We start from the raw sequence: 72089 nt of genomic DNA on the forward strand, positions 1-72089 counted from the left end.
CCAAAGTTTCCAAATCGCCAAATAAAAAAGTATTCCTTTCATAGACCATAAATTAAATTGCTATTAAATACGTAGACAAAATAGTACATTGCTATTTTTTATAAAACCCCAACAGTTCGTAGTAGGAGCTGAAAATTGTATATTTGTTTTGCAAACCCAACGAAACTCATTACAACACCCAATTAGCACACTAATCTATTCATAGTAGACTTAAAAGTAGTTGAGAAGCCTAAAAAAGCATTCTTGTTTCCCAAGTTTGATGCTTTTTCCATGAGTGTCATAATATATCGCTAACTGAACTATTTTTGCCTAATAGTAAGTAACGCAACAAAAGACAAGGATTTACGGAGAAAATTGGTATAGAAGCTTCTGATTATATTACTCTCATTTATTGATAACGTGCAGAGTATAAAGCTTTTATACAGGAAAAGAAGATAACAATGAGCTAACTAATACTCAAAAGATAGAGATGACAATTAATTGAAATCATAGATAATGACTGCCAGTTGGATAATCAGTTCCTTTACTCCCCCTCAAGTTGGAGCATGCAAATTTCTAATGCCCAACTTGACCAGTAATGAGCATAAATGTTGTGAACCAAGTGCTTTGGTTAGCAAGTCGGCTATCTGATCACGGATGTCAATCCACACCGGTGTAATCTCCTTTGACTCGACTCGCTCTCGTACTAAGTATCAATCCGTTTTCATGTGTTTTGTTCTTTTGTGAAAGACAGGGTTATATGCAATATGACGAGCCGACTAGTTATCACAAAAGAGAGGCGAATTATGGCTCGGTATTCTGCTTCGGCAGATGATCGAGAAACAACCCGACTGTTTCTTTGACTTCCAATATATTGGTGCACCACCAAAAAACAAAAGATAACCGGTTCGAGATCGTTGAGAAAAGGGACAACCCAGCCAGTTTGAATCACTGTAAGTTGTAAGATCTATACTACCTTCTATTGAGAGAAGTATTCCTTAACCTGGTCTACTCTTGAGATAACGAAGAACTCTTGTAGCTGCATCTATATGAGCCTGTTTAGGATTTGAGACAAACTGACTTAAGACATTTACTGCATACGTAATATCCGGTCGGGTCGCTTGGAGGTAAAGAAGTCTACCAATCATGCGACGATATGTACCTGCATCAATTGAGCTTTCTTCATCATTCTTGTCCTACTTGAGGTTTTGTTCCATGGGGAATGTGCTAGGACGGCACCCCCAAAAACCCCTATCTTCCAAAATGTCCAACATGTATTTTCGTTGGCTTAATACCAGCCCTTCTTTTGTTCGAGCTACTTCAATGCCCAAGAAATATTTAAGGTTTCCAAGGTCCTTGATGTTAAGGTTTCCAAGGTCCTTGATGTTGAACTGAAAGTCGAGAGATGACTTTGTTTGTTGGATTTTTGGTTGAGCTGTTTCCTACGATTATCACACCGTCCACATAGATTAATACTACTACGAAAATATTTCCTTCTTTATGAATAAAAAGAGAGTGATCAACATGAGATTGTCTAAATTTAAGAGCAAGGAGGGCATCTGTGAACTTGTGGTACCAATTTTGCGAAGCCTACTTCAGCTTGTACAACGATTTCTTGAGTTTACATACCCTAGTCTCATCTTTCTTAGCAAAACCTTGTGGTATTTTCATGTATAAATCTTCATCTAAGTCGTCGTGTAAGAACGTGTAGTTCACATCGAGTTGATGTATAATCCAATTCTTCTTGACTGCAACTGCTAATAGTGCGTGAACTGTAACAAGTTTAGCCACGGGTTCAAACGTATCATGGAAATCCACACCTTCTATCTGAGTATACCCCTTTTCCACGAGGCCAGCTTTATAACTTTCCACTTCTCCATTCGGCTTGTATTTGATTTTGCAAACCCACTTGGAGTCGATGGCCCATTTTCCTTTTGGAAAATGTTCGATTAAAACATTTTGGCTCATCATTTGAATTGATATCCGCTAAGATAGCCTTGTGAAATTTTGAAAAATTATCATAAGTGACATAATTGGAAAATAGGATATACCGTTGAGGTGCTTTGATTGGTTGCGGGTTGCGGATGGTTTACTAAAGGGGGCAACTTTACCACAAAGTCGTTGAAACGCTTCGGTTGCTTTTTAGTTCTTGTTTCTATAACCTCATCTTCCATTTGGTTGTTTTGTGTGTTAACCAAGGCATCATCGTGATCATTGTTGACGTCGACTTGCATGGGAGAGGTTGGTATATTTTTGGTTATGGGATCTCTTTGTGAAGAAATACCATCTTAACCGCCTTCCATTTGTGGACCAATTTCACTATTATAAGTATATGGGCCATCATTGCTTATGCCATCAGGAAACACCCTTCCTTCTTTATCATATGAATAATTGGTTGGTGCATCTATTTTCATTCTAGGATTAAAAACAAAAAAATCTTCTTTCTAGACCTTGTTATTAATTTGCACGCTTGCCATGGGAAATTTGTTCTCACAAACTTGACATCCCTTGATATTACAATTTTCCTTTTTTTTAATATCATAAACTTTGTAACCTTTTGTTCCTTGTGGATAACCAACAAATATTCCCAATCTCCCCTGTGTCTCGAACTTGTCACCCTTGGTTTGTGAATTTCGGTAATAAGCTAAACAACCAAAAACTCGCATGTGATTATAATTGGGCTTTTGCTTAAAAAGGATTTTGTAAGGTGTTGCGTCCCCAAGGACTTTAGGAGGAAGTCGATTTATTACGTAAGTAGCGGTTAAAACACATTCACCCCAAAATGTCATTGGCAAGCTTGCTTGAAAGCAAAGTGCCCGAGCCGTTTCTAAAAGATGTCTATGCTTACATCCCACCCCCCATTTTGTTGTTGAGTGGGTGGGCATGAAGTTTCCAAGACTGTACCTTCCTGTGCATAAAACTTGTGCATTTTGTTTGAAACAAATTCCCCCCCCCCCCCCCCCCCCCCCCCGGGTTGTCGCATCTTATTCGCTTGATTTGCTTACCAAATTGTGTTTTGCCCATTTTGTGGAAGTCTATTAAACATGTGCTTGCTTCATGTTTATGTTTAATAAAGAATGTCCACATGGCCTGGCTAAAATCATCAACAATTATTAAAAAATAGTTTGCTTTAGACAAGGAAGGAATCTGATACTTTCACCAGATATCACAATGAATTAAATCAAGACATGCTATTGTTTTTATAGTACTAATGGGAAATGGAAGTCTAGTATGCTTTGCCTTAAAACAAGCATCACACACTTGAGCTTGATTGTTCATAGAAACATTTTTAATAAAATCTAAATGAGATAGCTTCTTGTTTGACGGATGACCCAATCTTTTATGCCAAACCTCAAACGATGCCATTAAAGCCTTTATTTCCTTCTCTACCACCCCCATTCGGTAAAGCCCTTCTGTGCAATTACCTATTCCAATCAAGTCCCTCATGACCAACTCCTGTATAACAAAGAAATCTGGGAATAATGTTACTGCACAATTAAGATCTTGTAAAGAAACGTAATCAACACAAGATCTTCCCAACATCATCATTTCATTCACTATGAAACAGAAGGTTTACATCAACAGATTACAACTCAAACCTCACTACAAAATCACTCATACTCTCATATTACAGATCTTGTAAAACAACGATGAACAAACCCTAACTTTAGATGAAAGAGAAAACTGAGAGATAAGATGAGAAAAATATCTTCGTTGAAGTTTATCAAGATCACCTAACACCTCTTATATCATAACCCATTAAACATCGGGTATAACCCATATATCACTTGACCCGCGTGTCCTTTTACCTGCAATATACGTACACAAAATACATACACATATATTGTTTATCATTTTTAATTAATTAACCTATTAACATATTTAACAAATTAATGTTTAAGTTTGAACTTTATTTATTCTTTTCAACAGATCTTTTGTAAGCTTTCAAACCGACAAAAGATTGTAATTAAAATTTGGTACGTATAAAACTCCTTTTATTTTAACTCCTCCCAGCAAGGTATGCTCACCCTCACCAACAACTGGTATTGTCTCCCCATTTGGTAAAAGGACAAGGGCTTCTTTTGATTTGTGACTTTGTTTTCAAGAAAGTCACTTCTATGTGTTATGTGTTTAGTTGCTCCTGAATCAATGAGCCAACCATTATGATATTCGATTCTACCTACCACATTCACGGTTGGAGACGCCTCGATGTTTGTTACCTTCGCTTCTTCCCTGAAATGCTTTACAAATACTTGATATTGTTCATCAGATAAACATGGAATAGGGCTAGATACGGTCTCTACACATGCCACCTTTGGCGTCGATTTTTCTTTCCGATTCTTTTAAAACAACCATCTTTGTTGTCTCCATCTCCCCCACAAAATGTACACTTTTCAAGTTTTTCGTTGACAGGAGGTATTGATCCTTTTGGTGTTAATCTGTTCGATCCATGGGTTTGTTGTCCAGTTTTTTGCCCCATGTAGTTAACCTGGAAAGTTGTAGTGTCTGCACCCGGTCTTTTGGAAGCTCCCGTTATCGACCTTTTCTGCTTGTCTTCAGCCACCAAATGATAGGCAACCCCCAAGGTGGGTGTGGGTTTCATGGATAGGATTTGAGTTCTAATGACCGAGAATTCTTCATGGAGTCCCATTAGAAACTCGTAAAGTCGTTCCTTTTCTCTCAACTCATTTAAGCTTCTGCCTATTCCGCAACCACATCCTTAACAGGTACACAGTGGGTTAGGATGGACCAACTGTAGTTCATCCTAAACAGCTCTTAATTTCATGTAATATGCAGAAACGAATGTCCCGTTCTGCCTTGTGGCGCTGAGTGATTTCTTTAACTCGTATGCGCGAGGAGCACATTCCTTCTCAAACCGTTCTTCTAAATCTGTCCAGATCTCAGCTGAGGTATTTGCATAACTTACGCTAGGCTGTATATTCCTTTCCATGGCTGTTGTTAAGCAACTTTTGATCATAGCATCAGCCCTCATCTACGCCATGTACGTTCCTGAGGTCTTTTCCAGTTTCTTGATCGACCCATCTATAAGTCCCATCTTGTTCTTCGCTAGCAGAAAATTCATCATCTCCTGCTTCCAATCATTGAAGTTATTGTCGTTTAGCATGTCGTTCACTTTCATTTGCTTAGGATATTAAGACGGATGGATGTAAAACGGTGAATTGACATTGATCGTTTCTTCACCGTTTTTGCCTCTGCTGGCGTCTTTCTTTTCTCCTGTCATGAACGCTGCTAAATTTAAATTATGGGTCTTGGTGAATCGTTTGCTCTGATACCATGAAAAATTGGTATAGAAGCTTCTGATTATATTACTCTCATTTATTGATAACGTGCAGAGTACAAAGTTTCTATATAGGAAAAAAAGATAACAATGAGCTAACTAACTTTAAGCTATATCTACTCAAAATGTAGAGATGAAAATTAATTGAAAGCATAGATAATGACTGCCACTTGGATAATCAGTTTCTTTATTTACCATCATCAAATTGTATTCCAGAGTTACCAAAACTAGTGTCTTCAATCATGACTTTATTACATTTTAACGGCTCAAGGGGAATTGTTCACAAGCATGATTTAACATGGCGAAAAACTAAAGGCAAACAGATCCTTTGTAATATGAAAGTTTTTATGGTAGGAAATAATTCAATTTATATAGGATAAGATGCTAAATGAATTTTGCAAAAATATTGCAGTTCACCTCAAAAGTCAACTTATGACTCTCTTAGGCATGACTCTCTTAGGCTTGGCGGAGTGGGTTGTGGCAAGGCTCGACATGTCTGAGCTGGCCACAACAAACACCGCGCTACCAACTCGGCATGCGGATTTCGGTGGTGTAACTCAAGTATGATTTCGTTGATGGGAGAGTGTGATTCTTTTTGTTTACCATTTCTTTAATTGTTTCATTTTCAAAAAGTACCCTATTTTCAAAAAAATGTCCCCTTTTCAAAATATAACCATTTTTTTTTTCAATTTTTCAAATTTTAAACCTTCTATCATCTACGATAAATAACATCTTTCTTCATTCTTCACCACATTCAAATCTTCTTAATTCAACTCTCTTAACCTTCTTAATCTTCTGCAAAACCTGATTGCTTAAAACATGTCTCATGTTTGGTCAACTAATTAAGAAATCATATTGGCTCGTTCATAGGTTGATGTAACAGAGGACCCAATCAACATTAACATCACAATGACTACTTGTTAGAAGTGAGTCGCCAAAAAATACAACCGCAAAGTCGCTCTATCTCGAAGTAAATATCAAGTCTTCTCCAAACGGACACATGCAAACGCAGTTTCAATTCAATTTAACAATGTTTTTCATAGGGTGATGCATGAAGCTGAGCAAGGTGAAAATGAAAATACTTTGTTATTAAATGCTCTTGGTGACATCCTCTAATTTCAAAAGCAAAAATAAAAAAAAAAATCTTTACGCTTTAAAAATCATATTATAATTATTTGCTGAAAATCCAAGTATATTGAAACATATTGAGTACACATGATTGTGTTAAATAATAAAAACCGAAGGATGTCATAATAAATATATATACATAGGTTACATCATAAAACCTAATGGTCCTGAACATTATTGCAGATTGTCTTCTTCATTACTCAACATCCTACTCAGGTTTCAACAACATAATCATTGCTACCAGTGATGCATATAGACTAAGTGGATCAGGTTGGGAACCTGGTGAGATACATAGGGATTTCAATCCCATAATATTATTATGATAATATTCCTTAATCATCAAACCTGCAAGACCAACCATTACCATATAATTTATAGATATATCTCTAACTTGAATATTTGTAAAACCTTACACCCATACATACCCATCCATATCGATCCTCACAAATCTAAGTCCACGATTATCAAGGAGAATTATCTCACCTTGTGAATCATTTTGTAACACCCGATTCCTGGTACATACTTAAAATCAAGTAAGCTCATGTTTTGCTCTGGGACTCGACGAGTTGGAGGCCCAACACGTCGAGTAGACTTGATTGTTGACCGGGAAGTTTAATGATCTACTCGAGGAGTCGGGAGACCGACTTGACGAGTAGAAACTGTATGGATGAAACCCTAATATTTAGAGTTTGCAACCTCCCAACCCAGAGAAAGCCCAAACTCGAAACCCTAAGCCTTATTTGAGTGTTCTTGAGCTTTTTGGTGCCTTGTGTGTGTATTTGAAGTAGGAAACAGAGAAGGAAGCTTGGGAGATCAAGAGAGAGCAAGTAGATCCAGAAGTCTTGGCACATTTCCTGCTCATTTGAGGTATAAAGCTGATACCTTGGCTATTCATTACTTGGATCTTGCTTTGGGGCTATTTTCTACCTTTTCTAAGCTTTAGTGAAGCTATACTCGGATTTGTTTGTATATTTGGAGTTGTACTTCAGATCTAGAACCATTGAGGGTTCCTATGGCATAAAGGTGCCAACTTTATGGCCATGGGAGACCCATGCAACATATAAACCCCTTTTTACGGCTTTTTGAGCCAAAAACCCCATGCATGGACATTAAGTTCATATATTTATGTATAATATGGACCCTAGTAGGTCAGATCTATGGTTTGGACGCATTTAGACCAAGTAAAATCAATTGTATATTTTCGGACAAAGAGGGACTCGGCGAGTCGTTCATAGGACTCGGTGAGTCGGGACGTATTTTCCACCAAATCCTTTCTGTTAAAGGACCAAATGAAAATATTGAATATCAATCAATTGTCTAGGCTCTTTAGGGACGTGGAAATCATAGAACTCTACGAGTGGATGAGCTAACTCGGCGAGTTCAAGGCAATGTCCCAACCACATGAAGACGGAATCGACGAGTTCAGGGAGAACTCGGCGAGTTATAGACTAAATACCTTCATGCGGATGAAGATGAACCCAACGAGTTCAAGGATGAACTCGACGAGTCAGTTGAAGAAGGTCCCAATGTTTGTTAAAGGAGAGCTCGACATGTCCTGTTCCAAAAGAGTCAATTTGCTTTTATTGCCAAGAGAAGGGGCATTGGAGACGAAGTTGCCCTATTTACCTAAGAGACCTAAGAGATGGGAGAGTCAAAACGTATGGCTCTGCTTTAGGTAAAAATACATTGGCTAACTCTTTTAAGCTCCTATTTTAGATTCTTAATACATAATGTGATAAGATTACAATTGATGTTTTGTAGGATCGAAGAAAAGATAGGAAGCTTAAGGGAAGAAGTGAGCAGAATCTAACCGTGAAGAAATGGATTTCGATCGCATTACTTAAAGATTGGATTCTTGAGCTACTACTTAGAGTTAGAATTAGATTTCTAAGAAATATGAATTAGCATAGTTTTTCAATGAATTGCATTGTAAGGACATATTTTTTCCGCAATAAAATAAAATTTTGATTTTATATTATTTATTTATCCTTGCAATGGCGTGTATGAAAAAATTGATGTTTGAATGTTTCTATTATTAACAATAATGGATTTGATTTTTAATTATGGAAATGTCAAAATTTTACCAAATTAGGAGAGTTTCTCATCGCCCAAATTTCAATTGGAGAGAAACTTGGAATCATGCAACTTGGTTGCACAATGAATGAGAAATTTAATATTTGGAAATTAGACTAATTCATTGACAAAGTGTCAAGTGAAGGACTAGGAGATCAAGTACACAAAGTTGCGTATTGATCAAGTCCACCATAAGAGTAACAAAGATATTCGGCATGATTTACTAAAGGTTTAGTAAATATGATTATACTTATAAGATTAAGTGTAATTCTGAATTGATTGAAAAAATGTTTAAATCAATAGCAGAACGAATAAGAAAAATCAAGTAGGCAGAAAGATAAAAGTTTCTCCATTCTAAGAAGAAGGGAGAGTACCTTTTATGCTTTATGATAGGTCTTAATGATTACGAACCATATCTCAATTGATCCTCTAAGTGAGTCTTAGTACAATTATATGTCTAAGAAGAGGAATCTAGAATTGAATAAATGGTTAAATCAAGAAGTCAATCATACTTCGTTCCAAAACAAGTCTTAGAGTTAAGATTGTGACATTGAGTGATAAGTATTAAGAAGGTTTATAACATTCATCAAATGAGGAAAGTTGTGATGTCTTGGATAAGACAAAGACCAAATATGACCTATTTATGAAGTGTTTTGATAAAAACTACACTAACTCTTGAATATTTGTTTGTCAAGAAATGATTATTGACAAGAGATTCTTATATGTCGAGGAGTCAGTGGGAGTCTTAATGGTCTTGAAAGGTTTCAAGAACAAATCAAAATAGATCTTATTGATCATCACTAGCACACGAGTTGAGATTTACAACCTATCGTGTTGACACTATATTGTTTCTCTTCCGTTCCAATTGAGTTAATTATGCATGTGAGCCATATGAGTTCTCATTTGAATGCATAAAAGGCAAGGACCTTGATCAATGAAAAGTACATTGATAGGAAAAGGTGAGCTGCTTAACTACTTGGAAGACATGGTGGGCAGCCGTGCTACCATAAGGCAAGAAATCAAGATTAAGAAAGTTTGGTCCATATGAGTTTGAATTTGTCGTAAACTTTGGTTTTGACAAATTCACATGGATAACACATACACCATTAAAATCTAAGTGTCATAAGATTCCCTCTTTCATGAAAGTGACTATGAGAAAATGCTTTCACTAAGAAAGATTTTAAGAAGATAGTGATTGTGAAATTGAATTCTCGAATTCGATTATGGTTATGGTATCCCTTTCCATGATTCGAATTGTGAGATTTGGCAATTAGTATGAATTGTTTAGATACACGTATGAGCTATCTAAAGGAAAGGTGTATAAGCTTAGATAAAGGATTATCAAAGCATTAGGTATTAGAAACATGAACTTAAGAAATTCAACAAGTATTGTTTTTCTGGAAGTTAAGCTGGTTTCTGAATATATGTCAAAGCTAGTGGGAGCATAAGTGTTATGTTTATAATAATCATCATGATAGTGGGAGCATAAATGTTATGATTGTATGATTATTATGGAAAGTATTGCAAGTTAGCAATATTAATTATAGAAAACAAGAGTTATACTTTGTAGAGTCGCAATAGTTGAAAAGTTGTTTTGCTATAATTAAGGGAGAGAATATTGTGCTTCATTTCAAATCTAAAGGCTTAGGTTGTGGAATGTTAATAATTTAGTCAAGGAAACATAGTGTGTTCACAAATTTCGATTATGATTACGGCATTCCTATTCATAGTTTGAATGTTGAGAACGTAGCACATAGAATATTATGGCAGAAGTTTAATAAAGTATTAAATCTTCATGTAAGACATTATGCATCGTGTCCAATACGCTTCCGGTATAGGATCGATTGCAAATGATATAATATTTGATCATTCTAAAATTTTCCAAATGTCTAGCGCATTTAGAGGGAAAAAGGACAAGAATCGGTTTTGACTAAGATAATTAAACAACTATCAAAGGACAATCCAAAGTTCGCCGAGGATTGGTCACTTGTGAGTAGTTAGAAGTATAGTATTGAATGGACCATATCGATATGAATAGATAAGATTCTATTAAGAATGAGTTATCATGTGGAAAATACGGAAACGTGTCCATATTGGGAATTGAATATTGAAAATCTATGTCTAGATTAGAAACTTTTATGCAAAAGGATGTTTAAAGGAATGTACTTTGAGTGAGAGACATCATATCTAAGGAATTGTATTGTAACAATCTCCGATAGAGGACTTTGTAATATCGTTGGCAATAGTCTTTGTGACTTTTTGTGCTATGACATTATGAAAATGATCATTGCATAAAATGTTAGAATCTAACATATTCTATAAGTGGCAAGAATTTGATGTTCTTTCACTTATGAAAAAAGGATTTGGAGTTGTGAAATGAGTATGATTGGAAATGTGTTCATTTGATCTATTTCACAAAGTGGGAACCATAGGTAAACATTGTGTGCATGATAAGAGCATGGGGCAAGTGTAATAATTCAAGTAAAAAGTTGATTACCAGAAACAACAAATAATGAGTAATCGATATGGTGATAAATAAAAGATGTTTTATTTATGATCAAAGGTTTGAGGCCATATGGGATTAGTATTATTCTTGTGTTTCACTTTGCATTTTTTGACTTCCTGAATGATTTAATTGGTTTAGAACAGTCAAATTATTCGAACGGGCCACAGTCGTTCATATGTTGGAAGTAGGTATGAATAAAGATTGTCATGAATTGGTGTGTGGATTATCTTAAGAGTATTCGACATAAGCAAAATGTTTGCTGCAACGTTCATGAGTGCTTAGGAATATGATTTGAGCATTGGATTAAACCCACGCTCACTTGGATCACTCCATGAATTGTATCACAAGTGATTGGTGAGACAATAATATCTTATATTCTTGAAACCGAGATGTGTGAGTTGTATCTTGCAAATCGGTTACACATTGATAATATGTAAACGCACCAGTAACTTGGTGTCATAAAACATATTGTTGTGTGTGATTTAGTGAGTGAGTGCAAGCGAGCATTGAATCCAAGTTTATTCATTCCTTTTATCCAAATAAGGATAAAAGCGATATCTTTGGGCCCTCGATGATTTATTGATGACAAACGTAAATGCTCGGCCGGGCTAGGGCTAATTTGATTTGTTCAACTAGTCAGTCGTTATAAATCGGAAGTCGAGAAATGGTACAGATAGAATGATTAGAAATCATGTCTTATACGATATCTAGAATGGAGGAATATATGATCCCTTATCTAAAGGACATGCGTATCTGATAGGATTAGAGTTGACAGCAGCTTTGGAAAGCTACGATTGCAGATCAGGATCTGAAGTCATACGCATAATAGTTATTAGACTTATCCAAGTGGGAGACTGTTGGATTAGTGTCTAAGTCCATAACTATTTTGGTATGTACTTGACCCGATGGTGCATGGTCCTTTTGGGTTGCCTTCACCAAAGCAACTTGATAGGATGAATTATGGAGAGAAAGGATTAAATATGATTTATTAATATATTATGGGAATAATATATTAAAGGATAAATCATATTGTTTAATTAATATTAGTCAAGAATTAATAAGAATTAAGTTTGTGACTAAAAGAGATTAATTAAACTTAAGGGACTGGAATTGTAATTATAAGATAATTGCAATTGGGCTATGGATTGCCTTATATTATAAGGTTGGACGAATTCTATGGGGAAACCCATTGGAAATCGTCCAAGGCCTTTAAGGAAAGGAGTCCATGGGTTGCTTAGGGTTTAAGCATCCAAATTAGGGTTTCCTTGTTAAATAACCCTAATAGCCTCACTATATATAGAACCCTTATGCTCCAAAAACGTGGTGAACTAATGGTTTAGGGTTTCCACATGTTTTTGAGAGCTTCCTTCTCTTCTCTTCTTCATCCTCTTGCTCCTGGTATTTGTGAACCATTAGAGGAGTGACATTTGTGACTCTAAGCTTTCTAAAGTTATTACAAGGAGGATTTGAGATTGTTATTGCTATATAACAATCAAGGTATGATCTAAACCCTATTTATATGTTATCTTGTTTATCATATTCTAGATCTAGGGTTTATAGTCTTGGATAAATTGCATGTACAATAGAGAAACCTAGATCCAAGCATTAGGGTTTGTATGAGCACATAGGATGTTCTTATAGCTAAAACCCATCAGTTTCGCGGTGTGCATACCCTGGCATTATGTCCATATTGGTAACACAGTTGGTATGTAGTATTCGGGTCAAAAAACTGACCTATATGAGTGGGTGTTGGTAGAATTCCCCTACCATTGGAGTTTCCTCCTCTAAATAGACCTTTTGTACAACTACTGCCGTGACCAACTCTATTATTTCGATTGTAATTGTTGCTCCACTGTTGACTCCCTCCAATTACCTCTGCCTTGATTTCCACCTCTACCTGTTTTGTTATTACCACGGCCTCTGCTACCTCGATTTCCATTGTTGTTGTTGGAACGTGGAGATAGGTTAAGTTGAGAGGGAGAGGTTTTGGTAGCAGCTAGGTCTGTGGATTGCTCAATTGGAATTGAAAACTTTTGTTGTAACATCTCTTCTTTAAAAAGTAATTCTGTCAATTCCTCAAGATTAAGGGATTGTCTTACATGAGATGAAGCAGTCAATGTGAGAAATTCTTTGAATTTGGCACCAAGACCACCAACGATACGTTGAATGAGTTCTGAGTCTTCAAGTGGTTTTCCTGCAGCGGTCAGTGAGTCAGATATGGTTTTGTCTTGGAGAAGATAGTCTGATACAGAGAGGTTTGTTGGTTTCTTGAGATTATGAAGATGATCTTGTAGGTTTTCAATTTGGATTGTTGATGTGGAGCCAAATCGTTTAGCCAAGACACTCCATGTTGTCGGAGCTGTATCACATGAGTTCAAATACGGTTGAATTGCTGGGGTAACAGTTCCTTTTATCCAACAAAAAATCAAATTTGTAACCTTATGCCATGTTTCATGATCAGTGTTATTTTTTCCATCAGCAAGGATTTTCGGAGGTGGGGTAGGATCAATGACAAATAATAGCTGGTGAGCAAGAGGAAGAGTTTTGAAAAGTGTACTCCAGTTTACATAATTATCGTTGGTAAGATGAGTATAAGCCATGATGGCGTTAGGGTTATAGAAGATTGGGAGAGAATTTGATTTGATCATGGAGAATGAACCAGAATTGGTAGTCCTGGAAGATTCAGAGTCCATGGGATGCTCTGATACCATAAAAGACTGTGTAGAAAAACAACAATAATATAAACTAGAACAGGGAAAAAGAAAGATTGGAGAAAAAGGTTGAAAAAACCCAGCTTGTGTCCCTGTGTCTTTATTATGAATATATATATATATATATATATATATATATATATATATATATATATATATATATATAAGAGATACAAGGGTAAAAAAGGAAATACACATTTACAGGACTAAACTTATGCCTTAATTAGAGGGCCTAAATTGATAATTGACGATGGCAAATCATTCCAAATAATATAATGCACAACACAATATTTTCCAAATATATTTACGTTTACACATTGATCAACAATAAAATACTCTAATCAGTTGGTGGCTTCAACAAAATTTTCAATTCCTTATTTCTTTCTCATACTTGTCGGGTTATAATTCCATTAGAATGATTCAATATTTGTATTTCAGTTTGTTGTCCTGTTAAAATCAAGAGTGGAAGAAGAGTTCAGAAAGGGTAAGGAAGTGGTGGTGTTGTCCTGTTCAAAATCAAGATAGTTGAAGAAGAGGTCAGAAAGGGTAGGGCAATGGTGTTGGTGGTGGTAGTGTTGTTGTTGTCCTGTTCAAAATCAAGATAGTAGAAGAAGAGATCAGAAAGGGTAGGGTAGTGGTGGTGTTTGGGAAAGAAGATAAGATGAGTGAGAAGAGATGACAAATGTAAAAGTAAGAGTAACGTGTTGTTTGTTTTTTTTCTAAAAAACCACTTCTGACAACTTATTGTTGTGTCGTGCAGCACACACGCAACACTTGCCCTTCGCAGTTGTTTGTTTTTCAAAAGACTTCTGACTTAAAAATTGTTGCGTTTGTGCTGCGTTGCGCAACACTTGAACATCTGCTTCGAACATCTTCACACCTTACTTTAACTTATTGCAGCAGTCTGTAGAGGTCAAAAAAACAAACATACTTTTTATTACATGTTGTAGCCGTTTGGTCCCCCTCTTCTGCTACAGAGAGTTGCAGAGATGATACACAGACTTTAGGCATTTTTGCTTCGGAAAAATAAACGGCACCTAAGTTACATTACATGTCCTTGTTATATGTAACCATAAAATAGAAAATTTATAAAATTAAAAAATTATAGAAGAATGGTAAATAGGCCGTTTACCAAGTATTTAACCCTTACTTCTAATAAAGTTAGTCAAAAGAAATAAGACCACGTTTGATAGACATCTTTCTAGGTCCAACTAGATCTTTATGGTTGAATGGACCAGAAAGACCGTTTGATTTGCGCAAAGAAATGGGTCTTTCCTACCAAAGCTGCAAAACCATATTTTTCTTGTTGAATGGGTCGGAAAGACAATTGTGCCAAAAACCTCATATATTTTTTTCTTGGATTATTACTTTTTTATTGGATTAGTATATATCAATAAATATTATTTTTAATATATAATATTTATGTATTAATATATATTATTTTATTGGATTATTAATTTCTTTTAAATAATTTTTTTAATTACATTTTTAGGATTTTTTTCTTTTTTATTAGATTATTTTATATTAGTAAATATTATTTATAACATATAATATTTAGATATTAATAAATATTACTTTATTGGATTATTAATTTCTTTTATTTAATTTTTTAATTTATTTTTAATGGAATAATTCTTTTTTTACAACACCAACATCATCCTAATTTATTTAAAAAAAATCTTATCATCCCACCATTACCGGACATAAACAAGGTCAAGAATCACACGAGATAAAAAAAAATGTTAGAAAGAATAACAACGAACATAAACTGTGAAAAACAATAAACTAAAAACAACATAATCGACTTTCTATTTGGATTTTAATTGATTTATGTTAAATTACTTTGTATGACAATTTTATTTGTATTTTTAAATGATTATTGTGTAATTTTGAATTTGTATGTTTTTTATAATTATTTTGCAACTTCATCCATCACAACATAGAGCAATAGAATAATATGGTTCGAAAGGGAAGGGTCCGGCTTGATTGCAACGCATACACCTACATTTTCCGCAACTTTGAGATTTTATGATTGTACTCTGATAATTGTTTTTATTATAAAATATGTTTAAGGATTTGTTTAAATGATAAATGGGTGCTTTGATTGTTTTAAAAATGAAATTTTTACCCTCATGTTTTGGGATGTTACAGAAGACCTCCCTAGATGAACCAGTCGAACATTGCCGGAAGAATCAATCGGAATTACGAAAGTCAATGCCGAAATAAGAAATCAACATCAATAGGGTTACTATATGCTTTGCAAAACAAATGTACAACATTCATGTCCTAAATACGTACTGTTGGGGATTTTATAAAAAATAACATTGTAATTTTTTCGTCTATGCAGGTAATAGCAGTTTACTTAATGGTCTAAGAACAAAATATTGTTTTTCTTGGGTGATTCTCTTTGGAAAAAAAAAAACATGATTCCTTTGAGATTGTACAAACTAACTAGATTAAAATATTATAAGAAGTGATAATAGATTTACAAAATTTCTCAAATGGTTTTTGTAGTTTCCAAAAAATTATATTTTCAGGATATTCTTATGTGTCACGTATGGTCTTTATGGCTTGAAAATCATGCATGTTAGTATTTTTGTTAACTATATTAAAAAATAATAGTTATAACAAAGACGTGAATTGAGAGGGATTGGTCGACGAAATATGAATTGGAGACTGAAACTTGATATACCCTAGAACAACACATTTTTGTTACCGCGAGATATATTGGTAGCCACAGATCGTTTGATTCGAATCAAATTTGGAATTGGTACACTTGACGATATGAATCATTTGCAAAATAAACGTATTCGTTCTGTAGCAGATCTTTTACAAGAGCAATTTGGATTGGCCTTGGTTCATTTAGAAAATATGGCTCGAGGAAACGTTACTCCTTTTTTTATTATTTTACCTTTTTTAATTATTTACAGTTACTAGAACCCCACCCCTTTAATCTTATTCAACTTCATCACCATTGTCATCGGTTAAATCAAATAGGGCAAATCTGCCGCCACAAAAACCTCTTTTCTCCGGTGGTACATCTCTTGCTCCCTCACCTACTTCCAGCTTTAGCCACCAACATCGTCTCCTCCCCTCTCTATTCCTCCGGTGATGCATCGACATCTATCAGCCCCCTTGAATTTCCTATGACGCTGCCCAGGTCGTAGTTCTCCGTTCAACCCCCCACATAGTCCGCCTATAGCCAAGTATAACCCAACCCAACCCCTAAACTATATACTAGTTCGAACCTATATCCAAGTGCCAATGGATTGATCGAACATATCCACCCCTACATCATGTATGATCAGGGATGCACCCAGGATTTTGTAGTAGGTGTTGCCGGTGACACATTTTTCCTTTTATGTAGTGGCACAAATATAGAAAAAACCAAAAATTTGAAAATTTTTACATTGTATCCGAAAAATAAGGGGTTATCGGTGCTAGTATGGGCATCATAGTAGAACCGTCCCTGCGTATGATTATTCCTCTTGCCATTCTTCTCCGTCCACATATATACCATGGTCTACTAAATTGAGAGATGACAATAGGTAGGATCACTTCTTGATACTCACTCCAACAATATCATGAAGAATCGAATGCATATGTTCGGATTAACATTAACATTGTGTTTAGAGTTTGGAATGTGATGGGATTAGGGATATCGAGCATGTTCTTGTTCCATATCCATCCTTGCATACATTAACATTGTGTTTAGAGTTTTGAATGTGATGGGATTAGGGATATCAAGCATGTTCTTTTTTATTAGATTATTTTATATTAATAAATATTATTTATAATATATATAATATTTAGATATTAATAAATATTACTTTATTGGATTATTAATTTCTTTTATTTAATTTATTTTTAATGGAATAATTCTTTTTTTACAACACCAACATCATCCTAATTTATTTAAAAAAATCCCATCATCCCACCATTATCGGAAATAAACTAGGTCAAGAATCACACGAGATAAAAAAAAATGTTAGAAAGAATAACAACGAAACATCAACAGTGAAAAACAATAAACTAAAAACAACTTAATCAACATTCTATTTGGATTTTAATTGATTTATGTTAAATTATTTTGTATGACAATTTTATTTTAATTTTTAAATGATTATTGTGTAATTTTGAATTCGTATGTTTTTATAATTATTTAGCAACTTCATCCATCACAGTATAGAAAAATGGAATTTTATGGTCATTTTTCATCATTCAGCTCAGTCAGGTGTACAATCAGAAAACTTTCGTAAACAACAACTATTAAATAAAACCTCATTGTGCTTGATTTTGAAACCACAAGAACCATCAATGTAACTATTTCCAAAGATATCTTGAAAGTGCCACTTTTCGAAAAACCACATGACCATTTGTGAAATTTTGTCTTTTAATAATTTTGGTACAAAAGCACAAAAGTCTTTTTACGTAAACGTTAGAGAGAATTTCTAACGGGGTTAACCAAAATGATCAACCTTACAAGATTTTAAAACCACAAGGACCAGTAGTGGTGTGTAGGATCTTTCAACATTGTCCTTAGGTTGCCATTTTTTAGAAACCAAGGGTACTAATCGCATTATTTTTTGCTATAATACAATTGATTTTTTTTTTTTTTTTTGCAATCTTCTAGGATTTCTGAAACTATAAATACAACTCCTCTTGTGTCGTATTCTTTGCCCAGGTCTTCGATCTCTCTCCGCTCTCCTTCGATTTTGCAACAACAAAATTCTAGTTCTTCCGGGTTTCTGAGTAATCAACTTTGCATTTATCGGTCCTTCCATAGTTGTTGGAACGAACGATAATCGGAAAACCATAGTGACCATTTGTAAAATTTTGTCTTTTAATAATTTTGGTATAAAGGCACAAAAGTCTTTTTATATAAGACTTAACAAAAATTCAATTCTAACGGTGTTAACCAAAAGGACCAACCTTGCAAGATTTCAAAACCACAAGGACTAGTAGTGTATCATCTTTCAACATTGCCCTTAGGTTGCCATTTTTTAGAAACCAAAAGTACTAATCACATTATTTTTGCTATCAATACAACTGTTTTTATAGGTTGGCTTCTAGGATTTCTGCAACTATAAATACAACTCATCTTGTGTTGTATTCTTTACCCCAGATCATTCGATCTCTCTCTGCTCTCCTTTCTCTCCTTCGATTTTGCAATAGCAAAATTCCAATTTCTGAGTAATCAATTGCGTTTATCGGTTCTCCCATAGTTGTTGGAACGAACGATTATCTGCCTTAAATCTTGAGATTTTACATTGAAGCTTACAACCTAAAGTGACGTAAAAACTTTAAGGACATGAGACTTTTTTCAACAGATCCAAAGATCAGCGAACATCACATCAGGTTGGTTTTAATTTTTTGTCTCGTTTTTAATTCGTCCGACAACGGGACAATCTTCATTCCACCTTTCTTAACATGATCTCTGATTGTGAAGGATCAAACTCAAACTGATTTCCGGATGAAACTTGGTAATTATTAAATAATTGAATTTATTATTCGCGACTAATTGACATATAATTTTCAATATTATTTGTGTACCGACAACAACTTAATCGCAGGAGAGATCAACAATTACTCGAAAATTCTAGTATGTCTCAACCTCTTGTTTTTTTTATTTGTGAGCAATGATTGAAGTTATGAAATATTTTTTTTGCATGAAAAATGCAAGAACAATTAAACTTTATCATCTAATTTTAATATGACTTAACCACCAACTTTTTTTAAACAGTGAACTTGAGGAAAACATGGTTTTGCTTCATGCTTTTTATTTCCATCTAAATTAACGATTCAAAATAGTTACGGTTAGCATGTATATAAGGAGCCATTGGTCATTCATTTGAGAGACACGCTTCCTTGTTTCATTTAAGTTATTTTATACTTACAGTGTCTCTCATGGCAGGAGTAGAAAGTAGCAAAGTAGCAGGATTTATTCGAGTCGGAAAATGGGGAAGACAAAGTGGAGATCCTCAGAATGTATGGTCTTTTGAACTTGAGAAAGATCATAAATTGGTGAAGATAACCGTTGACCATGGTGATGTAATATACTCTCTCATGTTCACAACTAAATATAAAGATGCTTTGCACAATTCCGACAAGTTTGGTGGTTGGAATGGTGGAGACACGGTTTCCGAGGTGAGTTGATCTCTTAACTCCACTAATCAATTAAGATGTATATAGCCATCTTTTTATTAATAAATATTCTTGGTGGATTGATTAATCAGGTACTCTTTGACGAAGATGAGGAAATTGTTGAGGTTGGTGGATCCGTTGGTAGTAAAAGTGGTTATCAAGTCATTTCATCTCTATATTTTAAGACAAACAAGACGACACATGGACCTTTTGGTCATGCAACCGAAGATGTTTTTTCTTTACCATGGCACAAAGGCTCATTAGTTGGGTTTTATGGCCTTGCTGGCTATTATATTGATGCCATTGGTGTGTATCTAAAAGCCTATGAGGAAATCATACAGGTTGGAACATGGGGGAAAAATGAACCTGGAACTCCACAAAATGTTTGGTCCTTCCAACTTGAGAAAAAACATCATCTGGAGAAGATAACCATTGATCATGGTGATCTTATATACTCTCTCATGTTCACCACACAATGTGGAGACTCAACACATACTACTCCAATGTTTGGTGGTTGGAATGGTGGAGAGAAAGTGTCTGAGGTAAACAATTCATAAGTATTTAATCTTCAAGTTTCTTTATAAAGATTGATATAACATGTCTCTTAGTATCCTTAGCTAGTTATCTTTGATATGTTCAATTTGTCATTCATGGTCAGGTAATATTTGAAGCTGACGAGGAAATAACCGGCATCAGTGGAACAAGTGCATTATCAAGGGGAAGTGTTCCTGACTTACCTGTAATATCATCAATATCATTCATCACAAACAAGAAAACTCATGGACCTTTTGGTAACATAAGAGGAACGCCTTTCCCTGTACCATGGGATGTTGGTTCTTTTGTTGGATTTTACGGGCTTGCTGGCTATTATCTCGATTGCATTGGTGTCTATTTGAAAGCTTGAAAGTTTGAAATAAGGACCAAATAAACTTTGAAATAAGTACGTACTATGAAATAAGGAACATATAACCCTTTAAGGTTATCATGTCTATTCAAAGGTTGTCGCCCATTACTATGTTATGCTATTGCTAGCTACTTTGTGTTTCATAGTCTGAAAATGATAGCCATGTACTCATCATCATATCATATGCTCTATCATGTTATTACAAATAAATTATCTACCAAGGATGATTCCATCAAGACCCGATCCAGATCCTGCTAACATTTTGGTTTTCTTTTATCATAGGTTTCAATATATATATATATATATATATATATATATATATATATATATATATATATATATATATATATATATGGGAAAAATGAATATACCCTTAAGGTTATATAAGCTAAGGTACACAAACGCATCGTACGGCGTCATTTTGTATCATATATATACATTGTATTTGTCCAATATTCTTATAATTCAACTTCTAACTTAATTTACTTCAAAGATTTTTATAAATTTCATATTTATCTTCCTTTTACGTAATTTTCATTTTCAACTATACTATATATAGCCTAGTAGGTGTTCGGAAAAAAAATATGATATAAGAGGAAGAAAATAATGAAATTTTGAAAATCTTAAAAGTAAAGGACAATAAACATTTGTCTCACTTAGGAGAGTTTGTAAAACGAGCTCAAAGTGAAGTCCCAACCAATCCAAATCTTCAAATGATATTATAATGTAGAGTAACACCTTATATTAAAAGGAATCACTAGTATATAACGAGAATTAACATTAACAATAATTAATAAAGAACTAATATTAGTGACAAACACACTAAGATTTACATGGGCATTAGAGACCATTGAGAGCCACGACCAAGGTTCTAAAGAACTCGTTATGGCTCTGCGCGCCATGGCTCCAAGGCTTGTGTCTACCGTTAAGTTTTACCAAAACGCCGTCTTAACTAATATATGTGTATAAAATAGAATAATAGTTGAAAATACATATAAAAATATTAATTATATACAAAATTGTCATCTTAAGTCACGCATTACAAACAACGTAGCTCGCCAAGGCTCGGAAAAGCTTGAGGTTTGACATTGCCGCCAAGTCACGTCGTACGTTATTTAGAACATTGGCTGCGAGTGATAATAATTAATGTATACAATAATATATATATATATATATATATATATATATATATATATATATATATATATATATATATATATATATATATATATATATATATATATATATATATATATATATATATATAAGTATGTGGGCTAAGTATTGGGGAATTAAATGTGGAGTAAATATGTGAATAAAAAAATGTAGGGTAAATATGAGAGAAAATAAAATGGACCAACCGACGGTTTCTAAGAATGAAACTATGACTCTCTTATGGAACAAAAAATAAAATAGTTGTTTTAACTTGTATATAGTTTTTGAAGAGTAAATTACAATTTTGGTGCCTATAGTTAGGTTAGATTCGTATTTTTATTCTAATTTTTAAAAATTTGACAAGATACATGTCTATGGTTTAAAAAATTACATTGATCTCTGGTCAATTTAAAAAGACTATTTTACCCTTTCTTTTATCGTTTTATGTTTCTATTAGACCTGACGGTTATACAGATTCAAATACATTGAGTTATAAGATCTTGAGTTTTATGCGGACCATTACTTAACAAATCTCTACACTTTGTATTCAAAACAAATAATCATTGCCCAAAAGCATAACAAAACTCCATCAATGCATCAATCAACTAGGAAACACATATTGACTTCTTCAAAAGTAAAATGATTATTCTAGTCTCCTTTACTGAATGCCTACCAACTAATTAAATTTTGAACAGCGGATACCGACTAAACTTGTAAACAAGTCAAAATTTACTCGTAGGAATAACTTTTGTCATCTTATTCCCAAGATTGTCATGGATAGAAATTATGCTCACCTTGAAAACTCCTTTAGCAATAATTCCTCACAAAAAAACGATAACATACATCAACGTGCTTTGCACGATCATGGAGCATTTCATGTCGAAAGAAAATTTATAGTTTAATTGTCGTAGTTAACAATGTCCACATTCAAGTCATCGGTAAGTTCACCAAACAAACCTTTAATTCTCTATCACATGTAAATTATTTTAGAAAACCCTTCACTTCGCAAGATTGGAAAAAAAAAAAACTTTTCGATCGCTATTACTTGTTAATATATATATATATATATATATATATATATATATATATATATATATATATATATATATATATATATATATATATATATATATATATATATATATATATAGGGCCGGCCCAAGCCCAGGTGTAACATCCTAAAATACGAACCAAAATTTTCATTTTTAAAACATGTATTTAGCAAAACATTAGGAATAAAACGTTCAATGTTCATATCATTTCACAAAGATATTGGAAGTCTGGAAAACATTTTTATAAAACGTAAAAGTGTCAGAGTACAAATCACCAGGAAGATCTCATAATGCGGAATACAAAGCATGTGTGTGATGTACCGCTACCGCGTCAGCTCCTTCCCCTTCGAAGAAGAGGTACCTGAAACCAAAACTGAAAACTGTAAGCACGAAGCTTAGTGAGTTGCCCCAGTGTACCACATACCATATAATCACATAACATACATATACTATCGGGCATATCTTGGTGCCCGACCTACCCCTTCGGTCCTTACGACCGGATATTGGGGACTATTTCACCCCCTACTGCTACTACATAACACATATCACATAGCATCATATCATACTAGCACATAAACATAACACAGGTAGTAGCAATCCTAGATGAATATCACAGAGACCATCATCTATCATACAACTCCTACTGGTGGGCCAGCATTGTGGCCGAAGACCCACCGCTACTGGAAGGTAACTCACCTGAAAGTAGTTGCTGATCTGCGTGGGAACTGACTATCTGCTGCTGCTGCCGCTCCGGAAATCCTCCGGCTATAATTCCCACAAAACCCTTAGTCAAATACTGCTAACCGACCTCAGGGTAAAATGACCATTTACCCCTTACCAATCAAGAGTCAAGTCAAAGTCAACTGCCAGTTGGCCCGACTCGCCGAGTTGACTTGCCAACTCGCCGAGTCCCTATCCCTTTGTCCGACCATAAACCCGTCTCTACTCGTCGAGTTAAGCATTGACTCGACGAGTTCTCCTTCTAAACTAAAGGCCAATAGACCTTCATCCTACGCGTCGAGTTGTATGAACAACTCGTTGAGTTCTTCTTCATCCGAAGAACACTCTATGCTGAGACTCGTCGAGCTGTATGAACAACTCGCCGAGTATGCTCTTGAGGCAAGAAGATTGCCTTGAACTCGCCGAGTCATGGCATTGACTCGCCGAGTTACTTCATGAGTGAGTCTGGCTTCCGACCCACTAAGTCACACCCCCATGACTCACTACTCCAACCCGCAAAACGAAAATGGGGAAAAACTCGGGGACTCGCGACTCGACTCGCCGAGTCTGCCACATGCAAATACTATACACGCGATTCTGCTTGAATCCATCTCATGCCATTCATAGATCTGGGTTTCTAGGGCCTGATTAACACGTAAAGTTTCCAACTTTACGTGTAAATAAGCACCTATGAGGGTTTTAGGGCTCAAAATGCACCAAAAGAGTAGATCTAGGGCTTTCATGCAATATGGCTCCATAAAGGCAGTAGATCCAAGCTCCTAGAGCTCAATCATGCCTAGATCTAGAGGCTAAACAACTTATTACGAACCCTAAAACACAAACAAGCTTGGGAAAAGGCTCAAGAAGGACTTTCATGGAGCTACAAGGAACAATAAGCATGAAAACAGAGGGAAACTGAGTTATACCTCAAGGAAATCACTGAGATAACACAAATATGTCTGGCCTCCTTCTTCTCTTCTTGATCTACTCTCCTTCCCTCTCCAAATCTTCAAGAAACACACCAAAATGCTTCAATCTCACAAGGAACAAGGCTTGAACGAAGTATAGGGCTCTGAGGGTGAAGGGGGCGAGCTTAGGGACGGATAAGAGGGTTTAAATAGGGTGCAAACCCTTGAAATTTAGGGTTTCATTAGACAGTGGGGACTCGCCGAGTCCAGAATATGGAGTCACCGAGTCGCCAACTTAAACGTGTTCCGGATCCCGTCTCTACTCGGCGAGTCGGACCTACAACTCGCCGAGTCCAAGGCTAAAAATGAAAAACACTAAGATAAATTTTACGTACCAGGAACCAGGTGCTACAAATCCATCCCACTTATTTTAGACTTCGTCCTCGAAGTCTGCCGCTCGATCCTGAAACAACTCGGGGTAATGCTCCATCATTTCTTCCATCGGATCCCAAGTCCATTCCGAACCCTTGTGGTGCTGCCATTGCACCTTCACTAATTCCACCCTTTTGTTCCTTAGATCCTTCGACTTCCGGTCGAGGATTGCGAGTGGGCACTCAATGTAATTCAGGCTGTCATCAACCTGTATATCCTCTAACGACACCAGCGCTGAATCATCCACGAGGCACTTCCGCAGCTGGGAGACATGGAAGGTGATGTGGATCTGACTGAGCTCGGCTGGCAGATCCAGCCTATATGCCACCTTGCCCACCCCGGCTACAACCCTGAACGGACCAATGTATCTCGGGCCCAACTTGCCCCGCTTCCTGAATCGAATGACGCCTTTCCAATGCGACACTTTCAGGAGAACCATATCGCCGACATGGAATTCCAAGTCTAATCGACGCTTGTCGGCGTAACTTTTCTACCGACTCTGCGCAGTCTGAAGCCTGCTTCGAACCTGCTGGATCCTCTCAGTCGTCTTGAGCACCACCTCAGTGCTCCCCATGACCCTCTGGCCAACTTCACCCCAACATATCGGGGTCTTGCACCTCCGTCCATACAACATCTCGAATGAGGGACGGTCAATACTCGCGTGGTAGTTGTTGTTGTACAAGAACTCAGCAAATGGAAGATAGGTATCCCAGCTACCACCGAAGTCTAGCATGCATGCCCGCAACATATCCTCCAAATTCTGGATGGTCCGCTCACTCTGGCCATCCGTCTGCGGGTGAAAGGTGGTGCTAAAATGCAGACGAGTGCCCAACTCATCATGAAACCTCTTCCAAAACCTGGAAGTGAACCGCACATCTCGATCTGATATCACTGACACTGGCACCCCGTACCGCGCCACTATCTCCCTGATATATATATATATATATATATATATATATATATATATATATATATATATATATATATATATCGGCCAACTTTTCGGCCGAGATACTCTCCTGAATCGGAATAAAATGGGCGCTCTTGGTCAACCGATCCATGATGACCCAAATCGAATCTACTCCTCACGCCATCCGTGGAAGCTTTGTGATAAAATCCATCTTAATATCCTCCCATTTCCACAACGGGATATCCAACGACTGCATCTTGCCGTGCAGTCTCTGATGCTCGGCCTTGACCTTCTTGCAGGTCAAACATCGTTCGACGTACCACGCCACATTCCGCTTCATGCAAGGCCACCAATAGTCTAGGCGAAGATCCCGATACATCTTCGTCGCCCCTGGATGAATAGAGAATCGGGATTTGTGCGCCTCCTCCATCAAGATCTAGTGCAGGCCTCCGTGATACGGCACCCACACCCTACGATGTAGTGTCAATAACCCTCGACTATCATAATCGAAAGAGGTGACTTGACCCACTATACGCTCACTCTTCCGATGTTCCTCCTTCATAGCCTCCTGTTGAGCTTCCTGAATCTTCTCTAACAGATGAGTCACCATAGTCATCCTCATGCAAATATCTCTAATCGGCGCCGCCTTGCGGCTAAGCGCATCGGCCACCACATTGGCCTTCCCTGGGTGATAAAGGATCTCGCAATCACAATCCTTCACCACGTTTAGCCACGGGCGCTGCCTCATGTTCAGATTCGGCTGATCCATGAGGTACCTCAAACTCTTGTGGTCTGTGAAAATGGTACATCGAACCCCGTAGAGGTATTGCCCCCATATCTTGAGGGCAAAGACCACCGCCCCCAACTCTAAATCATGCGTCGGGTAGTTCACCTCGTGAGGCTTTAGCTGCCTCGAGGCATAAGCAATGACATGTCCCCTCTACATCAATACTGCGCCTAAGCCCGAGATAGACGCATCACAGTACACCACAAAATCCTCTACGCCCTCGGGCAGGGCAAATATTGGCGCCTCACACAATCTCTGCCTCAGAATCTCGAACGTTGCCTGCTGCTCAGGCCCCCATCGAAAGACCACGGATTTCCTAGTCAACCGTGTCAGGGGTACGACTATCTTGGAGAAATCATGAATGAATCTCCGATAATATCCTGCTAATCCTAGGAAACTCTGAATCTCGGATGGAGACTTCGGAACCTCCCATCTCATCACGGCCTCCACCTTGGTCGGGTCTACTGAAATCCCGTTCTGGTTGACGAGGTGCCCAAGAAACTGCACCTCGCGCAACAAAATCTCACATTTGGAGAACTTGGCGTACAAGCTCTCCCTCCTCGAGGTCTCCAAAACCTCTCTCCGATGCTCCTCGTGCTCCTCCTGCGTCTTGGAATAAACCAAGATGTCATCAATGAAAACTATCACTAACCGATCCAGCATTGGTCTACACACGCGGTTCATGAGGTCCATGAACGCGGCAGGAGCATTGGTGAGCCCAAACGGCATCACCACGAACTCATAATGACCATAGCACATCCGAAACGCGGTCTTCTGTACATCCTCCTCTCTGACCCTCATCTGATGATAACCTGAACGCAAATCGATCTTGGAGAACCAAGATGCTCCCTGTAACTGATCAAAGAGGTCATCAATCCTCAGGAGTGGGTAACGGTTCTACACCGTTACCTTATTCAGCTCCCGGTAATCTATACATATCCGATGCGACCCGTCCTTCTTCTTCACAAACAGGATCGGGGCTCCCCAGGGTGAACTGCTTGGTTGAATAAATCCCTTGTCTAGCAGCTCCTGCAGCTGCGTAGACAACTCCTGCATCTCGGGAGGAGCCAACCAATAGGGTGCCTTGGCTATCAAAGCCGCACCAGGAACTAGGTCGATCCTGAAGTCTACCTGACGCTCAGGAGGTATTCCAGGAAGCTCCTCCGAGAAAACATCAGTGTAGTCTCGCACCACTGGAACCTCGCTCACCGTCGCTTTACCCGTCTCTCGGGTATCCAGAACATACGCGACATATCCCGCGCAACCCTGTTGAAGGTAGCGCCTAGCTCTCGCTGCTGAACATACTGCAGGTCCACGCTGTGGCCTCTCGCCGTGGATCACCAACTCTCCCCCACTCGGGGTCCTGATCCGCACTAGCTGTTGTGCGCAATCTATAACCGCCCCATTAGCGCTCAACCAATCCATGCCTATAATCACCTTGTTCCCCCGCAACAGGATGGGAACCAAATCCACCAAATAGCACTCCTCAAATAACCTTAGAACATAATCCCTGAACACTGCTGATGCTCGTACCGATCGATCGTCGGCAATCTCTACCTCTAAAGGGCAATCCAACATGCCCGAAGACTCAGTAAACCTCTTGCTAAGAGCAAGGGAAACAAATGACCGGGTGACACCCGAGTCAAACAACACCTGAACTGGGATACCGTTCACATGGAACGATCCTAACGTATGAACACAGGGCACATATCAATAACACAACATCATAAAAAATAAAATAGAGGGAAAGAATCATACCTGTCACCACATCAGGTGCGGCGCGTGCCTCATCTGCCATCAGCTGAAACGCCCGGCTCCGCACCACTGGAGCCTCTGCCTTGCCCTGCCGGCCATTTGTAATCCACAGGGTAGCTGGAGCTGGCACCTTAACCGGCGCTGATGTTGTCAACTGGGGGCAATTGGCCTTCTTGTGGCCCCTCTGGTTGCAATGGAAACACAGAAACTCATACGTCTGCATCACAGGTGCAGGGGCGGTACAATCCCTCGTGCGCCCTGCCGCATTTCTTACAGCGGTCCCGCTCCTGTTGGCCTTTCGGCCCCACACCCAATCCCTTGGGCTTCTTTCCCAAAGCCCCCATAACATGCCCCTCTTTCGCCTTCCTCTTCCGGATGTGCTCCAGATCTATCTCCCTCTCCCTTGCCCTGGCAATCATAGAGTCCAGGGTAGGGCAAGCTGAAAAACTGACATGCTCCCGAATATCAGCTCGTAGCATTTCATGATAGCGGGTCCTCCTCATATCCTCATCACCCGCATACTGGGGCACCAGTAACACCCTTTCCCGGAACTTGGCGGTGATCTCTGCCACAGTCTCCGTCGTCTATCTCATATCCAAGAACTCTCTGGCCAGCTGCTGAAGCTCGACAGCCGGCGCGAACTCTGCCTTGAACCTGGTCGCGAAGTCCGACCAAGTCATAGCCTTAACAGCCGAGGCTCCCAACGAGTCACCCACGGACTCCTACCAATCCCTAGCTCGATCTCGTAAACACCCCGTTGCGAACCTCACCTTCGACCCCTCAGGGCAGAAGCTAATCTTCTGTGCAGACTCAATGTCTGCAATCCATCGTCTGGCAGCTATGGGGTCCTTCGCCCCGTGAAAATCCGGCGCACCACTGCCCCAGAAGTCCTTGAAGGACAGTGTGCGGGATCCCGACTGGCCAGATGCCATGTCGCTCCTGAATGCCCGGAGGCGATCCTCCATCAACTCCAATTTCCCTTCCTTTGATCGACCTGAAGATAATGGGGGTTGACTCAAGGATGCCTCTGGTGATCTCTGATGCGATGAACTCGCGTAGCCCCTCATCTACTGGCTCGGAACCTGATCCCAAACCCGATCCCTCTCCTGTACTGCCAACTGCTGGCCTCGAGCGTAGTACCACCATTCCGAAATACATAAATAATAACTGTTAGTGATATTGATACCTCTGGAGGAATCACACCTACTACAAGTTTCCTGGTCTTATCTTGGCCTTCCTTGGTTCGGGTACGGATCCTCTGCTTTCAGTAGTATGGACCCATACTACCTTCCACATCTATCCGTACCTTCTCCAAGGACTGCATTGACTCCACCAGGTCCCTACCACTACCACTGATCACCGCTATACTCATCCTAGGCTTGCCCCAGAAAAATCTCTAACTCCACTCTACCCGGTCCTCAACTGCTGAAGGCCTCCTTGTAATGCCAGTTAGCCATTACCTGAATACCATCACATGTGATGAGGCTCAGATAATCCTTTGAGTAACAGATTTGTCCCTATAACGGTTAGACTCGAACGAGAGCTGCGCAATAGGGCCAAATCCAGCACTCTAAGATTATTCAACCCTGATCACATGTGACGTGACGTATTCACCTAATGGCTAACTCCCATCACTCAGAATCCCATAAAGCGCAAAGCAAGCAACATTCAGACAAAAAGGGAACAATTTCACGTAAATCCGTTCTCGAAGAGAAAAACTGAACTAGCATACAGTGCTAAACTCATACTATCAGGCATAACCTAACATGCTATCCTATTGCTGTCTACTCAATTCTAGCATGCAGTTTTCATACATTGAAGCACATAAGGCATCACTCCTAGATCCTTAGTCTTATTCTAGCATGCTGTTCTATTGAAACTGATAAACATAACATAAGCTTGTATGGGTACTTTAGGGAATACTTACTTGAGCTCGGCCGGTCGCGCACATCACACACTTTGTTCTTTCTTAAAACCCTTTACTTAGCCTTTTTGAAAACATTCTCTCTTTCTAAAATCTCTTAATCCCTCGATTTGAGTTCAAACACCCCCGAAGGTGTGTCCAAATCCCTCAAACCAGGGCTCTGATACCAACTTGTAACATCCTAAAATACGAGCCAAAAATTTCATTTTTAAAACATGTATTTAGCAAAACATTATGAATAAAACGCTCAACGTTCATATCATTTCATAAAGATATTGCATGTCTGGAAAACATTTTTATGAAATGTAAAAGTGTCAGAGTACAAATCCCCAGGAAGATCTCATAATGCGGAATACAAAGCATGTGTGTGATGTACCGCTACCGCGCCGGCTCCTTCCCCTTCGAAGAAGAGGTACCTGAAACCAAAACTGAAAACTATAAGCACGAAGCTTACTGAGTTCCCCCATTGTACCACATAACATATAATCACATAACATACATATACTGCCGGGCATATCTGGGTGCCCGACCTACCCCTTCGGTCCTTACGACCGGATACTGTCGGGCATATCTGGGTGCCCGACCTACCCCTTCGGTCCTTACGACTGGATATTGGGGACTATTTCACCCCTACTGCTACCACATAACACATATCACATAGTATCATAACATACTAGCACATAAACATAACACAGGTAATAGCAATCGTAGATGAATATCAAAGAGACCATCATCTATCATACAACTCCTACTGGTGGGCCGGCATTGTGGCCGAAGACCCACCGCTACTGGAAGGTAACTCACCTCAAAGTAGCTGTTGATCTGCATGGGAACTGACTGTCTGCTGCTGCTGCCGCTTCGGAAATCCTCCGGCTACAATTCCCACAAAACCCTTAGTCAAATACTGCTAACTGACCTCAGGGTAAAATGACCATTTACCCCTTACCAATCAAGAGTCAAGTCAAAGTCAACTGCCAGTTGGCCCGACTCGCCGAGTTGACTTGCCAACTCGTCGAGTCCCTATCCCTTTGTCTGACCATAAACCCGTCTCTATTCGTCGAGTTAAGCATTGACTCGACGAGTTCTCCTTCTAAACTAAAGGCCAATAGTCCTCCATCCTACTCGCCGAGTTGTATGAACAACTCGCCGAGTTCTTCTTCATCCGAAGAACACTCTATGCTGAGACTCGCCGAGCTGTATGAACAACTCGCCGAGTCTTTTCTTGAGGCAAGAAGATTGCCTTGAACTCGCCGAGTCATGGCACTGACTCGCCGAGTTACTTCATGAGTGAGTCTGGCTTCCGACCCACTGAGTCACACCCCCATGACTCATTACTCCAACCCGAAACACGAAAAAGGGGAAAAACTCGGGGACTCGCGACTCGACTCGCCGAGTCAGATGAACAACTCGCCGAGTCTGCCACATGCAAATACTATACACGTGATTCTGCTTGAATCCAGCTCATGCCATTAATAGATCTGGGTTTCTAGGGCCTGATTAACACGTCAAGTTTCCAACTTTACGTGTAAATAAGCACCCATGAGGGTTTTAGGGCTCAAAATGCACCAAAAGAGTAGATCTCGGGCTTTCATGCAATATGGCTCCATAAAGGCAGTAGATCCAAGCTTCTGGAGCTCAATCATGCCTAGATCTAGAGGCTAAACAACTTATTATGAACCCTAAAACACAAACAAGCTTGGGAAAAGGCTCAAGAAGGACTTTCATGGAGCTACCAGGGACAATAAGCATGAAAACAGAGGGGAACTGAGTTATACCTCAAGGAAATCACTGAGATAACACAAATATGCCTGGCCTCCTTCTTCTCTTCTTGATCTACTTTCCTTCCCTCTCCAAATCTTCAAGAAACACACAAAAATGCTTCAATCTCACAAGGAACAAGGCTTGAACGAAGTATAGGGCTCTGAGGGTGAAGGGGGCGAGCTTTGGGGCGGATAAGAGGGTTTAAATAGGATGCAAACCCTTGAAATTTAGGGTTTCATCAGATAGCGGGGACTCGCTGAGTCGCCAACTTAAACGTGTTCCAAATCCCGTCTCTACTCGGCGAGTCGGACCTACAACTCGCCGAGTCCAAGGCTAAAAATGAAAAACACTAAGATAAATTTTACGTACCAGGAACCAGGTGCTACACCAGGGCGAGCTGGGCCATGGCCTAGGGCAACAATTTCTAAGGGGCAGCAATTTTCAAAGCCTCTTATAGGTATTATTGTATATTTGGGCCATGTTAAGAAGACTAGTCCAGTAAAGATCCATCCTGTTCAAGACGTAAGGGCAGCAGATTCTTGGAGACCTAATAGCGGCAACTACAACCTATTCCGACTCTTCGATCTAAACATCTAATAATTGAAGATGAAGAACACGAGCCGTCCTTCTGCATCGATCGCATACTGCCCTACTGTCTCATCCACTTCATTGCATCAACAGTTCAACACTTCTCTTGCCCTCTTTCTCTCTCTAGATAAATCGATCGCTTCTTGCCTTCTCTTATATTCTTCTTTCTCTCTTTCCTGAATCGTCCTTTACTGAATCGTCCCTACTGCAGTAATAGTTTATCTATTGCTCTAATTATGTTGTGCTAAAGACTTAAAGTGAAGATTCAAATATGCGATAAAGTGATTGAATGAATTCGTCCTCCTAAGGTCCTAATCCAGTAAGTTTTTTTTTTAGTATTTCAAATTTCTTGCATAAAAATACTTGATGTTTCGAAAATCTGATAGTGAGTATTGGTTAAATTTTTTGAAATTTCAGTTTTTTTATATAGCTTCCTGGAAAAGTGAAATTTTTTATCCAAGATTGCAGACTTGGAGTGTTGTTGATCCTGGATTACACTAAGCAATTTTCCAGGTAATTTTTTAAGGTAATTTTTTTTCCTTCGACTTCTTTTGACTTTTATAAGGTTTTTTCTAATGAGATTTTCTTAAATTTCTGATGTAACTGTTTTTTCTGAATAGTATGATGTGTTTTTGGTATTGAAGTTTTGATATTTTCTGTTTTTTTATAATATAATATAGTTTTTTTTTGAATAATTTGATGTATATGAAGATCTGATGTACATCAAAATTTGATAAGTTATTTTAATTTCTTAAAATATGTTGTATCAGATTTCTGAAAATCTGTTATGTAAATCCTGATGTCATGTGAAATCTGTTTTTGAACAACTAATTAGGTTTTTCTATATCTGAATAATGTGATATGTTCTTTAATCTGATGTATATGAAATTCAAATATGTCTCAAAATCTGATAAGTTATTTTAATTTCTGAAACTTTGATGTATCAGATTTAGAAAATATGATGTTGATTCTCCATTTTTGCAAGATCATTTTATGTTTTTTGTATAGGTTTTTGTTCTGGATAGCTATCTTCGGTGGAAAGAAGTATTGAAAGTCAATTTCTATGAAGTCTTGCTTATCATCACAAAGCATACATTTTTCTTCAAAAAATGTAAAATGACACCGTTTGTATGCTTTTGTTTGTACAACTATCATTTAGTTTGACTATAAAATTTATTTCACTTTTCCTATATTATTTTGTTTAGAAATGTTAGGGCATTATTTTACTTTCTTGCCCCAGGCATTGAAATTAAATGGACCGGCCCTATATATATATATATATATATATATATATATATATATATATATATATATATATATATATATATATATAGAGAGAGAGAGAGAGAGAGAGAGAGAGGGGAGGGTTCAATTGAGGAAAAAAAGCTTGAGAATGGTGGAATCATTTTCAGTCATTCATTTATTTTTGCCGCAAAAACCTCCGTCGTACCAGCAGAAATGGGAAAGGAATAGACATGTGTTTTCCAACAAAAACATGTTTCCTTAAACTATGATAATCATTACCTTAATATATACAAAAACATAGTTTTTTCGTTTTTTTTTATTTTTAAGAAGCTATTTTTATCGAAAAATGATTTTAAATATACCAAAATTCATGTTTTTTTATTCTCTACAAATAAACATCCATATTGATATAGTTTTAAGATAAAATAAAAAATTTATTTTTTTTTTATATTTTCAGCTGTCGTTATTCATAAGTGAATAAAAAAGAATCAAGTTTTTACTACAGTACATTCGTTATTCAGTTATGAATAAAAAACTATGATTATTTTTTTTTTTTACAATTTAAGTATCATTCATATATGAATATAGCATATAATAAACATAGTATATTCATATTTAAATATTAGACGATGCATTTACTTATGAATATTACATAGTATATTCACTTGTGAATATTAGATGGTATATTCACTTATGAATATTAGATAATATTTTCATATCTAAATATTACATAATATTACATGGTATATTATATGTGAATATTACATAGTATGTTCATTTGTGAATATTAGATGATATATTCACTTATGAATATTACAGAGTATATTCACATATAAATATTACACAGTATATTTACATATGAATATTACAATGTATTTTCACACACACACACACACACACACACACACACACACACATATATATATATATATATATATATATATAATTTTTATATGTTATTCACATATGAATAACATACAGACTTGCATATTTGTTTTTTGTTTTAATAATCATATACTGAGAAAACATATTCATATATGAATATAACGTGGTAATTTAGTTCATGCATTTCATCAAACAGTTAGAGTGCATACAATTTAACTTTTTTTTAAAATGTTAAAAACATGATATTTTGACTATTTAAATCTTACAAAAGAGTAGATTGATAGAGAATTATATGAAATTTAAAAAAAAACGATTTAATATTTTTCTAACCTCAATTTTCAAGTTTTATTTGATAATCGATGTTGAATGAATGATATGAAGTGGATTTTTGTTGATTATCGATGATGTTAATCTAATAACGTTGGGAGTATAATTAATCATAGATGTTGAAGATCTGATCGTATTCAAGCACAATTGAAGGTTGAATTAAAAGAACCAAAAACGAATTTTTGTTGTTAACTGTTGAATCGTGTTGATTATTGACGAAGATCGATGATTGATTAACACTGGATGATGTTGATGATGGTTTAATTGAAGAAATCTGGATGATTGTTGAAAGTTGGAGAAGAAATTTGGATGATGAACGATGAATAGGTTTGAACTACAGATACGTATTTGAGATTGAAGGTTGTTCTCATATTTACAAGTTTGCCACCGGGTCTTTTTATGCTTGAATAAAATGAGTGGCTGAGAATGATTCCCCCATTCTCAACCTTTTTTATTTTCTCAATTGAACCCACCTCTATATCTCCCTATCTAATAAAAGAGTAGTTCTTTTGCCATGTGTCACAATGTTAGGCATTGTAATTATTATCATGACACTTGTCAGTCTATTGGTTGGCACTTGTAATTAATATCATGACACTTGTCAATCTATTAATTCTCCATTTTAAATTTCAAAATTCAAAATTTAAATCACATTTTAATTACATTAAATCAATAATATTAAAATAAAAATAAAATAAAATTTATACAAATTATAATAAAATAAAATTTATATAAATTATAAGATGATATATTTTACATATTTATTTGAATCAACGATTATAATTTATATATAACTAAAAAATATATTTTAATTAATAAGTTATTTAAAATTATTAATTAATAGTTTTGAATTTTTACTTAGAAAGTTTAATTAATTTTCTAACCGTGGTTCCCACGGGTTATAAACTAGTATATATATATGGCGTTGATAAAAAAAAAACTAGTGAAGAACAATAAAAATATAACTCAATTAGTAGAACTTGTAAAGCCAAAGCAAAATGAAGTCCCAAACACTCCAAATCCTAGAATGATTAATTTTATAACGTGGAATAAAACCTGAAATTAAAGGAAAAAAGTTAGTATATAACTAGAATTCATAATAATAAATAAACAACTATTATTAGCGACAAACACATTCGGATTTATGTGTAAAACCTAACTCAGGAAAAAATCATGGGTGGTTGGGGTAGTAGAGACCACCGATATCCACGAGTGATGATAATTAATAAGAGAAATATAAACATGTGGGGTAAGTATTTGGGGATTAAATGTGGAATAAATATGAGAGAGAAAATAAATGGGGGACGAACCGAGGTTTCTAAGAAATATGTACGTTACTCTCATATGAAACAAAAAAGATAAAATAGTTGTTTTAAGCAGTATGCATTGTCGTCTGGTGCTCGTGAAATATGGTCTAAGTTGTCTGGAGTGAACAACACTAAAATCGTCATTTACACTCGTTCACATAGTTCCACTCATTCCAAAGAAGGAAACTGTCTTTGTCCCTAAAAGTACTTCATGCGTCCCATCATTAATCCATGTAGCACTTAATGGAGAAACAAAACATGCACCAAGGACACAAGGGCAAAATGGTCATTTGCCCTCATCCAGATAGTTTATTAAGTCTAAAAATGAAAAAGACTTTGTTCATACAGTACTTCCTCAAGATAACAATAATATTTTGTATCATAAAATTCATATAAATATGTTTCACCTCCAAAGTCAAACTATATCCCTTATGCCAATTCAATATCTCATAAAGATTTGACATCTCAAAAATCAAATTTTAAGTGTTCGGGTGAACTTAATAAGATTATAATTTTCTGATTGCTTAGGGCCAAAACAATCATGTAAGAAGTTGCTATGATGATCCGACTTTTCAAATAAATGTAACATTCCCTAACTATCCAAACTATCTAATTATCATGCTTTGAGTTAAATTATCATGAAAAGAAAGACCAAAAGCACTTGTTTAATACAAAGAAAAAAAGTACTGAACAAGCTTTTTATGGCTATTTATATGGTCACTATGAGAGGGCATTCACGTCTTTTGCACATTTAAAAGATTAACAACAAATTTCATCCTGTTGGGGTGCAAAGTTCTTCATGTATGACTTTGTAAATGGTTTGACTTTTGTAGACCCACTTACATGTGGTGCATTAGTCTTATGACTAATGAGTATTAGAGAGTGAGAGAGAGACATGTAAACACCTCTATATAAGGTGAGTTCATACCACTTGTAGAGGTGTGCTTGAGAGGTGTAAATTTGGAGTGTGTAAGTGTGTGTTATTTATGTAGACTAGATCTAGATCCCTTTTTGTAACACCATAAATATTCTATACATCTCTTGAACACCCAAATCACCATGTTCATTGTGCAATCTTTAATTCTGCATGTCAAACCATGTTCTTATGTCATAATAATTGGTATCAGAGCGGGTCTTCGAAGATCAGCACGGATTTTTGAAGAACGATTCTCGATTTGACAAAATTTGTCACAATTTGAGCATTTATGGTGAGTCTCTCTCTATGATCTCTCTTAATTTCATTGAATTTGTGCGTTACGTTCTTGATTTGTGAGCATTTGATTCATTGGATCAAATTTTTCTTGAAAAACCCATTTGTTGTGATCCAATAATAATTTGTTGTCGATCAAGTCCCAATCCAATCCTATTATTTTGTTTGATTTGATTTTTAAATTGCAATCATTCATTTGAATCAAATATTTGGCCCAAAAATCATGTTATGAATCCATTATTGCAATTTGTATCTTGAGCCCATGTTTTGTTATTCGAAATTGTTCATGAATGTTTTAAGCCCAATAATTCGTTAGTTCTTGATCCAATATCTTAAATCAAAAAGCTCGTTAATCAATCAGATATACGACTCAACGGTTTACTGTTCTTCATCTTGTGCATATATGAGTTATACTTTTTGACATTCCAAAGCGATTCATCTGTTGTTTCTGAGTTCTTGAGTTGTCTTCATGAGTATCGATTATTTCATGTTGTTCTTGTGAATCAATTACTGATTTGATTGTCAAACTTGTGAATCGATTTCAGTTGATATATTCAATCTCAAAATCGATAATGACCGTAAGAGGGTGTTTGGCTTAGCTTTTGTGGGGCAAAAGTCCTTCTTGTAAAATGACTTTTTGTAAAAGGACTTTTTACAAAATTTGTTTTTTAAAATGTGTTTGGATTAGCTTTTGAAGGGAAAAATCAAAGTTAAACTGTTTTGTTTAACTTTTACATCTAAAATGACTAAAAATGACATGTTTACATATTTATTGGGGGTAGATGGAAATATAAAAGTAATTTTAATGTTTAACACTGTTGAAAAGTTGCAAAAGTCATGATTTGGTGACTTTTCAAAAAGACCAAATTTACTCTATTGGAAAAGTTATTTTGAAAAGTCCTTCTCATATTCCCAAAATCTTTATGACTTTTTCTAAAAGAAAAAGCCAAAAGGCATTTTAGAAGTTAAACCAAACACCCTCTAAGTATCGATCCAATTTTTTTGTACAATTGATCAAGAAATTTCAAGTTCTTGTCAAGAACATGTTTAGAACACTTTTTTTGATCTCAGCTTGTTCTAAAAATTTTTTCCCATTTGTGTTTGTTCACTAACGAACTCGAAAAGTCAAACTCAGAAGTCCAAATCGTTTTTGTATGTTTGTTCAATGTGCGACTGATTTGGTTTGAAATCGAGAATCAAATGTCTACTGACATTAATTGATCATGCATGGTTCGACTTTGTGTTTGAATTTGATTTTGGAATTCGACTGGTTTGATTTTGGGGTCAATCAATTGTTCAGTGGCCGATGGTATTTGTATTCATGACTGAAAAGCGAAGAACAAAAGTTGGAGTCAAGGATCTGGATTCGAAAGTTTGTGAAGACGATTGACATCGAAAATCTGATTCTTAGTTATCGATGGATGTCTGGTGTGATGCAATTTCTGATTCCGATTCAACACAAAAGTCAAAATTTGTGTTCTTGATAAATCGAAAACGAAGTTGAAAATCAAATTGGATTCGTTAATGGATTACATTGTCGATTCGTTAATGGATTACACTGAACGAAGGACGGAAATTCATGGTCAACAGGAAGTTTTTGAGCTTGATGTTGAATCGTTCTTAACCAAGTCGATGATGAACAAGTTTTCGCTATGACTAGTTGTTAATAGTTGATTTCGAATTGTGTATTACAATCAACACTTAACTGCAATCAGAATGTGTTTCGAAGGCTTGTTTTGGAGATTGATTGCCAATGGTCAAACATCAAGAAATTGAAATGGACTGGGTTTGTATAAACTTTGGTGGATGATACTTCGCATATTGATTTTGAGAATCGACAGTCGCCTATGATGGGAATGGTGATTGACCATTCGTGAATGAAAAAGCGAATTTTTGTTTAGGAAAGCTTTGAGTACCATGACTAACGAAGTTTTGGTGATATTTGCGACTGAATTCACGAACAATTGAAGAGGGTAATTGAATATTTCGAAATTTTGGTTATACAATCTATGGGTTTGATATACGAATTCTTGATGATTCGTTAAATTGGAAAACGATTTGGAGGTTGACGATTCACAGTCGATTTTGGCTAATGAAGTTTCGTACAAAGAGAAAATTTTCGTTTAAATGGGTAGATGAAGTTTCGTACGACGAGGAGAGAGAAGTGTGTTGTGATTTCGTATGAATTGAGAAGAAGAAATCAAAGTTTCGTATATTGCCCTTGACACTTTGTATGTTTGTCACTTTTCACCCAACTTCGAAAATTAGCTAAAGTTTCGTATGTTTGAGGTATGGGTGTCGAACTGGTAAAATTTTTGGGTTTCGGGTAGAACGCGTATTTCCTTAAGAAAATAATATCTGATACCCGACTTATATTGTAATTCGGGTTTTCGGGTTTCGGGTACTCGGGTTTGAGGTCGGGTCGGGTAATTATCGGGTATACCCGAAAATTTCTTAAATGACACTTATTGATAATTTTTTATTTTTTTATTTTTTTATTTTTACATGTTGGTTGGTTTAATAAAGAATTTGGTAGGAAAATACTTCATATACTTAATAAGTACATATATAATAACAATACAAATCATTATAATATGTTATGTACTTTTTTAATTTCATTCCGTTCGATAGTGAGAAACTTAGAATTGTGATGACGGTTCAGGACTTCAGCTTCAGCATCGTATTCTCTTTGCAAGTTTGTGTCGACTGTCGAGTCGTCATTCATAAGAAGGAAACGAAGGGTTTTGTTTTATTTGAAGTGTGCGTACGTGACTGCATTGTATATTTGGTATTATTTAAAAAACGAATTCGGGTATTCGGGTATACCCGAAAATAAATATTTATACCTACAACCCGACCTATATTATTATCGGGTAAACCTATTATCCGAATGTTCATACCCGTTACCCGTTCTACCCGACCCATTCTACCCGAATTTGGAACGGGTCGGGTGGGTAGAACGGGTTTTGGGTTTTTTCGACAGGCCTAGTTTGGGGTACTCTTCGTATGTTTGGGGAACAAAAGGGAAGAATTGTCGAAAATAGTCCCTAAGGTTTCGAACATTTGGCGGTTCATACCCAAATTCGAAAAAGGACTGTTTTTGCTGAAAAATGAAGAATATGCATTTCAGGCCCATGCAGTTTATGCAAATTGACGCTTTCTACCTAGTTTTGAAAAAAGGGGAGAGTTTTGCATTTTTGGCTATTTTGGGCGCACCGGGTCGTTGCTGAATTTTGAAATTGATAATTTCTACCCATTTTTGAGAAATTTTGTCAAAGGCGGTCTATGGATGAAGCTAAAAATTGAAGATCTTTTCGGTTTTCCGGATTGAAGCACAAAGTTTATGCCAAATGTTAAGGGGGAGTTTTGACACGAAAAATTCCGAATATAGCACATTCTCTTTCCTTGAAGGTTTTATAATCAAATTTCGATTATAAAAAGGGGAGAAATTTATATGGAAATTCGAACTTGAATTTTTCATATTACGCGGATTTGAAGACCGAAGTGATCTTGAAGTTTTGAAGCTTACGAAATGATGCAATTGGAAGTTCGGAAATGGTTTATTTTCGAAATGGGTTTGGAATTTTTAAAGATTTTTGGGGTGTGTTTTTATGCTCAACTTTAGGGTGATCGATTTGGAGTTTGAGAAGCTCGTGATCATTCGTTGATACTCGGTTTGTATGGTCTCCAATTCTAGAGCCCAAATTGAAGAATCATGGAAGGATTGAAGATTGAAGTTCGTTTTGATATGTGTCACCTTTGAGGCTCGAACCGCGTAGTTGCTCGATTTTGGAAGATTTGAAGTGGGTCATCCATTCCTAACTTTGAGAACGAGAATGTTGGGGTGCAAAGTTCTTCATGTATGATTTTGTAAATGGTTTGACTTTTGTAGACCTACTTGCATGTGGTGCATTAGCCTTATGACTAATGAGTATTAGAGAGTGAGAGAGAGACATGTAAACACCTCTATATAAGGTGAGTTCATACCACTTGTAGAGGTGTGCTTGACAGGTGTAAAAGTGGAGTGTGTAAGTGTGTGTTATTTATGTAGACTAGATCTAGATCCCTTTTTGTAATACCATACATATTCTATACATCTCTTGAACACCCAAATCACCATGTTTATTGTGCAATCTTTAATTTCGCATGCCAAACCATGTTCTTATGTCATTACACATTCTACCTTTTTTGGTGTGACAAAAAAAAAGCAATTTTTATCACATTCACATCAATCTCAATCATTGTCCAATACTCACCAAAAGAAATACAATTGTTATATCATGTCTATACATATGAACAAGTGTCTAAAAAGTTAATAAAAGGTTAATCATATCATTCATACCTAGACAAATGAATTTCTCACAATTTTCCCACCACACAATCATGGCCATTTTTTCAACATGCTCATTTCGCCATTTCTATGTATACAAATACTAAATATATCATGAAGTTGTTTGTAATTTGGCATTGGTTTCGAAAAATGAATAATTAATAGACAAAATATTAAAATATTATGAGAATGGATAATAAATAGACAAAATTTCAAAATAGCGCTTGTGGTTTCCGAAAAATGGTATTTTGAGGATATCTTTGTAAAATGTTACACCAATGGTCCTTGGGGTTTGAAAATCAAACAATGTTAGCTTTGTCTAACCCTCTTAAAAATAAATGTTAAATGTTTTTAAAATTACCAATTTACCCATCTTTTATCATTTTACCTTTTTTTAATTATTGACACTTAACAAATAACCCTACCCTTTATTCAACTTTACTACTTTCGTCGATCTCAAAATCCACCCAAATCAAATGTAGTCACTGGTGGGATCATATACGGAATCTATTGCCAAGTGCCAATGGATTGACCCAGCATATCCATCCCTCCTACATCACGCACCTCATGTATTGTTCCTCCTGCCATTCTTCTTCATCCACATACCATGGTCTAATGAATTGAGAGATGAAAATAAAGAGGATCACTTCTTGATATTCACTCAAATGATATCATGATGAAACGAATGTAGATGTTGGGATTAACATTAATATTGTGTTGAGAGATTGGAATGTGATGGGATTACGGATATCGAGCTTGTTCTTGTTCCAGATTCACCATTACATCTAGAGGATGTGGTTGCTTTGTTCTCAATCAAAACTTAGTTTCTAATTTGTTGTAGGTGCATTAAGTTGTATCGGTTTCTCACAAAAATTTCTTGCATTTGTACAATCACATTGCTTCGTTGAGTTCGTACATTTTGTTTCATGCATACAATATGTTCCACATGTCAATATTATATTTTTCTTAGTATCAAAAATGTGAATGATTAAATTTGTATTGTGACTGCACCATGAATATACATACTTATCACAAAAAAATAAATAAATCTGACTAATGAATGTACATATTTGATTTGTGTTTTTAAGGTATTATGGTACCTAAACTTTAATGTTGTTTAGTCATGGTGAAATAATTGATCGAAAAGTAAACCACTTCCAACAAAAATGAGTCAATTGATCAACAGTTAAAATATTCGACTAGATATGATGAACGCCCATTGATCAACCTAAAAAGAAAAGAACCTCTAATTAGTTGGCGGTTTCAACAAAATTTTCAATTCCTTATTTCTTTATCATACTTGACAGGTTATAAATCCATTAAAATGATTCAATATTTCTATTTCAGTTTGCTGTCCTGTTCAAAATCAAGACAGAAGAGATCAAAAAGGGTAGGGCACTAGTGGTGTTTGGTGAAGACGATTAGCCAACTGAAAAGTGAGACAACTGTGAGAGGAAGAGTAAGTTACACTACCCATTCTTATTACATGTAACCATAAAATAGAAAATTTTAAAAATTAAAAAATTATAGAAGAAGGGTAAATACGCCATTTACCAAGTGTTTAACCCTTGCTTCTAATAGAGTTAGTCAAAAGAACTAAGGCCTGGATTGATAGATATACTTTTATGTCCAAGTACATTTTTCTTGCTGAATGGGCCGGAAAGACAATTGTGTTCCAAACCTGGTACGTTTGTTTTTGGATTATTAATATCTTTTAAATAATTTTTTTATAATTTCTTTTTTATTGGATTATTAGTTTTTTGCTAAATTATTATATATCAATAAATATTATTTTTAATAGATAATATTTATGTATTTATAAATATTATTTTGTTGCATAATTAATTTCTTTTAAATAAACCTCATATATTTGTTTTTATATTATTAATATCCTTTAAATAATTTTTTTAAATTTCTTTTTTATTGGATTATTACCTTGTTGTTGGATTATTATATAGACAAACTTACAAAAATGGTCTTTGTGGTATGCATTTTTTTGGGGTTTCAGTCCAAACCTCGACTTTTTTTTATTCATGATCCTTTTGGCCTAATTTGTACGTAGAATTGGTCTCCCGACTTAACTTCCGTTAAGTTTTTGCTGTTAACCCCCTCATGTGCCTCCCACATGAGGGTATATTTGTCTTTTAACTTCTAAGGGACCATTTTTGCATTGAAAATAATATATCCTCCTTTTAAAAAAACAATAATACCTATTTATTTATTTTAATAATTAAAAAATAGAATCTCTCTCTCTCTCTCTCTCTCTCTCTCCTTTTATTCTTCCCAAACACCAGTGTTGAAGAAGCATAACCCAAAATCCCCTGTCAAGCATCAAACAAACAAACACGCCATGGGATGGCTGTTTCCGGCGAGATCAAGAGGAGCTACAACCTCTCGACGACTGCAATCGATGTTCAACACCTCTACAACCCTCCTACAGTCGAAAAAGCATAACCCCAAATGCTTCACCTCAATCGTTGGTATTGCAGCTACTCTGATTCCCTTCCGAATCGTTGTTATCGATGACGAGAAAGAAACCACGATGAGGCTCGCCATGGAGCAGCCTCGCCACCTCCTTCAATTCTTCATCGCATCTTCGCACCTTTCCTTACTGAAGTTGCTTCCACAGCTTACCTGTTTCCCTCGGATATTCCTTCCTTCATTCTCTTTCGCAAATCAATGCTTAAGCAGCCGTTGTTGCTTCCGATCTTATTCTTCCCTAATCAGTTCGATTGAGCACCTGTGTGAATGAGCTTTCTGAAGTTCCAGTCATCGCTTGGGTGTTGTACAACATCTTTCAACTGGCGGTTAACCCAATCAACAAGATAAGGAATAAATGAGTGGTGGTTAGAATCCGGCACTCCAAGTCCGATTAGGTATGTTAAAATCATTTCCTTATTTCGTTAGTTTCTCTTTGTTGTGAAAGTAGGTCATGAAGATCAACACAATCACACCCAAACTGTACACATCATTTTTTTGGTTTGATTTCTTGAGCTTTGAAATTAATTCATATTTCTAGGTAAAGATGATGAACAAATGATGACCAGAGGATCAAGGTTGATTGAAATCAGCATATCAATGAAAATGAATAGCAAAAGATCAGCATACCACAAGGACCAAACATGTAATTTACTCTAAAGAAATATAAATCGAAGCAAATAACTACAGATAGAGAAAGGTTAAGTCAGATCAAAGATTCAAGTCTGTAGTCTCGATTGATATTCTATTTGTTCTTTAACTTCAAGGGCTGTTGATTGTTGATGATAATGGGGGATGTGATCATCGGCTCAACATGATCCGATTCATGACCAGGTAGTGGCAAAAGAGGGGTTGCGTCAGGGTCAGATTGAATACGTTGAAAGATCTGATACGGTGGAGGATGGAGGATCCATGTTGATTGAAATATATTGGGATTTTTCCCTTTTGATCTTCTATTTAATTGTGGTTGGGTAAGTTGGAGGCGAAGAGAATGGTTCCCGTCATGCTATTGAGGAAGACAAAGAGGACATTGGGAGTGAATTTGGAGATTCAGGAAATCTAAGAGAGTGGGATGGAGGATGAATGAGTTCATCTGGTTATGTATGTTTATGAGAGAGAGAGAGAGAGAGACCATTTTTATTTTTTAATTGTTAAACTAAAAAAATAGGTATTAATTTTTTCTTTTAAAAATGGGGATATATTTTTTTAGGTGCAAAAATGGTCCCTTATAAATGAAAAGACAAATATACCCTCATGTGGGAGGCACATGAGGGGGTTAACAGCAAAAACTTAACGAAAGTTAAGTCGGGGGACCAATTCTACATACAAACTAGGCCAAAAGGACCATGAATAAAAAAAAGTCGAGGTTTGGACTGAAACCCCAAAAAAATGCATACTACAGGGACCATTTTTGCAATTTTGTCTATTATATATCAATAAATATTATTTTTAATATATAATATTTATGCATTAATAAATATTATTTTATTGGATAAGTAATTTCTTTTAAATAATTCCTTTTTTTAAATATCCTTTTTATGGATTAATTCTTTTTTATTAGATTATTATATATTAATAAATATTATTTATAATATATAATATTTATATATTAATAAATATTACTTTATTGGATTATTAATTTTTTTTAGTTAAATTTTTTAATTCATTTTTCCTAGAATAATTCTCTTTTTTTTTTGGACAACACCACCATCATCCTAATTTATTTTTAAAAAAAAATCACATCCATCCCACAACAATTGGACATATAGCAGGTCAAGAATCACACGAGTTATAAAAAAAATACGAAACATCAACTTGGAAAACAATAAACTAAAAACAACGTAATCGACATTTTATTCGGATTTTAATTGATTTATGTTAAATTACTTTGTACGAACATTTTATATGTATTTTTAAATGATTATTGTGTAATTAAGATTTTATATGACAATTTGTATGTTTTTATAATTATTTAGCAACTTCATCCATCATAATATAGAACAATAGGATAATATGGTCATTTTTCATCATTCAGCTCTGTCAGATATACAATCAAACAACATGGTTTCTATCCCTGTTATAAAACTTTTCCAAACATCACTTTTCCAGACAACAACTACCAAATAGGACCTCCCTAAAGTTTTCTAGACAGCAACTACTAAATAGGACCTCACTGTGCTTGATTTTGAAACCATCAAAACGATCAATGTAACCATTTCCAAAGATATCCTGAAAGTGCCATTTTTCGGAAAACCACAGGACTGTTTGTGAAATTTTGTCTTTTAACAAAAAGCATTTAAAAACAAAGATGTCAACCATTCGAAACCAAAATACCAAAGATTTTAGACTATTTTTGTATTCCAAATTCGATCCAAAATGGTCCTAAAAGATTTTAGACTATTTTAGACTATGAAGGGCTTAAATTGTAGCTAGACCTTTCAAGTCTCTAACTTTCTCAATCTTGCATTCATTATATACATAAAATGTTACAAGTTTAACTTAGAAAATCCATGGATTCATCACCATTCATATCATCTTGTTGACAAAGCTCACAAGACACTTGAAAACTAGGCATTTCTTTCAAGCATTGATCAATATTCTTCTCAAGCCATGCCAATCGCCTTTCAAAACTCAACACTGCACCATGCATAATCCTAACATCGAGTCGACCCACTCTCGCACATGATCTTAATAAAATATAATAATCCGCATGTGCAGCATACGTATAGTTTCCATCATCTTTTTTCCTTGTATAATGTAAATAATCATCGGCTCTTTTAATTTTAGTCCTTGGAGGAATATAACAAAATCTTTTTTCTTCCATATTTGATATCATTCCTCTTATTGCCTTTTCTTTTTGGGTCTCGTTGCTAATTTTCGCATCATTTTCATCTTTAGGTTTCTTCACCTTGTTCATGTTCATGTTGGTTTTGGAAAAATCAAGAGGTCTCTTGTGGGAACCACAATTAGAGCTTGGAGATGATGGCTTGTGATCCTCCTAACAAAAAAAAAACAAACTTATCATGAATTCCATATGTAAATCTCTTCTCAATTATATCATGTCATACATACCTCTTCTTTATGATAATAATTCCAAAGATCTACTATTATCTGATCTTCTTCATGATCCTCAAATGACAATTCCACACCAGCAAACACCACATTCTTGCAATATTCAAGATACGTTTCAAGATCCCTACCATCAACTATCAAACAAAGACAGAACAATCTTTTAGAAAAATACTAAATTGGATGGAATGGAATAACAAAGGAGCAGAATGGAATGAACAATTCCATTTCTTTCCTTATTCCATCACTAACTTAAACATACGAAACAACTTGACGTATTGTAAATTTCATGAAAATCAAAGGTTGCAACGATTTATACCATTTTTAGATTAGGGTATAAAGTCTAAATTGAAATTTGTAAGAGCTTACCACTTGTATCAATGAGTTGACTGTATTTTGACTCGAGCAAAAGTAAAATCTTTGTAGCATCCAAATTCGATTGTTTCGGTAGTAGCTTATCATAACTCTCGGAAACAAGATTATTAGAAAGGGACGACATATTGCATTCTGATTCCGATTCCGCCTTTTTATCCAAAATCTTAGATTCCTTTCCGTCTTTTCTTTTCGCCAAACCCTTTTCCCACTTCCCAAAACCGTGTATCTTATAAAGAATCCTGATTGAAAATATAAGTATAGACAACACACAAGCACGTGTAGGAAGCCGGAATTCATTTCCGGACAACCAAAGCTCAGGTGGCATTGACCACTCATAAATCCGGGAAGCATGAGGAAGAATGGTCTCCACTGGAAGAGACAACTGCCGGAGATACCGGGTAGCAATTCCATAGAAGTTGACCGGAGGTAATTCCAATCCAATGGAATGAGCAATTGAAGCAGCTAATGATTCCAACTTCTGAATAGAAATACAATGTAATGGTCTGAACATACGGTTTGAACTTAATGGACACGCGTTAGTTGGGGATCCGATTTGTTTTTCTATTTCAAGAAAGGCTGTGAAATAAGGGAGTTTTCCTTCAAGTGTCCATTTTGCTATATCAGTTGACAGAATTGGCTCTCTTGCCAGGTGGCAGAGTAAAAAAGAAATGGCTAAAGAATAAGGTAAGGGTATTGTTTTGCTTACGGATCTATACCATATCATTACGGATCGTTTTCCGAGTATGTTATGAGGTTCGGATTTGTGTTTGGCAATCGGTACAACAACTTCTGTTTCCCCTGAAATAGAATAAGCAAATGTAAGTATTTCACTTTATAAAAACACCAAAAAAAAAAACATTAAAACGAATACCTTGTACTTGAGATTCTGATTCATTAATAACCTCATCAGCCCAATCATCACTGAAAAGCTTAGTGGATGCCACAAATCTTAACCAAATGGGCTCGACCATATCAACAATTATAGGACACACATTAAATTTTTCAACCAAAGCCTTAACCTGCAACTCAATCATGATCTGTACTCCCATCACATATCTCATCCGAATTTCTGAATAATAATCTTCATAACTCAATGTTCTTGGCCTTCTCCCAAAATCAATAGGCTCAGTGGGACCCACCCCATCATCATCATCATCATCAACCTCTTGGGTCCTTAAAGTTTCCCAAAACTGTGAAGGGGGTTGGGATTGAGAGAGAGGTTCAGGTTTGACCACAGCTACACGTCTTTGCACAATTCCACCAACATTTTCCTTTGTTAAAAGGATCTCATCATTATCAACAGCAGTATCCCTGATTCCATCTGCTTGAGAGCCACATCTTTGGCAGTAAAAGAAACCATCAGAGCCATCGTCCATGCCCACAAAACCACAAACTTGGCATTCCAAACCTAATCTATCTGTCATCTTTGGACAATGTGTATTTTCTTATATGTGTATTTCCTGTTATGTTCCTGTTATGAACACAAAGTGTATTTCATGTTATGGACAGTAGCAATTGAACAATTATGAACAGAGCAATTGAAAAATTATGAACACCAGGCAGAAAAACAGATACACCAGTGACAGCAGGCAATAACCACATATGATTTCGATTACTGAAATCAGGGGGAAAAGGAAAATCGAGAGCATGCAATTGAATGCAGTTGAAAAAAAGTAACGCATACTTCTAAAATTTGCAGACATCATACAGATTTCGATATCAACAAACACATATGATTTCGATTTCAACTGAAATCAGGGGAAAGGGAAAATCTAGAGCAGGCACACTTAAACGAAAGCAGGATGAAGAAAATCGCACCTGAATCGAATAGAATCTGTGGTATGCAACGGTCGCCGGTGCTGTTGGGTGCGACGGTATCCGGCGATAGAAGTCGGCGGCGAGCTATCGACGGCAGGTAATCGGGAATCGCCTGAGGAGGCGACGAGAGAAGAAGGGAGGCTGCTGCGTGAAAGCATAGGAGCGAAAAGTTTTTATTATGTTAAAAAGGATATTTTGGTCAATTCTTAAATGTAGTGAAATAAGCTTGTCTTATAAAAAATGGCTTATTGGATTTTAAAAAAATTGTAATCCAGACATTATTTATATTTGTGAAACTATTAAAACTATCTAACGATAGATAACCAAAAATTTGTTGATTGGTAAATCATAATTTTCCAAGTTTAACTCAAATTATCATATTTGTTACTTGTTGGTTATCCGGTGATATAAGTGATTTGGCAACTTTTTTTTTTGTAATATCTGTTTTTCTTTTGAAGAATTATGTTTTTATATAATTAAATATTTTACTTTATTACATCGTAAACATTTTTTCTCAAGAAAAAATGTTTGGATTGTGTTTTGATGTACAACATTATTGATTTATTAGCTTTTTGATATCAAGAAAAAAAAATTAAAACATAACTTCAAGTTGAAAAGGTTAGGAAATTTTGGCTTTCTAAATTAAGCATATCATTTTCCAAATTAAACTTGTTTTCAAGCTTTTTACAAAACTATGGTTTGAGTTGGCTTGTAACATAGGCAATTTGGGATGAAAATGGTTTTGGAACCGAACATACTGACTTGGAAATGAAAAGTGGAAATTCAAAAACCTAATAGAGTTTGATTCAGGATTTTATATTTCTTTGATTTAGACAACCCGGAGTGGAGGGGGAAAAACGCGTGGAAGCTGACGTGTCAGCCCCCACGACGCGTAAACACCGCGTTCACGCCCCCACTTCCGGTGGGTTGGGTGTGGCGTGAAGTTGGAGACGGAAGAAGACGCACGATGTGATAGGTTATTCTCTTTTTGACCCTGACTGTTTGCATGTGAACGTTATATATTAAAAAATATATATATTATTAATTTACTCTATCTCTCTATATATACATCCACTTTAAACATTTTTTTCAAAACAAAACCCACAAACTCTTTCAACTCAAAAACACACATTCAACAAAAAAAAATAGATAATTCATAGGGCGATTCTGATGACGAGTTGGTATTGCACACACTAGTGTCTGCGGCACAAGACATGGTTCGTGAGAGAGACAAAAGTTCACACGGCGAGAAGAAACATAGAAAATGGATCAATCGGGATTGAGAGGCGGCAAATGAACTTTTGGTACGTGATTATTTTACCCCTGATAGTTTATATAACCTATCGAAATTTGAAAAATGTTTTCGTATTAGTAGAAATTTATTCTTACGTATAACTAGAGATTTGGAACGTAATTATGAGTTTTTCCAATTACGATGGGATGCTAGAGGTAAACGTGATTTTATGTAACGTCTGTGTTTCCGGGCTTGCCATATTTAGCAATATAATAGTCTAGGTTAACCTTTGTAACCCGTTTTCAAATAATAAGAATGTATTATTTGAGTATTATGTGTTTTGTGCTTAATTGCTTAATTATGTGGTCTGATTAATTAAGAATAAAAATAAGCGTCAAAATTTAAGTGTAAAATAAACTTAATATCTTTGGTTAATGTTGTAGTAGTCGAAACGAGGTTTCCGAATATATATAGAACGCCCAAATCTGACTTCGTATGAGGAAGTTATGATTTATCAAAGTTCCGGCTTAGCGGTATACAGCCTGTTATACTCGAATTGAGATCGAGCGGTTGTTAGCCGAAGCAATCTAAATGAGAATCGAAGATCTCATTGTTGGTATCGAAGCGATAAAAAGTTAGGCGAGAACGGACGTCAAACGAAGAAGTTATGAATTTATAACGAAAGTTTCTGTCGCGGCCTATTAAAAATAATTAATAAAAATAAAGTCAAAATTAGCCGATGGAGTCTAAACGAAAGTCGTAGAGCGTAGTCTCACCTTCGCGTGGATATAAAGAACGTCGAAAACGGAGTTCGTATGAAGAAGTTATGAATTTCCGAAGTTTATTAATCATTTTATATTTTTATTTAATTCAAAATCGGAGGCATTATCCAAAGCCGTGTCACCGGTGTAATCCGGAGTACGCCCCGCGTACGAGGTTACGCTATCGCGTAACTCCGATAGTGTCGACACTTCAGATGACGCATGCAATGACGATTTCGGACGCGTACGCGCTGCGTACGCCTGTACGCCCCGCGTACTCCGAGGTTCCAGCCTCTATATAAAGGATCCGAAGGCAGCCTCATTTCTTGTTCATTTTCTTCTCTTCTCTCTAGTCTTTTGCATCGTTTTTCGTGCCGAAGCTACCCCGAAGTCCCGGTATCATACTCTAGCCCCGAGGCAAGTCTCGAGACCCCGAAGATCCCGAGAAGCGCGGTTCCCGAGTCGAAGCTCTGCCCGCGAGAAGTTCGATTTTCGAGGAGATCTTCCAGATCTGCTGAGGAATACTACTTCTATAAGCCGTAGTGCTGTCAGATCGTCTTCTGATCAAGTGAGTGTGTAGTTATTTCTTCTAATACAATAATACGAAGTATTTTATATAAAAAAATACGTGTTATGTGTATATATTTGGTTGTGTTATGTGTGAATGAGTATTCACTCTCTTCTATCTTATAGATCTGCTTATTTCTTTATGAGATATGTGTTATGTGTGTGTGTGCCTCGTCTGTTATGTGATATATGTGTTGATTCAAGCATGCTATACAGGTTTTCTTTAAACTATGTATACAAATGTATATTTTTATCTACTAATATGTTGGGTAGAACATGGGTAGATAGTTGGTGTGTAATAAACAGATGAGAGGCCTCGATGTTGTTGTTGTTGTTGATCTAGTTATTCAGCGGAGTATGGATAACGACCACAGACTCTTTCTAGACAGTCCAGTGGAACGCTAGCAGGTTCATAACCTGTAGGTGTTGTGAACGATGTGTTCACCGGTGTACTCTATCCCCCTCATGGTTGCCTTTAGGATATCTATTGTTGAGGAAACCCCTCGCAGTGATGTCCGTCCCGATGAAAATCCTAGATTAGGTCCCTTGAGATAGTTGTTTTAGGGACGTAAAGTGAGGATAACGGGAATGGGTAATCGGGATAGTGATTGGTTGGTGAAATTAAATATAACTTATTTATTGTGGGTTGAAAACCCTATATGCTCACCAGGCTCCCAAGCCTGACCCACTCAGTTTTATTTGTATTACAGGAAGTGGCACAAGGGCGTAAGATGGATGGATCATCTTGTTGTTTTGTTTACAAGTCTATATATGTATATATTTGTTGAATGACTTGTAATGTTTATCGTTTATGCTTTATGGTCTGTATCGGAACATGACATCCCGAGTTTTGATTATATAATGAAATGCTTTGATAAATATTATTTTATCATGTTTTGTTTTTGGGAACAAATTCCGCAACTCTTTCAAATCAAAAGGATTTACTCTGAAATTATTTAAAAGCATAAATGAAAATCGGTCTTTTCTGGCCGAGATTTTGGGGATGTCACATTTTACTACAATACAAAAATATACGGCCGCTCTTAGACAATTGGGATATGATATAACCACAGACGCATCATATCAGTATCTGAAAATGTCTAAGAGGACGGGTCGAGAATGTACACATCTTTTCTGTGAGTATGTTATAGAGATTTACTGTGATATATACTTATGACATCCGACTAAAAGTGATGTTGAACAGTTGTATGTCGTGCATCAAGCTAAACATGGTTTTCCATGGATGCTTGGTAGTATTAATTATACACATTGGGAGTGGCAAAATTGTCCTAATGTGTGGCGCAGACAATTCACTCGAGGAGATCATGGGGTCCCGACTGTTATATTGGAGGTGGTTATTTCACATGACCTATGGTTTTGGCATGCATTCTTTGGTATAGTAGGGTCCAACAATGACCAGAATGTGCTTCAAGTGTATCCGTTATTTAACAATATTTTGTAGGGTAGAGCACCAGACATGTCATACGTTGTGAATGGAAATGAATATAAGTATGGGCATGGTTGTAGAACTCGCTACTCGATACCTGTTCGGCCAACTACCGAGTAATGAGTACTTGGGAGTACTCGGATTTGGTAATTCATGTAGGCATATTTTTAGGGAAATTATATATGTCAAAATCATAAATTAAAACCATAAGTTGATTGAAATATATAACAAAACTAGATACATGTGAATACACAGAGACTAAAAACACACAATGGTCCCATTGATGGGTTTTGAGCACTACATCAATCATATGGTGCACATGCAACCCTAATGCTTTGAATCTAGGTTTTTCTCATGTTATACATGCAATCTTAATCATCCACAACATGAACCCTAATCTAGCATACAATTTCGAGATTCATAACATAAAAACAAGTTAGATGAATACCTCTTTGTTGTAGCTTGTAGATTTTTACCTTCAAGAGCTTAGTGCCTCAAATGTGATACCTCTGATAAGTCACAAACACCAAAAGCAATGGAGGATTATGAGAGAGAGAGAGAGAAAGAGAGAGGTGGAGAGAGAGATAGAGAGGGAAGGAGGGATGGGAAGCACTAAAATCAGCTAGGCTTTCTTTCTTAGAAGCATAGGCTGATTTTGGGAGTGTTAGGGGCTCCTTATATAGCTGAGCTTCTAGGGATTCATCCTTCAGCCCAATACTCCTAGCATATTGTGAGTGCTTAACCCTACTCAGTCCCTTCGTAAGGGGATCTGATGGGTTCTGCTCTGACAATACCCTCTTTACTATACGAGGAGTCCTTCTTATACTCGATGTCTAATGAAATGATATTTCCTTTCGATGTGCCTGGATCTACCATGATCCCTTGGTTCCTTGGTTAAGGCGACCGCACCCTCGTTATCACAGAAAATCTCCATAGGCTCCTTTATGGTGGCTGGTACAACTCCAAGGTCTCCAATGAAGTTCTTTAGCCATATTGCCTCCTTCGACGCTTTGCTCGCTGCTATGTACTCTGATTCGCACGTTGAATCAACCACAGTCTCCTACTTGGAACTTTTCCATGTTACTACTCCTCCATTAAGGGTATATACCCAGCCCGACTGAGAGCGAAAATTATCTCGGTTGGTCTAAAAGCTGGCATCACTATACCCTGTCACTCTCAAGTCATCACTCCCACCAAGGGTAAGGACCCAATCCTTAGTCCTTCGTAGGTACTTAAGAATGTTCTTAACTGTCGTCTAGTGAGCTCTACCAGGATTCCCTTGATATCTACTAACCATGCTTAAAGCAAAGGCTACATTAGGATGAGTACATGTCATAGCATACATGATCGAGCCAACGGCGGAGCATATAGTACTCGGCTCATTTTTTCTATCTCGTCATCGGTACTCGGACTCTGAGTCTTACTCAGTTTGGTGTTGCTTTGGATAGCCAATTCTCTTTTCTTGGAATTCTCCATGTTGAAACGTTTCAACACCTTGTCCAAGTAGGTACTTTGACTAAGTCCTATTAATCTTTTACTGATATTTCTCAAAATCCTTATACCCAAAATGTAAGCACCTTCCCCGAGATCTTTCATAGCGAAACACTTCCCAAGCTATGACTTAACCTCCTACAAGGTTGGGACGTCGTTTCCTATGAGAAGTATGTCATCCACATACAACACCAGAAAGCTAACTATACTCCCACTAGCTTTTACATATACGCAGGACTCATCCTCGCTTCTCGAAACCCAAACTCTTTGACTTTCTTATCAAAACAAAGATTCCATTTGCGAGATGCTTGCTTTAATCCATAAGTGGGTTTCTCAAGCTTACACACTCTATTCGGGTACTTTGCATCTACAAAACCCTCTGGCTGACACATGTAAACATCTTCAACCTACTTCTCATTAAGGAAAGCGGTTTTGACATCCATTTGCCATATTTCATAATCATGAAATACAGCTATGGCTAATATAACGCTTATAGACTTGATATTCACTACTAGTGAGAATGTCTCATCATAGTCAACTCCAGGAGTTTGAGTAAAGCCCTTTGCAACCAATCGTGTCTTATAAGTGTGTACATTTCCATCTATGTCGGTCTTCTTCTTAAAGATCCATTTACACTCGACCGTCTTACGACCTAGTACATTGTCAACCAAGTTCCAAACTTGATTGTCATACATGGAGTGAATCTCGTTGTCTATCGCCTCTTTCCACTTTGCAGACTCTTGGCCCACCATGGCTTCCTTGTAGTTGTTAGGTTCATCCAACTTTACCAATTATACTATCACTAATAAACGTATCACCTTCAGTTGTTATATGGAAACCATATAACACAGGTAGAACACTAATTCTACTGGAAAGTCTAAGAGGTAAGGACTCATCAACTTGTTCAACAGGAATCTCATCCTCGGATTGAGCGCTAGTGTTAGAGGTTCCTTTATCACTTAACTCTTGAATCTCTTCAAGGTCAATTTGCCTCCTACTATCCTATTGACATATAAGTTCTCTTTCACGAAAGATACACCTTCGTGCTACAAAGACCACGTTCTCACTAGGTCTATAGAACAAATATCCAAAGGATTTTTGTGGGTGGCCGATTAAAATACAACGCTCACTACGAGGTTCTAGCTTGTCGTGAGTCTCTCGTCTTACGAAAGCCTTGCAACCCCAAACCTTGATATGTGCTAATGAGGGAACCTTCCATGTCCACATCTTGTGAAGTATTTTGGCAACCTTCTTAGTTGGGACTAGATTAAGGATATGGGTGGCAGTCTCTAAGGCATACCCCCAGAATTAGATAGGCAATGAAGCTTGACTCATCATGGAACGAACCATGTCCAGCAAGGTCCGATTGCGCCTCTCATCCACACCATTAAGTTGTGGTGTCCTAGGTGGCGTCATTTGTGAAACAATTCCACATTCCTTAAGATACTCATGGAACTCGACACTAAGATACTCACCACCTCTATCGGATCGGAACATCTTTATCTTCTGGCCCAATTGGTTCTCTACTTCTTGCTTAAACTCTTTGAACTTTTCAAAAGTTTCTGACTTATGCTTGATTAAGTAGATATACCTATATCTGCTATAATCATCAGTAAGAGTCACGTAGAAGCGATTCGCATCCCTTGTGGTGGATCTGAAGGGTCCACACACATCTGTATGTATGAGATCCAAAATTTACTCACCTCTTTCCCAAGAACCAGTGAAAGGTGATTTAGTCATCTTTCCTAGCAAACAAGACTAGTACGTGTCATCTGACCTAAGGTTAAATGACTCCAACACTCCATCCTTTCGGATTTGGGCTATGTGCTTCTTGTTGACATGTCCAAGATGACAATGCCACAAACATGATTTATCTAAACCAATATGCAACACATTATTTCCTAAGTTATCTACAACCATCACAATTTCATATACTCCATTACTGGGCAATGCTTCAAAATAAAGAGTACCATTATAGAAAACATTAATAGAACCAATTTCGTTATTAAACAAAAATCTAAAACCTTGTCTGTACAAACCATGAAAGGAAATGATATTCCTTGTCATCTCTGACGAGTAGCAACAATTATTCAATTCTAATCCTAACCCACTACTAAGCACTAAAGAATAAACTCCAATCTTGGTGACAGGTGACGCTTTCCTATTCCCCATGATCAAGTTCATATTCCCATGCTCCACATCCCTACTTATTCTTAGACCCTGCAAATTAGAACAAATGTGAAAACCATATCCCGTATCGAGGACCCAAGAACTAGCATGTGATGAGTTATTAGATAGAATAGTGTAAATACCTACGAAGGTGGGCTTTATCTTCTCATTCTTGATATCCTGCAGATACTTCGGGCAACTTTGTTTCCCAATGCCTTTTTCATGACAATGGAAGCACTCTGCATCCTTTGGATTGGAAGAGGGAGTAGCAAAACTACTTTTGGATCCACTCGAAGAAGAACCATCATGGGACTTTCCCTTGTGGTTTTTAGATGGAGCTTTCCTCTTCTTCCCCTTCCCATGTCCAATTTCCAGGACTGGGGCAACAGCAGTAGGAGTGGGCACAACTACCTTACCTTTCAAACCACTCTCAACATTTCTTAGTAGACCTTGAAGTTTGCTTAAAGTAACTTCCTCCTTATTCATATGATAAGTCATTTTGAACTGATCATAACAAGGAGGCAAAGAGTGTATGATAATATCAATAGCCAACTCTTTGTCAAAGTTAACATTCAACTTAAGCAATCGGTCCACATACCTTTGCATCATTTGCAAGTGGGCCGTGATGGACTCTCCATCCTTCATCTTGGTTGTTATCATGGAGTCAACAACTTCATACCTTTCTAGACAAGCACTTTAATGGTACCTTTCCATCAAATCTTGGTGCATCTCAAAAGGCCAGAAGTCCTCATAGGACCTATAAATCTTAGGAGTTATAGTTGCAATCATGATACACGACACCTTTGTTCCGTCCTTCTCATGGGCCCTATACTCAGCCAGTTGCTCAGGAGTAACAGTTTCTTCATTGATTTCCTTTAGCTCTTTGTCAAGGACATATTCTTTGTCCTCGTATCGAAGGGTCATGCGAATGTTACGAATCCAATCGTTGAAGTTCGACCCATCGAAGATTACCCTCCCACATAAATTCCTGAGGGAAAACGAGCCAGAGGAGTTGGAGCCAGAAGCGTTAGAGGTAGACATATGAAAAAGAAGAACAAGTTTTATTAGATAAAAATTCCTTAATATAACACCCAAATGAAATATCAAGGCTAGGACCCAAACACAATAATTCACAATTCAGAAAAGGGATGTCATAATCTAATCGCAAATTATTTGAATGGAGATAAATGCGATTCAGAAAAGAGATGTCGTAATCTAATCGCAAATTATTTTAAATAATTCTTTTTTTTATTTCTTTTTTATGGATTTATTATTTTTTATTGGATTACTATATAGTAATAAATATTATTTATAATATATAATAGTTATATATTAATAAATTTTACTTAATTGGATTATTAATTTCTTTTAGTTAAATTTTTTAATTCATTTTTACGAAATGATTCTTTTTTTCTTTGGACAACACCACCATCATCCTAATTTATTTAAAAAAATCTCATCCATCACACCACTATCAAACATAAACCAGGTCAAAATCACACGAGTTATAAAAAAACTAAAATTCCTTTAAAAAAATAACAACGAAACATCAACTTGAAAAACAATAAACTAAAAACAACTTAATCGACATTCTACTTGAATTTTAATTGATTTATGTTAAATTACTTTGTATGAACATTTTATTTGTATTTTTAAATTATTATTGTGTAATTTTGATTTTGTATGACAATTTATATGTTTTTATAATTATTTAGCAACTTCATCAATCACAATATAAAACAATAGGATAATATGATCATTTTTCATCATTCACCTCAGTCGAATATATAATCAAACAATATGGTTTTTTTCCAGTTATAAAATTTTCCCGGACAACTCTTTCCCAAATAGCAACGACCAAATAGACCTCACTGTGCTTGATTTTTAAACTATAACAACCATCAATGTAACTATTTCGAAAGATATCCAGAAAGTGCCACATTTCGGGAAACCAAAGGACCATTTGTGAAATTTTGTCTTTTAAGGGATGATGGTACCTAAACTTTAATGTTATTTAGCCCTGGTGAAATAATGGATCTAAAAGTAAACCACCTCTAACAATAATGAGTCAATTGATCAACAGTTAAAAAATTCGACCGTAAACCACCTCTAACAATAACGAGTCAATTGATCAACAATTAACAAATTCGACCAAATATGATGGACGCCCATTGATCAACCGTAAAAGAACTTTAATTAGTTGGTGGCTTCAACAAAATTTTCAATTCCTTATTTCTTTATCATATTTCACAGGTTATAATTCCATTAGAATGATTCAATATTTGTATTTCAGTTTGTTGTCCTGTTCAAAATCAAGACGGTGGGTGAGCATGGTGCGGTTTTAGGGTCAAACCGAACCGCAAACCGCAATATGCGGGTTTTGCATTTTAGAAACCGTTGGGTGCGGTTTTTAATGGTTTGGTTTTGCGGTTTTCAAATGCAGTTTCGGTTTGTATCGGTTCCGTGTTAGTTTTAAACTGTGTCAAGCATATGGTTATGTTTTTTATGTTCACTGGTGCGTTTTTTTTAACAGTGATATTCATATAAAGATTTATAATTGTACGTCATGGTTTAGAAACCACACTTTTATGTTTTTAACGTTGATTACTTGATCATTTCATTTGCAACCCCATATTCTCACTTGATTATTTCATTTGCAACCAATAATCCTAAACTCATTAAATTTGCACCTGCAAGCATGAAAATTGTATCCTACGTACTCTTTACACATAGTTACTAAGTTACAAACACAAAGTATAACTATTATTATGATAAAGTAAAAATAAATAACTAAGGTAAATTACTACCAAACATGTTTTTAACAAAAACAAAAAGAACAAATATAAATTCATTTTTCTAAGTAGTATATATTATATAATAACATCCACCAAATATTATGTATAATTGTATATAATAAAAATTTAAGATTTATTTTATTGTTTATATAGTAGAATTTATTTTTTTTAAATAATATGTATAATTGTATATAATATAAATTAGTGATTTGTTTTATTGTTCATACACTTGCGGTGTGGTTCAGTTTTGGTGGACCGGTTTCTAGATAAAAACCGCACCGCACCAGTAAATTCGGTTTTTGTAAAAATAAAATCCGCATCATTATTTTTGCATCGGTTTCGGTTTCTCAGATGTGGTTTATTGCGGTTCGGTTTTTGCTCACCCTTAGAAGAAGCGATCAGAAAGGGTAGGGAAGTGGCAGTGTTTGGGGAAGACGATCAAACGAGTAAGAAGTGATGACAACTGTGAGAGGAAGAGTAAGTTACATTACCCATCCTTGTTATATGTAACCATAAAATAGAAAATTTATAAAATTAGAAAATTATAGAAGAAGGGTAAATAGGCCATTTACCAAGTGTTTAACCCTTACTTCTAGTAGAGTTAGTAAAAAGAACTAAGAACCAGTTTGATAGACATCTTTTTAAGTCCAAACAGATATTTATGGCTGAATGGCCGGAAATACCGTTTTATTTGCACAAAAAATGGGTCTTTTCCGGTAAAAAATATATTTCTTAGAAAGCCGCAAAACCATATTTTTCTTGTTGAATGAGCCGGAGAGACAATTGTGTCCCAAACCTCATATATTTGTTTTTGGATTATTAATATCTTTTAAATGTTATTTTTTTCAATTTCGTTTTTTTTGGGTTACTACTTTTTTGCTGGATTATTATATATCTAAAATATTATTTTTAATATATAATATTTATGTATTTATAAAAAATTTATTTTATTGCATAATTAAGTTCTTTTAGATAAACCTCGTATATTTGTTTTTAGATTATTAATATCCTTTAAATAATTTTTTTTTAAATTTCTTTTTTATTGGATGATTACCTTGTTGTTGGATTATTATATATCAATAAGTATTATTTAATATATAATATTTATGTATTAATAAATATTATTTTATTGGATAAGTAATTTCTTTTAAATAATTCTTTTTTTTTAATTTCTTTTTTATGGATTAATTGTTTTTTATTGGATTATTATATATTAATACATATTATTTATAATATATAATATTTATATATTAATAAATTTGACTTTATTGGATTGTTAATTTATTTTAATTAAATTTTTTAATTCATTTTTATATGAATAATTCTTTTTTTTACAACACCACCATCATCCTAATATATTTATTTTTTAAAATCACATCGATCCCACAACTATCGGACATATAGCAGGTCAAGAATCACACGAGTTATATAAAAAATAAGAATGGAACATCAATTTGGAAAACAATAAACTAAAACAACTTAATCGATATTCTATCTGGATTTTAATTGATTTATGTTAAATTACTTTGTATGAACATTTTATATGTATTTTTAAATAATTATTGTGTAATTTTAATTTTGTATGACAATTTGTATGTTTTTATAATTATTTAGCAATTCCATCCATCACACTACAACAATAGGGTAATATAGTCATTTTCATCATTCAGCTCGTTTAGATATACAATCAAACAACATAGTTTCTTTCCCAATCATAAAACTTTTTCAGACAACAACTACCAAATAAGACCTCACTGTGCTTGATTTGGAAACCATAAGAACCATCAATGTAACTATTTCCAAAGATATTCTGAAAGTACCACTTTTCGGAAAACCACATGACCGTTTGTGAAATTTTGTTTTTTAATAATTTTGGTACAAAGGCTCAAAAGTCATTTTACATAAGTCATAGAGAGAATTTCTAACGGGGTTAATGAAGAGGACCAACCTTACAAGATTTTCATACCACAAGGACCGGTAGTGTACCATCTTTCAACATTATCCTTAGGGTTCCATTTTTTAGAAACCACAAGTTGTAATAGCATTATTTTTTGCTATGAATACATGTTTTTTTTTTGACAATCTTCTAGGATTTATACAACTATAAATAGAAATCCTCTTGTGCGGTATTCTTTGCCCAGGTCTTCGATCTCTCTCTGCTTTCCTTCGATTTTGCAATAATAAAATTCCAGTTCTTCCGATTTCTGAGCAATCAAATATGTGTATATCGGTTCTTCCATAGTTGTTTGAACGAATGATAATCAGAAAACCACAAGGACCATTGGTGAAATTTTGTCTTTTAATAATTTTGGTACAAAGGCACAAAAGTCTTTTTACATAAGACTTAACAAAAGGACCAACCTTGCAAGATTTTAAAACCACAAGGACCGGTAGTGGTATCATCTTTCAACGTTGTCCTTAGGTTGCCAATTTTTAGAAACCACAAGTACTAATCACATTATTTTTGCTATCAATACAACTGTTTTTGTAGGTTGGCTTATAGGATTTCTGCAACTATAAATACAACTCCTTTTGTGTTGTATTCTTTACCCCAGATCATTCGATCGCTCTTCGCTCTCCTTTCTCTCCGATTTTGCAACAACAAAATTTCAGTTCTTCTGGTTTCTGAGTAATCAACTGCATTTACTGGTTCTTCCATAGTTGTTGGAACGAACGATTATCTACCTTAAATCTTGGGATTTTACATCGGAGCTTACAACCTAAAGTGACGTAAAAATCTTTATGGACACGAGTCTTTTTTCAACATATCAGCGAACATTACATTAGGATGGTTTTAATTTTTTGTCTCGTTTTTAATTCGTCCGACAGTGGGACAATCTTCATTCTACCTTTCTTACAATGAGATTTGATCGATCTGATCGCGAAGGATCAAACTTAAACTGATTTCCAGACGAAACTTGGTAATTATTTAATAATTGAATTTATTATTCGCGACTAATTGACATATAATTTTCAATATTATTTGTTGATTTGATTATTTATGTGTTTACAACAACTTGATCCCACGAAAGATCATCATATCATATGCTCTATCATGCTATTTCAAATAAATATATCTAAATAAATTGTCTATGAAGGATGATTCCATCAAGATCAAGACCCCATCCACATGATGCTATAATTTTGGTTTCCTATCCATTTAATTAAATGGTTTAACCGGTTAGTTTAATTTATTAAATGAGTTGGGTTAGGGTTGAAATTTTCAACTTGATTTTAATCTGCCAACCCATTTAAGATTTTTAAATAATTTTGATTTGTATTTATTTAGTATTACTTTGTAATTAATTATTTTACAATTTATAAGTTTTGGAAAGAATAAAAATATACATGATACAACTAAGTACTAATCCAAGTTACGTACATCTCTGGTCAATTAGTTGTATGCAGTTGTATGCTCTGGTACTCTTATTGTCTCACATAACCCTAATTGCTACTATCCGCCTCGAAGCAATTGTAGATTTATTTTAGCCTTGTAGTTTTGGTAAATTAAATATTTGAAAACTTCTATACCCTCACGTTAGGAGCTTAGTGGTTGAGGTGCGGAATTTCACAAAGGATGTTTATGGTTTAAACCCTGGCACACCCAAAATATCTCTTGTTTTTTTGTGATTGGCCACCAATGTGGACTTTGGGGTAGGTGGACATGGGCTACTCAGATGGAGATGGAGATGATTACCAGTTTTTTACTATCGGCTTCTTCCTTCTCTTCCATAACTTAATGTCGTAAACCTAAAATTAACAAAGTCACACAAGGTAACTAAAACTTAGTCTAATCTCGAACCCTAATCGCTACTAGTTATCATTCTCTTTCATCTTACTCTTGGCCCCTGCTTAGTCACGACTCAAGATCTCAAAAACCCTAGCAATCATGTTTGTTAGACCTACTTTGACATTCTTGTATCTGATGAAAATGGTGTTATTACAAGGAATATCATCAAATCTAAAAGTAGAAGTCGAGTTGGTGAAATTGAAAATCAAGTTGCATACAATTTAGTAATAAAACATTTATTATGTTTTGTAACACTTGAGTTGCGTTTGTGTCGTGGTTATATTATTTTCAAACTTGAACACCTATTGTTGTTTGTAAGTTTTATGAAATTTTATTTAAATTATTATTGGATTTTTAAGGTTTTTTGGAAATTTGTTAAACATGTTGGGTTAAAAAAATAAAATAAACAAGTCAACCCATTTTCAACTCATTGGAAAATCTCAAAACCGTTTACATAAACACATAGGGTTAGAATGACTTGACACTTCACAGGGTTAGAATGACATGATATTTTCAACTCGTTTAATTAAACAAACAGATCACCAAAAAATGACTCAACCCAATCCACCTTTATTTTTCTATATCTTTTGTATTTTTTTTCCTTACTATTATTAAATTAAACAAACAGATCACCAAAAAATGGCTCAACCCAATCCACCTTTATTTTTCTATATCTTTTGTATTTTTTTCCTTACTATTATTAATTGAGGGGGTGTTTGGCTTAGCTTTTCACAGCCCAAAAGTCCTTTTTGGAAAAGAAAAAAAAGCAAAAGATATTTGGCAAAACTAGTTTTAAAAACTACTTTTGGAGTTTTTATACAAGGAAAATGAACTTTTTGGAAAAGTCAGAAAATCCCGACTTTTTGTAACTTTTCGAAAAAAGACTTTTGGGCTGTGAAAAGCTAAGCCAAACACCCCCTGAATATCGATTTAGAATCGGATAAAAGAATGATAAATGATTTGTGTCTAAAAATAAAATACCAAATAAATCTCAAATAAGAATTACTCATTCAAACAAAACATATTAGTACAAACAAAGTACATTTAAACTTAACTACCAAGAATATCATATCAACTATTTCCCTTTTCATACAACACCAATCATCTCCCTCACTAGTAAATACAATCAATAATATTAAGAAGTCAAATTCGGTGAGAAGCCAACCACTCTCGTGCCGCCACAAGGTCCGGCAACACGGTGGCACCGGATTTCTTCCAGTCCAAGGCATCCGGAGTTTTAAAGCGGTCCAACAACAATGCATGCATTCCAATACTCTTAGCGGGTAAATAGTCTTTTCGCATGCTATCTCCAATGTGCAAAGCTTCTTCGGGGGCTATATTTCCCGCCCTTTCTAAAGCAATTTTGTATAATTTCGGATCCGGTTTTTCAATTCCCTCAAGCCCCGAAAATACACCAAAATCCCATTCCGATCCCTGAGTTCCAAACGCTAACAAAATTATTTTATTGTATCACGTCGTTTTGTTAAAATGTAACCTATATATGAGTGCGTCTTTTTAACTTTTTTAAAAATTCTCAAATATTTTTTAAATATCATTTATCATGACCACATTTTCACTATGGGGAAAAAGAAGGGATAATATACTTTCATTTCTTTCTATTACAGTATTTTTCTTTTGAAGGCATTCTACTTTAAAAAAATCTACCAAAATATAGCATTGTACTTCTAGTTTTTTTTTTTTTTCTTATTAAGTAATTTTACTTTGAAAAATCTTCCTAGTTATAGCAGTGAAAATTGTTTTCTTTTTGGATATCATTGCTATATTTGGTAAGATTAACTAAAGTACAATGTTGTAATAAGAAAAAATGAAAGTAAGTCGCCATTTTTTGTATTCACTCCCAAAAACATGACTGAGTCACAGTATTACTATTAGAACCCTAAAGTTCATTCAAATTTCATGGTATTTGCTTCTAAGTTTTCTACATTGACCAAAATATGATGGAATTGACTATGTTAAAAGCTATATTTCAATAGGAAACAAAACAACTAACCTCATGTAAGCCTAGAGCTGGAAGAATTACATCTGGATACCTGTATTCTGCATTGCTAACAATTCCAACTGTCACACCTTGTGAACGAATCCATCTTAAAAACGGTTGAGAATCAGAGAATACTGTGTAAGGTGCAGCAGAACCAAAGGTGGAGTATATACGCCTGAATACTTTCTCAAATGTCTCTTCATCGAAATCATATCCTGCCTAAACAAACATTTCAAACAAAAGGGTAAAATAGTCATTTACTCCCAAGTCCCATTCCACCTTTTTTAGTGGGACGAAAGTCTTTTGTCATGTCATGTCAAAGAGATGAATGAAAGAAGTGATTAAAAAGTTCATAAAAGGTACCTTGATAAATGAATTTTTCACACAAGTTTTCCACCATACAATGTTGGGCATTTTCTCAGCATGTCCAAAACATGGATATTTTTTTGCCATTTCTGTGTATGCGATTTTAAATCCATCATGAACCCTTTTGTAATCTGGACATGGAAGCCCTACAGATTTAGCAGCCATACAATAGTAGTCACCAAGCTCTCCCTTGTAAGCCATTAAAGTGCCAGTAACATCCACAGTGATGCATCTCAACTTTGTTATGATCGACATATTTGAAGCCGAAAGTTTGGGTTTTTTTTTCTTTTAATCGAGATGATAGAACAAGAGCATTTAGATGATTATGTTCCACAAATCAAGAAGTTCCTGCATTTGAATGGAATGGAGCATTATGAAATAGTGAAAGATCTTGTTTGTTTGCCATGTAAGAAAGGAATCTGATTCTACTTTTTCATCCCCTGATGGAATGGACAAATAAAATGACGAACAAAATCAAATTTAATGATCTAGTCAAAACACATCGTTTCATCCCAGGTCAAACCAGAATCGATCGAATGCAAATGCAATAAACTATAAACCCTTCTTCCTCAAAATCAAATTCAAGTAAATTTTCAAATCGAGCAACAGTAACAATAAAAAAAACATAGATAGTTACCGATCAATCGATGTTCGTGCTTGAAGTTAGCTCGAATAGTCAAAAACCCATAAAAGAATAGAGAGATGAAATTGAGAAAAGATGGAGTTAAGTTGAGTAAATACCAAGAAGTTGAAATGGAGGAAGAGAGAATCTCAGTTGCTTCGTTTAAATCGCCATTGAAGGAAGCGAAAGAGCTTTGGTTGTTTTTTTCAAACAAGGCACATCGAGTTAAATAATGATAATGATTCGATGCACTTCTTTTCGATTCCTTCAACAGTAGTACTCTTGGACGCTTTCCCGCGGCGCCCGGAGGTGAAACGAGGGGTGGTGATGGTGGTGGTGATGTTTGCCCGAGAGATAGAATTCGCTGTTGCCCGAGAGATAGAATTTGCTCTTGCTGGCTATGGAGGTAAGGTTGTTACATAAAAGGTCCCTATGATTTCAATTTGTTTCTGTTTTTACCCACTTTTACTTCTGCTTTTCATGCTACACCATGGTCTTGCTTCATGCGGATAAAAAATGAATAAGGAAAAAAGGTATAAGAAAGTAAATTAAGTTAATTTATTTTTTCGTTAAGGTTATTAAGTTAAATAAAAATCACCTAAATCTGTTAAAATAAAAATGTACAAGTTGACTATTTTGTGGTTAATTTTATCATGTTTGATATTATTGTCAATTAATGGAAGTTGGGGGGCTCCAGTGTATTTTCAGAGTTTATTTGAGAAAACCGTGGACGCAATCCATGCCTCCGGTTTTGTTTAAAAATCACAATAATGACTAATGAGCGTCAAGTTTTAGGCTCAAAGTAAACTTAAAACAACACGTTTCTAGGTAAGGTGGATTAAGATGTAAAACAAATTTTATTATTTTAATAATTTTAATAATTTTGCTACATATAGACATGCTATAATTGATTTAAAGCATAATGTAACAAAAGGCTTATACTAATTAAGTGCAATAACATATTCAATAAGATAAAATTGAATTTTTTATTGAACATTATTAGTTTTAATATTCTATAATGATTGGTAAAATATGATTGTTTAGTCCGATTGTTAAAATATCAAAGGGAAGCAATTTGCTGGAAGTAAATATGTTTGAAAAAAATTGGATACGAACTCTAAAAATGCAACAAAACTGCTAGCTCATAAAAGAGGAAGAAAGGTTTTTTCTTTCTTAGTTCTTATAATTATTATAATTATTATGTATTTGTATTGACAATAAGATGGTTGATGTAATAGTTCAAATATGAAAGAGAAAACTGTGATTATAAATTTATTTGCTTGTAACTTTTTATTTAAGAGAAAATTACAAATATAACCAAAACCGATAATTACTTTGTAGAAAATAGCAAAAAAAAAACCTAATTACAAAAATAGCCTGCAAAATTGCTGCGATTTGAAAAAGCCATATGCGAACGTACAAGTCGTTAAAGCACATCCATTATTTAGCGACTTGTACGTTCGCAGATGGACTAGTTCATCTACTATTTCACATTCCATCTGCGATTTCATCTTTTTCGCAGGTATAAAAACATAAATTTTTTTGTTTATTTCATTTTTCACACTTTTCGTTGAAGAACTCACTCTCTCTTTCTGGAAACACTATGGACGATTTAACAAAAGAAATATTAATTCATTTTATTAAAAAGGTTTTAAATAAATTTTTCAAAAAAATTACAACAACAGTGATAATTTTTTGCTAGAATTTATATATAATATGGTTGTTTCATAGTCAAATCCTATCAATTTCGTAATAAATAATAATAATAATAAACGAAATCGTAGATGAACTTAGTTCATTTGCGATTTTAGTCACTTGTACCCCTATTTATGATGAATGGGATTGTTGCACTCCACTCGCCACCAATGCAGAAGGATGACACCGAAAAGAATGGAAGGCTCTTTCGTGAATGGAGTGGAATCTACCTTTGAAAAAAGATTTCCTATCTTCATAGGAATCAATGGGAGAATGGAAAATTGCTCAAGTGGGCAAACCGATCTTCTACCGGGTTCCTTCCTTCGTAGTCAAATCTGATGATACGCTTTGGCGATATTACCTACCAAAGAAAAACAAATTCACAGGAAAGGAGAGATAAAAAAAGGGAAGGTTCTGCTGAGACTCAAGTTAAGTTCATCTGTGATTTTAGTCATTTGTACCTCCTATTTATACCATAAAAAAAATAAAAAATAAAAATAAAAAAATCATCTGCGAACGTACAAGTCGCTAAAGCATGGATGTGTTTTAGCGACTTGTACGTTCACAGATGGTTTGGTGAAATCGCAGATGGACTTAATCCATCTGCGATTTTGATGGCTATTTTTGTAATTTGGATTTTTTTTTGTTATTTTTACAAAGTAATTAACAATTTTTGTTATATTTGTAATTTTCTCTTTGTTTAATATTTAGAAGAGCATGACGTTATTACATTAGTTACACATCACATTGAAAGTATTTTCAACGCACTTATTAATATTGTGGACTTGAATACAGGATCCATTAACTTATTTGAACTACAGTGGAAAAAGTTGTTGGGCAATCAACTCCAATCCTATACAAATCTGACAATTTTGTTGTAACATCATAAAAATGGATATTTTATAGGTTAATTTCAACAAAACTTATAATTTTCATGATTTTTGGTTTAAACTAAAAGTTTTTTTTTTTTTACCAATTAAGATCGATCATTTTTTCAAAAACTTTTTTTTGACCTTTTATGTTTTAGTCGCGCAGACAACACGTAGACGACTAGACGTATGCTCTTGCAGACCGTTTTTTTTAAAGACCGTAAACCTAAAAGGGTATGTGTGTCATCTTCTTGTGCACACATAAACATGTGTCTTCTAACCTCTTTTCATTCATTTTAAATAAATAAATAAATAAGTCTCATGTTCATTATTCATTGCATACGGTCGGCAATTTTATTCGTACCTTCCTTAATAAATAAAGTTATAGATCAGAGAATTTATATTATAGACATTGCTCTTGATTTTTTTTCCGATACCGATGCCTTTTTCTTCGTATCAAGATTCATTTCTTATTTTATTCTAGAGTAAATTATACGAATGGTCTTTGTGGTTTGAGGTAATTTGTATTTTGGTTCCTAACTTTTTTTTTTAATTGGGATGATTCTTAGAATTTATTTTTTGCTGCGCGTTAGGCCCCTCATAGACATAAAAACAATATATATATCCCTTATTGAATATTTTTTTTAATTTAATTATTTTTTATTATTTACTTAAATCTTTTGTTTACTTGATTATTGGGACCCATTGTTCTTATCCACCATTATCCTCCATCATTCATGTAACAACCGTTTTTTTGGAATAGATCAATGTAGGACCTAAATGAGTCAAAGACATGGTTTTTGGGGGAAAATCATGTGTCACGATGTGACCATAGGGAGGTCATGACGCGACAAGCCAATATGAGAACGCGTATCCGGAAGAGTGTCATGACGTGACACGAATATGGTCATGATGTGACTATAGTTGCAGTCAAAACTCATAATCTTTTAGGGTTTCCTTCGTATTTAAGTCCCTTAATCTCGAATTTATAGTTTCATTTCCGGCCTCCATCACCTCCAAACGACCATTTGGCCAAACCCTAGCCCTCTTGAAGCTCTTGAGCTCATTTTGCAAGCTTTTGGTGGTTTTGAAGGAAGAAGAAGAAATTTTGGTGCTTAGTTTCTCCAAGCAATCCCTTATCATCCGTGTATGTAGCTTTCTGGACTTGTTGTAAGTCCTCAAACTCTCATCTTTTTGTTGTATGCTTCTTAGATTTAGATTTTATGTCATATTTGCCTCATTAGTGAAGTTGGAATGGGTACAAGAGATAAAGTTTGAAACATTATGATTTTTTCTGAGTCTCGAGAATATTATATCTCATAGATCTAGGATGTGGTTGTGGTTTGGGGACTTTGCATGAACTTAAGGTCATATTTCATCTTTAGACCTATATTTGGGAAAGGACATGAATGGGGCATGCATGTCCATAAAGTTTATATTTTTAGGGATCGTTAGGGTCCCTAGACCCCTTCTGGAAGTTTTGGATTTGAGACTTTAAGGATTAAGTGCTTAATTGTTTACTCTAGGCCTTAAGTTACCATTAAGGACCTAGATTTAGAGATCTTGGCTTAATGGGATGTCTTAATGGATAAAGTTGGAAACTTTATCCATCAAGAATTTGGGAAGAATCTGATCTGAGATTTGGAGCTCATGGAATGGATACAAATTTGTCTTAATCCATTAAGTTGTTGAAACCTAGTTTTCACGACGTGACGTCTTAGCTATCACGACGTGACGGTTGGGGGATACGCGACTATTTTGTCCTTATCATGTCACGACGTGAACAATAGGAGGTCACAATGTTATGGCTCTTGGAAGTTGACTTTGACCGTTGACTTTTTTACTTGGATTGACTTTTGGTTAAAGTGTTATTTGTAGAGTATAGACTAAGGTTGGACCTTATCTGATTCGATAGGTGTCTTGTAGCACCGATTGCTTGACAGTTAGTTGTGGGTTATCTGAATACGTGAGATAGGTGAGTCTTCTCACTATACTGTGTAGGGTGCTAGTTGTCTTTATGACTCTTGCATTGGTATATGGGGTCGGGCCCGTTGCATGTCGGGATGGCCCCATTTCATGTTGGGTTGGGCCCATTTGTATGCTAATTTGGGCCCGTTTTGTATGTTAGGTTGGGCTTGTTAGTATACGGGGATGGGCCCGTTGAGATGTTGGGTTGGGCACGTTAGTATATTGGGTTGGGCCCATTGTATTGTAACATCCCGAAATATCAAGAGTAGAGTTGAAGGGCTAAAAGAGTAAGTTGTGAAAGAGTGACTCGGCGAGTCCATGGATGGACTCGGCGAGTAGAGTCGCGACTGGGTCGCGTGCTAAGTAGCCGACTCGGCGAGTCAGTGAGGAGGACTCGACGAGTAGGCGCTGATTGGAGAAAACCCTAATTCTCGGGGTTGAGCCCTATATAAAGAACATTATGTTTTCCTCCCAGCCTCCTTATCACCCCTTGAGCCCCAGAAAACCCTAAATCGCGGATAAGCACCATTGTTGAG

The 72089-nt window shown here is 35.7% G+C and overlaps 3 protein-coding genes across 4 annotated transcripts; 1 reads left to right on the forward strand and 2 right to left on the reverse strand.

Moving 5' to 3' along the window:
* The first annotated feature begins 18814 nt into the window (after positions 1-18814).
* On the forward strand, positions 18815-20992 carry LOC111908642 (mannose/glucose-specific lectin). Of its 2 annotated transcripts, XM_042897136.2 has the most exons (4): positions 18815-19054; positions 19611-19843; positions 19933-20382; positions 20499-20992. In XM_042897136.2, exons 2-4 carry the CDS (start codon positions 19763-19765, stop codon positions 20742-20744), a joined length of 777 nt encoding a protein of 258 aa, XP_042753070.1. In that variant the 5' UTR covers positions 18815-19054; positions 19611-19762; the 3' UTR covers positions 20745-20992. The 2 variants fall into 2 exon arrangements, with proteins under 2 accessions (XP_042753070.1, XP_023760228.1); XM_023904460.3 differs by lacking the exon at positions 18815-19054 and having other exon boundaries at positions 19555-19843.
* Positions 20993-46849: 25857 nt separating this feature from the next.
* LOC111908641 (TATA box-binding protein-associated factor RNA polymerase I subunit B) lies at positions 46850-49943 on the reverse strand. Its single transcript, XM_023904459.3, has 5 exons — positions 49781-49943; positions 48834-49433; positions 47957-48760; positions 47591-47724; positions 46850-47516 (listed from the first exon to the last, which is right to left on the reverse strand). Exons 2-5 carry the CDS (start codon positions 49384-49386, stop codon positions 47013-47015), a joined length of 1995 nt encoding a protein of 664 aa, XP_023760227.1. The 5' UTR covers positions 49387-49433; positions 49781-49943; the 3' UTR covers positions 46850-47012.
* A 15076-nt stretch (positions 49944-65019) lies between these two features.
* LOC111908640 (uncharacterized) lies at positions 65020-67402 on the reverse strand. The gene is made up of 4 exons (XM_023904458.3): positions 67141-67402; positions 66397-66747; positions 66046-66252; positions 65020-65468 (listed from the first exon to the last, which is right to left on the reverse strand). Exons 2-4 carry the CDS (start codon positions 66652-66654, stop codon positions 65178-65180), a joined length of 756 nt encoding a protein of 251 aa, XP_023760226.1. The 5' UTR covers positions 66655-66747; positions 67141-67402; the 3' UTR covers positions 65020-65177.
* Between the last annotated feature and the right edge of the window lie 4687 nt (positions 67403-72089).

The sequence above is a fragment of the Lactuca sativa genome, chromosome 8 (assembly GCF_002870075.4).
Source record: "Lactuca sativa cultivar Salinas chromosome 8, Lsat_Salinas_v11, whole genome shotgun sequence".
Taxonomy (NCBI): Eukaryota; Viridiplantae; Streptophyta; class Magnoliopsida; order Asterales; family Asteraceae; genus Lactuca; species Lactuca sativa.

Excerpts from the sequence above, each read along its gene's own strand:
- LOC111908642 (XM_023904460.3), top strand. The coding sequence starts at position 19,604 with ATGGCAGGAGTAGAAAGTAGCAAAGTAGCAGGATTTATTCGAGTCGGA. Across the intron at positions 19,844-19,932 it reads GTGGAGACACGGTTTCCGAG|GTACTCTTTGACGAAGATGA; the intron begins GTGAGTTGATCT and ends TTGATTAATCAG. Across the intron at positions 20,383-20,498 it reads GTGGAGAGAAAGTGTCTGAG|GTAATATTTGAAGCTGACGA; the intron begins GTAAACAATTCA and ends ATTCATGGTCAG.
- LOC111908641 (XM_023904459.3), bottom strand. The coding sequence starts at position 49,386 with ATGACAGATAGATTAGGTTTGGAATGCCAAGTTTGTGGTTTTGTGGGC. Across the intron at positions 47,725-47,956 it reads TCAACTCATTGATACAAGTG|TTGATGGTAGGGATCTTGAA; the intron begins GTAAGCTCTTAC and ends TTTGTTTGATAG. Across the intron at positions 47,517-47,590 it reads ATTATTATCATAAAGAAGAG|GAGGATCACAAGCCATCATC; the intron begins GTATGTATGACA and ends TTTTTTTGTTAG.
- LOC111908640 (XM_023904458.3), bottom strand. The coding sequence starts at position 66,654 with ATGTCGATCATAACAAAGTTGAGATGCATCACTGTGGATGTTACTGGC. Across the intron at positions 66,253-66,396 it reads TGAAAAATTCATTTATCAAG|GCAGGATATGATTTCGATGA; the intron begins GTACCTTTTATG and ends ATGTTTGTTTAG. Across the intron at positions 65,469-66,045 it reads CAGCTCTAGGCTTACATGAG|GGATCGGAATGGGATTTTGG; the intron begins GTTAGTTGTTTT and ends TTTGGAACTCAG.